At 50.1% G+C, this 60948-nt stretch overlaps 4 protein-coding genes and 1 non-coding gene across 7 annotated transcripts; 1 reads left to right on the top strand and 4 right to left on the bottom strand.

Annotated features, from left to right (window-relative positions):
- Window positions 1-336: 336 nt before the first annotated feature.
- ZNF768 (zinc finger protein 768) lies at window positions 337-3603 on the bottom strand. The gene is made up of 2 exons (XM_043560051.1): window positions 2718-3603; window positions 337-2427 (listed from the first exon to the last, which is right to left on the bottom strand). Exons 1-2 carry the CDS (start codon window positions 2803-2805, stop codon window positions 851-853), a joined length of 1665 nt encoding a protein of 554 aa, XP_043415986.1. The 5' UTR covers window positions 2806-3603; the 3' UTR covers window positions 337-850.
- A 3515-nt stretch (window positions 3604-7118) lies between these two features.
- Window positions 7119-12300, bottom strand: ZNF764 (zinc finger protein 764). The gene is made up of 3 exons (XM_043560052.1): window positions 11318-12300; window positions 11052-11165; window positions 7119-10265 (listed from the first exon to the last, which is right to left on the bottom strand). The coding sequence occupies exons 1-3, from the start codon at window positions 11511-11513 to the stop codon at window positions 9352-9354; spliced, it is 1224 nt and encodes a 407-aa protein (XP_043415987.1). The 5' UTR covers window positions 11514-12300; the 3' UTR covers window positions 7119-9351.
- An 8990-nt stretch (window positions 12301-21290) lies between these two features.
- ZNF688 (zinc finger protein 688) lies at window positions 21291-25756 on the bottom strand. Of its 2 annotated transcripts, XM_043560049.1 has the most exons (3): window positions 23613-25756; window positions 23189-23302; window positions 21291-22426 (listed from the first exon to the last, which is right to left on the bottom strand). In XM_043560049.1, exons 1-3 carry the CDS (start codon window positions 23806-23808, stop codon window positions 21906-21908), a joined length of 831 nt encoding a protein of 276 aa, XP_043415984.1. In that variant the 5' UTR covers window positions 23809-25756; the 3' UTR covers window positions 21291-21905. The 2 variants fall into 2 exon arrangements, with proteins under 2 accessions (XP_043415984.1, XP_043415985.1); XM_043560050.1 differs by lacking the exon at window positions 23189-23302 and having other exon boundaries at window positions 23613-24243.
- A 16949-nt stretch (window positions 25757-42705) lies between these two features.
- Window positions 42706-42808, top strand: LOC122472098. Its single transcript, XR_006294349.1, has one exon. It is a non-coding gene; the product is annotated as a U6 spliceosomal RNA (small nuclear RNA).
- A 6724-nt stretch (window positions 42809-49532) lies between these two features.
- ZNF689 (zinc finger protein 689) lies at window positions 49533-55096 on the bottom strand. Of its 2 annotated transcripts, XM_043560046.1 has the most exons (3): window positions 54320-55096; window positions 53995-54108; window positions 49533-52411 (listed from the first exon to the last, which is right to left on the bottom strand). In XM_043560046.1, the coding sequence occupies exons 1-3, from the start codon at window positions 54522-54524 to the stop codon at window positions 51228-51230; spliced, it is 1503 nt and encodes a 500-aa protein (XP_043415981.1). In that variant the 5' UTR covers window positions 54525-55096; the 3' UTR covers window positions 49533-51227. The 2 variants fall into 2 exon arrangements, with proteins under 2 accessions (XP_043415981.1, XP_043415983.1); XM_043560048.1 differs by lacking the exon at window positions 53995-54108 and having other exon boundaries at window positions 54320-55057.
- Window positions 55097-60948: the final 5852 nt, after the last annotated feature.

Genomic DNA, 60948 nt, shown 5'->3' with positions numbered 1-60948 from the left:
GGCTCTAGGCCTGGATATGAGAACAGGGTCTGTTCTCTGGTCCAAGGACAGACCAGACCCTCTGTTTGGTACAAGGGATATCCCACAAAGTTGAAAGCTTTCTCGCACCTCCCACACTGAGTCCCCTCCGTGTGCAGGATTCAAAGCATGAGACATGAACTTGGGAAGATATGGGAAGGTCATGTCTCTGGGGCATCAGATTATAAGATTCTCGTGACACGTGGAACATAAAAGCACTTCCCAAACAAGGCCCTATGGCTTTCACTGTATAGTTGTCACCGAGTGTCTCCCACTGCCCAGGGCACTGTCCATACACACATTTTAAGGACAAGTCTCTTTTACCACATAAAGGTTTTTATTGAACTCAAATTCAGGGGCTCCAAAGCCTGAGGAAGACAAGGGAGGCTGGGGTTTGCACCGAGGCCCAGGCCCCACCCCAGGGTCCCACTCCCCACCCCACTTACCCTCACCCCTTCCTGACTCAACGAGGGTCTCAGTAGCTACCAATCTAAGCTACCCCGCTCTAAGTAACCCTCCCCCCTCCCCCCTCCCTGCCTAGCACTTCGCCAAGCCAGGCACCCACCAAGGGGCATGCTGCTGCCGAGGCCAGATCTCTGCTGACCTCTTTTCTGGATCTCTCCCAGAGCCTCCCACCGCCTGCTTGGCCTCTCTCCAACCCCTCTCCACAGCCCGTTTCCCATAAGTCTCCAGGGCTCGTGACTTCCTCCACCCTGGCCCTCCACTCCTCCAACCTCCTCCAGCTTTTCCACTATTCCTTCTAAAGGTTTCTCTAGCTTCCTGTCCCCTTCTCTTCAGCCCACTGCCTCCCCACCCCCGGAGGGGTCCCAGGTCAGCGGCGGCCAGCTGCGTGGGTCCGCTGGTGGCGGATGAGGTCGGAGCTCTGCGAGAAGGCCTTTCCACAGTCATCGCACTTGTAGGGCCGCTCCCCGCTGTGGACCCGGTGATGCTGCAGCAGCGTGGAAGAGCGGCAGAAGCCCTTGCCGCACACGGCGCACCTGTAGGGCCGCTCGCCCGTGTGGGAGCGCTGGTGCTGAATCAGCGTGGAGGAGCGGTTGAAGGTCTTGCCGCAGTCGGGGCAGCTGTAGGTGCGGCCTGGAAGGTGGGTGCGGGCATGGATGGCCAGCACAGAGCTCTGGCCGAAGCGCTTGCCGCACTCAGGGCACTTGAAGGGCTTCTCACGAGCGTGGCTGCGGGCGTGGGGGATAAGTGCCGAGCGCTGCGAGAAGCTCTTGCCACAGATGCCACAGCTGAAGGGCCTTTGCCCGGTGTGCACCCTCTGGTGACTGCGCAGGGAAGAGTTCTGGCTGTAGCACTTGCCGCACTCGGGGCAGCTGTAGGGCCGCTCGTGGCTGTGGGTGCGCTGGTGCCGCAGGAGGTAGGAGCTGTCACCGAAGGCCTTGCCACAGTGCGGGCACTTGTAGGGCTTCTGACCAGAGTGGGTGCGCTGGTGGCGAAGCAGGTAAGAGCTGTCAGCGAAGGCCTTGCCGCAACGGGGACACTTGTAGGGCCGCTCGCCCGTGTGGGTGCGCTGGTGTTTGATGAGGTCAGAGCTCTGGGAGAAGGCCTTGCTACAGACCTCACATTTATAGGGCTTCTCACCCGTATGGATGCGCTGGTGCTGGATGAGGGTGGAGCCCCGCCCAAAGCTCTTCCCACAGATACCACAGATGTTAGGCCGAGGGCCCTGCCCACCCCTGGCCCGGCCACCCCGCCGGCCTGGCCCCCGAAGGGTCCCGGTTAGGCCCAGGGGATTCTGGAGCATCTCAAACTGGGGTGTAGCCAGTAGGGCCCCTGTGGGCATCTCAAAAGGTGGCCCTAGGGGCAGGGCCCCTGTGGGCTGCTCCCCAAACCCCTGGGTGAAGGAGTCCAAGGGATGGACTCCCAAGGGGATGCTCAAGGGATTCTTTTCCTCCGGATTCAGAAGCATCTCTGCACCTTCCTGAAATTTGGAACTTTGAGCTTCAAATTCAGGGCTTTGGGTTTTGAACTCAGGATTCTGGGGCTCATATCCTGGGCTCTGGGGTGCATATCCAGGACTCTGGGGTTCATATCCAGGGCTCTTGGGTTCATACCCAGGGCTCCGGGGTTCATATCCAGGGCTCTTGGGTTCATACCCAGGGCTTTGGGGCTCATACCTAGGGCTTTGGGGCTCAAACTCAGGGCTCTGAGAATCTGATTCAGGGCTTCTGGGTGCAAATTCAGGGCTTGGGGGCACACACCCAGGGCTTCGGGACTCAAAACCTGGGCTTTCAGGCTCAAACCTGGGGCTTTGGGGCTCAAACTCGGGGCTCTGGGGCTCAAACCCAGGGCTCTGGGGCTCAAGCCCAAAGGGTATCTCTTCGACCTCATAGTCCCCAGTGCCTTCTTGCTGAGACATTTCTTCTTCCTCATTCTCACTCACGTTGCCTGCAGGATCAGAGAATTACAGAAAACCCATATTGCGTGGGGCCTGGAAGGTCATTTGGTCCCAACACTAGTTGTCACAAACCTCTCCCTCCTCCTCCAGCAGGGTCGCTGGCCCTTGAGCAAGTGCTGAAATTCCCACCTCCCCCTTAGCCGACCCAGGACATCCAGTCCCCGCCCCCGCCTCCTCCAAGTCCCAAGTGTCCAAGCCACGGCTCTCTACCCCTCCCACGGCCCACAGCCCCCTCTCCCGCTCCCAGGCACGCTCCCCGGAGAGGCGTTCCCTCCCTCACCTTTGAGGGACCCTTCAGGGCTCCCCAGTTCATCAGGACTTTGCACATCCCCGGGCTCGAGGCCCCACGGCGACGCCTCCCGTTCCATCCCCGCCGGCTCCCAGTGCTGCGGCGGCGGCGATGGCGGACGATCCTGCGACCAGGCCTGAGTGCCCTGAGACCCGGGCCCTCGCCGCCCGCCTGTTCAGCGCCGCCCAGGGGACCCGGCTGCCCAGCCCGGGCCCCTGAGGCCGGACGTCTTGACCCTGGGCCTCTCCGGCCGGCCGGGCCCCTCCCCTACCCGCGGCCCCGCCCCCACCCACAAGGTCTCGCCTTGCCCTGGGGCCCTCAAAGGCCCCCGTGCGTCGTGGCCTCGGAGATGAGGGTCTTCACGACTCGCCCTGCCGCCCCCGAACGTCGCTCCCCGCCCGCGACCCCGCCGTCTGGCCCCCCAGCCCGGGCTGGGCTGCGGCTGTCCGACCCCCTCCCCCTCCCGCACAGGAAGTGTCCGTCCGCGGCCAGTTTCCCCCGCTGGCTAGCGCCACGGCCTCTCTAGGAGCGGCTGGAGGTGGAAACTCGTTGGCATTAACCCTGGGCTGGATGGCCCCGTGGTTGAGGTGGGGGATGACGGGGCGCCCTGGAGCCGGCGGGAAAGGCTGGGGCACTTTGTGTGCTGTGCCCTAGGTCTCCGTCCATCCAGGAGCCTATCTATCCGTCTCCAGAGCCCTGCGTCCGTCAGTGCCTGTGGCCAAGGGCGAGGCGACAAGCGAGACCAAGGTCAGCGAGAAGGAGCGACGCTTCCCGGCGCCAGCGGGGGCGGTGTCTAGCTCCCCTCCCCTCTCGGGCCTTAGGGTCAGCTCCGGCCGCGCCTCGGGAACCTTGGACGGACTCCCCGTCTAGTGCTCCTGAGTCTGGGACCTCCCTCCCACCCCCAACCCGAACTCTACTTCTCCACATCGGCGCGCCCACCCCGACTCCTCCTGGCCCCCTCCCCTCTCGGTTCCTCCTAATCTCCACCCTACCCCCTCCGGGAGGGCTAGGATCGTTGCCAGGGAAACAGCCCCGCCTCCGGCTTCCAGAGACACGGCCTCTACCTCCCAGGGACTACAGCGATTGGCCGGTAGAGCTCGATCGTCCCGCCTCCTCCCTCTACACCAACTGCTAGGCACTCATGGTCGCCAGGGAACGCGAGGCACTTTTCTGATTGGGTGGAGGGGGCGCAGGCTGGCTCCACCTACCCCCGCGGCCAGAAGCGCCAGCGGGCTGAGTGGGAGGCGCTTGGCGTCTGCCTTAGAGTCGGGCGTATGCTTTCAGAACTTTTCCCGCCCCTATTTACCTTTCATTCTGTCTCGCCTTTTTGAAGAAAGCCAGGGACCTGGAGACACACAACCTTCCTACCCCGGTCTCCCGCTTACTTCCTTTCCCAGCACTTTCCTTTCTCCCACACGTTTCTGGTGCTGAAAGGGCCAGTTGGCGGATCCTCCCGCAGAAAGGAGGCGGCTTTCTTTTCTATCACCTGCTTCTCCCTTCCACCTTCCCTGAAGTGGGATCCTTAGTCCCTAGTTCCTGGATTTTCTCACAGGGAGACAGGGATCCTCTGGGAGTTACTTCCACGTGAGGGTGATGGAGTTCAGGAGGAGAGAACCATCTGGCCTTTAAGGGAGCTAAGAACTCTCCAGTCCTGTCTGACTCGGGATAGAAGCTTGTAGAGGAAGGGAACCTGAGGAACACCAGAACTTCAGAACCAGAGTTCTGAATCAAGGAAAAAGTGACTCTGGAAAGACAACTTCATAGGATCCAATGCTTGTCCCTTTTTTTTTTTTCTCTCACCCTTGCTGCTGAAACTATTTTGGTAGTGTTCTTGACAGTTGATGAGCCAAATTCTCCCTGTATGCGTGATCAGGAGCCATGATTGTGTTTTCTTGTTGCCTTCTCAGACAAATGAAGGGAAGAAAGTGGTTAGGAGGAAAGATGGCATCTTCTATTCTCCTGAAAGAGATGAGAACAAGAATCTGGAGAATTCCAAGCGGTAAAAGCCTAGAGAAAGCAGGCTTACAAGTAGAATCACAATTATCTTCCTAGAAATAAAGCAGGAGTAGTTTCCCCTCCAGAGGAACAGCTTCCACCTCCACACCTATCCTAAAGCCTTTGGCAAGGATGGCTCACGCCGCCCAGCACTAGATGGTCCACGTGGGCAGAATACACTACTCACGCACTCACACAAATGAGAACAAGTCTCCTTCATTAGACGCTTTTTCTCTGACCGCCAAGCTGCTTACCCACCAGAAAATTTACACAGGAGAGCAGCTGTTCCCTGCAAAGTGTGTGGCGAGGCCTCCAGCCACAGCTCTGAAGTGGTCCCATCGCCTATACTCTCCACAAGCCCCACGTGTAGCAGGAGTCAGGCCAGGGCTTCAGGCTCCTCTGGCACCAGCATTTCCCCATGGAAATTCAGTCTTACTAGTGCCTAGAGTGAAAGAGTGGCTGACTTCCCGGTAGGCTCCTCCAGTACCAGTCCTACCCACGCAATGGACCTTTGAGAAGCAACCAGCCATAGCAGTGAGAGGCTCTAAGCACAGGGAATCCTCTGATGCAGGTTCCAACTTGACCCAGCACCAACTAATCCAAGGCAGGAGTCCACAGACCTTATTCTATCACTGTGCCCTGGTGAGGAAGAGCTGTGTGTGTGTCCTGAATTGGGGGGGGGGGGGGGGGGGGGGCACCTTGTCCACAGCATCATCCCTGGTGTGCAGCAGCACTGGGGCAGAGCTACTGACTGTGCGGCCAAGGCTTATGATCCAGCCAACTTGGCCAACACCCGAGCAAAGTTTCTCAGTGTGAGGGGGCTTCTGCGTGAACTGTCATTTCCCTGCATGCAACAGACAAGCCCTCTAAGAGGCCTTCTGTCAGATGCTACAAGAGATGCCCCTGTATTTTCAAGATTTCAGGTCCCCAGGAAAAGCTCAGCCATGGCACAGGCCCCTTTGGGACAAACAAAGAAAATGGGAGTCTTTGTATATGGCTAGGTCATCCTCTGACCTGACACATTTTGCAAAATTAAGAGCAGCTAGAAAGTAATGTTTTGCTCAGCACATCATTACCAGGCATAAGATTCCATCCCAGGAGATTCTGATTCAATAGGCCAGAGACTGGGGCGCCTGGGTGGCTCAGTCGGTTAAGCGTCCGACTTCAGCTCAGGTCACAATCTCGCGGTCCGTGAGTTCAAGCCCCGCGTCGGGCTCTGGGCTGATGGCTCGGAGCCTGGAGCCTGCTTCCGATTCTGTGTCTCCCTCTCTCTCTGCCCCTCCCCCGTTCATGCTCTGTTTCTCTCTGTCTCAAAAATAAACGTCAATAGGCCAGAGACAGAACCCAGGAAGCTAGCTACATTTTAAAGTTACTGCATGGGATTCTGTGGCAGAAAGGCCTTATTTTGAAAAAATTCTGGCATAGAGGCACCTGGATGGCTAAGTTAAGCGTCCGACTTCGGCTCAGGTCATGATCTCACAGTTCACAAATTCAAGCCCTGTGTTAGACTGTGTGCTGATAGCTCAGAGCCTGCAGCCTGCTTTGGATTCTGTCTCCCCACCTCTTTACCCTCCCCCACTCGCACTCCCATCTCTCTCAAAAAATAAATAAACATTAAAAAAAAAAAAAAAAACTGCCCTAGAGCAGGTTTTTGCTTCTTTGGCTTGTAAACATCTTTGCACATCCGGTTCCTAGAAAGATGCACAAAAACATTCAAAACTGTTTAGGGGTCTTTAAAAGCTCAAGTCAATACTTGTCCTTATTTTACATGCCTTGGACAAGCTAGGAATGGGTCACGTGGTCATGACCTCGACCTTTCACTCTAGCTACGTGGATGGGGCTCATTTTGTCCAGTGCAGACAAGCGTTTCTCCTGATGCACCAGGAAGCCCTAGGAAAACTGTCTTCCTGGCTTAAATTGTTCAGGCTCTGAGCCTCAAAGACCTGTGGTAGCAGAGAGAAAAGGGAGCTCCATCCCTGGTGGCGGTATCCATGCTAAGAAATGAGGAGCTGAGAACAGAGTGAAGCTGAGCCATAAGTTATTTCATTACACTAAAAAATTGATTAGGAGCGCCTGGGTGGCTCAGTTGGTTAGACAGCCGACTTCAGCTCAGGTCATGATCTCGCGGTCCGTGAGTTCGAGCCCCGCATCAGGCTCTGTGCTGACAGCCCCGAGCCTGGAGCCTGCTTTAAATTCTGTGTCTCCCTCTCTCTCTGCTCCTCCCCTGCTTGTGCTGTCTCTCTCTGTCTCTCAAAAATAAATAAATGTTTTTAAAAAAAATTTTTTTAATTAGATTAAATGGTGGAACGTTGGGTCACAAAGGCAGGAAGCAGAGGAGCTGGGTCTGGTTTTGGGCCCCTAAGCAAGCCTTGCAAACTTCAAAGCACTCAGAGAAAGTAGCAATTATGGTACCTTTAATTGGTAAGCTGCGGGCAGGGTCCAGATCTGGCTTTGAAGCTGAGCTGACAACTGGTGTTGCAGGCTGGGCTTTCCCCAGGCAGTGCTGAGGGTTTAGGCAAGGGAAGGGTTGTACACTGGCTTCTCTAGGGAATTAAAAGCTGATACAAATGTAGCTCCTGTTGCCAAGGTGCTCTTTTCACTTCACGTCCCCCTTGTGACGAGGTGGCGCATGAGCCAATCCTCCCAGTAAAACTTAGGGTAAGTCAGGTCTTGGTGGGGTCCGATTTGAAGATTAAGTTGGAATCAAGTCGGTTGATTACTTCACCTGAACAGTGTCTTTTCACCAAATTTTCTACCTCTTCCTTTACAACAAATCTGGTTTCTTCCTAACGTAGGCCAGACACGACTGGGGCTGAGTTGGGTGAAGAGAGCAAGTGCATACAGGCTAGCAGAAGACACAAGACCCTGGTATTACTCCTTGAGGTGAAGGTGAAGGGTCATCCTGGCCAGAGGCAGGTCCGCTCCTGGCTGGCTGCTTCATCACCTGGGCAAGGCTGGACTTGACCACAGAGGAACTGGTAGTAGATGGATAATGGAGTCACAGGTGATACAGCTTGGGAACAAAGATGAGCACGGGTCCCTAGGCTGCTAATCCCACATGTTCCTGGCCTGACCCCTTTGTTCATGATGGGCAGTACTTAAAAAGGAGAAGAGGCAAGCTTTGCTTCTGTTTGCCCTGGAACTCTCATCTTGGGCTGGTTTCTCTCTTGCCTTGCTCTGCTATGTGTGTTTTGTCAGTCGTCTTGTGCCTGGGCTTCACCGATACTGGGTTCCTCTGTCCCTAGTCGAGGTCATTGCTTGGGAGCCATTATAGGGAGTGAGCAGATGCCTCCAGAACCTTGGCTGAGACACTGGCAAGGAACTCAGGAGTGCTGTGGTCAAGACAGCTGTAGACCAAGAACCCTGGAATATCACTCTGTATGTGACCTTGGACAGGTTGTTTGGCCTCCCCCAGTCTCAGAGTCCCCAGATGAAAAAAGGATGGAAAAGCCAAGATCCCTTCCAGTTCAAAAAGATGACGAGGCCCTCCTCACTGGCTCGAGGGTGGCTTAAAGCCTGAGCAAAAGCGCTCTCCCGGGGTGGCCCGAGAAAGACTGGAGGGCACATTCAGAGCCTTCCTCTTCAAACACAGGAACTGCCGGTCAGCTGAGAGTCATACCGTGGCCTGACAGAGATACCACTCGGTCTGGGGCAAAATATACAATCCTGACAGCCTCTTCCTGACTGGACTGTCCTTCCCAAGCAAGATGGTTCCTTCCTCGGGTGGTTATGAGGACAAAATGAGTTGATGGACAAGACAGTACTTTGTAAATCAGAGAATGTGATACAGCAAACATCTGAAATAAAGCCTGCTTTCACTTCTCTCCTGCCACCCTTTCACATACATGCTACCTGAATCCCTGATTCAGGAGAACATGAATGCTGTGCACCGGTTTGCAAACTCAAATGACTAGAGGGAACCAAGAGGTCATGTAAAATGAGGGGGAAATGCCAGATAAGAGGGCCTGCTTTACCCAGGGACATGGACAAGTAATGACAAGTGCCAGCTGATGCTAGTCAGGAGGTGACACGGAGCGGTGGGCGTGCTGGACAGCTGCTCCTAGGCTCCTGCCAATTGAGGTTTCGTGGGAGCGCAGGTCAAGTTGCCAAATCTTTGGATGTTTCAAAAGAGCCCAGAAACCTGAATTTTTGCGTGCAACATCCTTTTAAATCTTAACCAAGAATTTGGGACACTTGAAAATGCCGGTTGGGCCAAAAGTAATGTTTTAAATGTTGCTGCGAGCCAGATTCAGTACACGGCCATCAGTTTTTAAGCCCTGCAGTAAAAAGACAACGGGTAGAATAAAGTTCTCTTCTACCTCAATCCTCTTGACACATCTAGGCTGAGAAACGGGCCTTTTCTTCCCCCACAGTGGATGTCTTGTGGAAGTGCTTAGCTCAGACCTAACTCAGCAAAGGGGGCTTCTAGAATCTGGGAGCAAGGTGTCAACAGATCAAGCTTGTGAAGGCCTAAGATAAGATGGTCCTCGTCCCCCAGGTCCACCTCTTGTCCAGAATTCTGTGACCTCCCTGGAGCTGCCACAGAGGTTCAAGCCCCTGAGCTAAGCCTGGGCCTCAGGCAATGCCTAGACCTTCACCCTTTGCCTTGCCATCTTACAGACCATCACCATCACCCACACTCCTGGAATATTTCCGGGTAGTGCTGGAAGCCCACAGGTGGGTCCAGCTCCCCTTGGCCAGGGGCCAAGGGCACAGGCAACCCGCCGGCACTCCGGCCCCTGTGCCCTCCAGCACCAGGCCTATGGACCCACTGGTGCTTGGCCATGGCTGACTTCTGACCAAAGCACCTGCCACACTGAGGACAGGGGTAGGGGCGTTCACCACTGTGGGTACGCCGATGGGCTGCCATTTCGGAGCTCTGTCGGAAGCAGCGCCCACAGTCTGGGCACGGGTAGGGCTTTTCGCCCGTATGGGTGCGCACGTGGCGCCGAAGGTCTGACGCGTGGGCAAAGGCACGGCCACAGTCCGCGCAGGGGAAGGGAGTCTCGCCACTGTGGACCCGCTGGTGCTGGTAGAGGGCAGAGCTCTGGCTAAAGCAGCGGCCGCAGTCGGCACAGCGGTAGGGCTTCTCGCCTGTGTGGACCCGAAGGTGAGTGGTGAGGGCAGAGCGCTGGGTGAAGGCCCGGCCACAGTCCAGGCAGCGGTGGGGCCGCTCCCCACGGTGGATGGCCCGGTGCTTGCTCAGAGAGGAGGCCTGGCTAAAGCCCTTGCCGCAGTCAGGGCAGCAGAAGGGCTTCTCACCCGTGTGGGTGTACAGGTGCTCCACCAGGGTAGAGCGCCAGGCGAAACTCTTCCCACACATGTAGCAGCCATGACGCTGGTCTGCCCTCGGGACAGGGGGATGGGCACAGAGTGGGGGGCGACCCCGGCGAGGTGCCTTGGATGGCTGCTCCAAGCCATAAGGGAGCCCAGCAGAAGGGTATTTCAGAGTCGTCAGCCCAGCAGGCCGAGCTTCCGCAGAGAGGATCTTCTCTAGTGCCTCAGTCCCTTCTCTTTGTCCTTTCTCTTCCTTGTTTCTGGAATCTGCCGGGAGGTAAGGGGAGAGAGAGCTCAGACTCTGGCTTGTCCTGGTCCTTAAAGCCAAACCCCAAATGGTGACAGAGAAGCCTCTTAGATACAGAGCCACCTTCTGGACCCACCGCTGCTGCCTCTGGGACTCGGCTCAGTACAGGCGGGGAAGCTCAGAGTGACACCTTTTCCTGAGCTGCAGAGGACAGAAAAGACGCAGAGACAAGAAAGGAAGGAACAGGGCACCGTACATTCTACCTCAGAGTTAGGGAAATGGGGGAGGGGAGGACATTTTTGCTGGATCACGGAGGAGGAGTGGATGTTTAAGGATGCTGTCCAGGCAGCAGGAACAGTACAAGAGAGGGATGAATGCGGCTGGCACTGACAAGTACACAGGGACAGGATACGGTGCAAGGATGAACTGGAGAAAGAAAACAGTGGAACCCAGAGAATGGAGATGCCACAAAAATATAACCAAAAGAAAGAAAACTGAAACAAAAGGCGGCAGACAAGCTAGAGGGTAGGAAAATGGCAGGAGGGATGATATGAAGCTCAAAAGAGCTTAGGGACCAACAAGTGGTGAGGGGCACAGATTCGCTGGAGAGGCAGGTAGGCAGGGTCCTGCAGCCCAGCAGGACTGGGCTGAACCCGGCAGCTAGGCAGAGGCCGGCATGGTAACCTCAGCTGGGAAAGCAATTCAGGGAAGAAAATGAGGAGCAGGGTAGGTGTTGGCACAGGGGAGCAGGATGGGTCAGGCCCAGAGGAGGTCCCAGGAGACGCACGCAGAATCCAATACTTCACCTGTGTCTGCTGCCGTCAGACACTGTCCCACCTCCGGATCCCGGGCATCCGGGCCCCACAGGTCGGCCTCTTCCTCCACCCAGGAGATGAGGGCTGGCTTGGCGCCTCGGAACCCTGGGGGAGGAGAACGCAAACCCCACGCTGCCGGGAGGCCCTCCCCCTGCGGTCCCGACTTCCCAGACCTAGGGCCTCCCACTGCCGGAGCCGGCCCGGAGGCCGGGCGGGGTGGGCGGGGAGGTGGCCCAGGCGAGCAGGCGGGGCCTCACCGAGCGCGCCCAGGTGGCCGTAGGTCTCCCGCATCACGTCCCGGTACAGGGCCCGCTGCGCGGGCCGCAGACACCCCCACTCCTCCGGGGAGAAGTACACGGCCACGTCCGCGAAGCACACGGCGCCCGGCCTCCTCCGCTCGCGCCCGGCCGCGTCCGGTTTCCCCACGGGGAGCGGGGCCGGAGGCGGCGCCATGGAAAGTGCCGGGCCGGGGTCCGGGGAGCCTCCCGCGCCAGAAGCAGCCTCCGGGCCGGGGTGCGGGCCGGAAGGCCGGGAGCGCGGCAGCCGGCCCCTCGAGGGCCCACCCCGCTGGCCAACGACCAAGAGCTGCCAGCCGAAGGGACACAGACCCTCGGAAAGAAATGGCGGCAACGCGCCGCGCGAACGTTGCTCCTACGCAACCGTGCCCAGATGACGCCTCCCCCGGGGTCTCCAGGTGGCTTTGTCCTCGAGCCCTCAGCCAAAATGGCCGCGACGGCTACAAATGCCGGTGAGGGCGGCCCGCTCCGCCCTGCCCACGGAGGGGCGGCGGGCCACCACTGCCCCGCATCGGTTCCCGCACCCGTCGCGCCGGGAGGCGCAGTCTCAGCCCCGCTAGGGTTTGCAGAAGGCACGGGCGCGGCGGGAGGTCCGGCCTGACCCCGCCCGCTCTGCCTTTGTGAATTCCACGTTCCTAAATGGGTTTCCACCCGTCATTGGGTGACAGCAGCCTTTTCCGAATGTTGAAAGGAGAAAAATGTAGTGGGTAAAAGAGAACCTTCTCTACTGGACCCTTGTTCGAGCCTGATGTTCTGGGAGCTTCTATTTCAGGAGATGGTGGGGGCAGCTGGGGGAGAGTAGGGTAGGGTCTGTAAAAGGTCAGAAGGACCCACTTTCTGCAAGCTTACTCTCCCCCACTTGCCCTGCAGGAGGCTTCTCGAACGTCTGTTTACCTCTAGCTCGAGCCTGGCTCATAAGCTCCTGATCACAGAGCCTCCTGCCGCCCTTGCCCTGCGTGAATGTCCCACTAACTAGCACCTTGGACTAGTCACGGCTGCAACTGAACTCATACCTTTGGTCCTCCAGCCTGCTCCTCTTGGGGTCTTTATCACAGCAAACGGCACCAACTCTCTCCATCATTTCTACCTTGAACCCCCCTCCCTCCACACATTTAATTGACAGTTTACTCTGTGTCCCTACTTGCCTTCATAAATACCCTTCCCTAAGAAGACTTGATCATTTTCCTTTGGTCAGCTAAATCACAGCATTTCACACACCTCATGGAAATGCACTTCCCTTCAGTAGGTCTGGGGTCTAGTCTGGAGCTTTTCTCTGCTTGCCTCCTTCCAGAGGCCTCCCTGAGCCTTGCGCCCAACACCTTGTATCTGGTGGACACGTCTCCCCACATCGGAGGAGCTGGGCAAGTAGAGTTGATCACAGCAGAAAAAGGGAAAAGGAAAAGACAAAAAGCCTGGAAGAGGTAAGCATGCAGATTTGCCCAGGGACTTGACTGAGCCGTAGTTCCTCCTAGCCTCTCACACCACTGAAGGACATAAGAAAAAAAACAGATTTCCATAAGACTAATGGTGTTTTCTCATCTGTCAGTGCCCACTCCTCATGGTGGTGCCTCTCACACACAGGCCTAGAAGAGCTCTGGGAGTGCTGAAAACCCACAGAGGGGTCTGGATGCTCCTGAGGAAGAACCCAGGGCAGGATTCACACCCATGTCAGCCCCTGAGGGCCATGGCACCAGGCCGGGGTCTCCTGGTGGTTCTCTGACTAAAGTACCTCCCACACTGGAGACAGGAATAAAACAAATTGCCTGTGTGAGTCAGCAGGGAGCATGAAAGGTACTAGTTATGGCAGGAGTGGCCACACTAGCTGCAGGCACAGGGTCCCTCTCCAGGTGAAAGGTCATGGCAAATCATGCCTGCACTTGGTGCAGGGTGCTGTGTGAGTAGCAGACACTGAGGCTGGGTGTAGAGTTGGGGCTTGGGAAAGGCCTGGCTACATACAGGCACCCTTGGCCACAGGCTCAGACGCCAAGCTAGTGTCTCTCCACCCCAGGGGCTCATGACATCTCCCAAATAGACTCCTTCTGCTGGCCCCTTCCAAATGTATCATTTTTCTGAGTGGCTGTTGTGAAACACAGTAGATTCAAACTCTACTCAACCTTCACAACTGCAGATGAGTACCTAGCCCCTGGAAGCACCCACCTAGACTGTGTTGGTCACAATCGAAGGGGTCACAAGTCAGGGCCATTTCTACTTTGAAACCAACCCAAAGAGATACCCTCATCCAGAGGAGCAGCTGTTACAAGGTACAGGCACCTGGGGACAAAAAGGTGAACGGCCTCCATCCAAAGCTTTAATTCATACACTGCTACTGTAAAAGTTTGGATGATTCATGCTGTGACCTGGCCATGGGACCACTGGATGCCACAGTCAGTTGAGAAAGAGAAGGTCAAGACTCCAGTCTCCAGTGGGTAATCATAAATTCAGGTCAGCAAAAAGTAGTAAGGAACACGTAGATGGTGTTTCTTGTTCAACAAAACATTTTCCCTTCCAGCTGGAACTGAGACATTACCCCCACCTCTCATCCTTCTTTCTCTCTGGCATCCTCTTGGGGATCCTGAGCATCTAAACCCCACAGCTGGGCCTCCTGCTCCCCCCAGCAGATGAGGACTGGTTTGGAGTCTGGGAGTCCTGGGGAAGAACCCAAAGCACTCAAGAAACAACTCATTATTTAAAGAAAACATATTGGGCATCTCTTGTGTGGCAGGCATTGTTCTAGATGTTCTGGGTGTTGGAGACATTGGTGAACCAAGATAAGATTCTTGCTCTAAGTTTACACTAAGCTCTACATTTACACTAAGGGAGAGAGATGTCACCTATTAGCTATGGGGGCGCAGTAGGGAGACCTTCAGGCAGAGCTATAGAGCTAAACAGCTGCAGTTGAGTCTTCCTGCATGAGACAGAAGGGCTCACAAAAGATGTTGCATTAGGGTCATCTAGTTAGATGTCTGTCCTCCAAAACACAGATTCCATGTAGTTGGAACCCATGGGATCATTCGCCTGTAGGGAGAGATTGGGTTTGAATTGGAAGAGGAGATTAGCATGCCACGAGCTTTCACGCTATGGTACACAGGTTCTGAACTTTTTGCGTAAGTCCTGGGGAGCCACTGGAGGTGTCGGGCAGAAGAGGATCAATTATAAGTTTCAGTTAGGCCGATCTGGCGGGGATCACGGGAAACGAACCCAACCTAGGGGAGAAGTGGGGGCGAGTCTGGCACCCAGACTTACGCATCTCACCCGCCCCCTTCCCTTGAGATGCGGGACGACCAGACCTCACGGAGCACACCCAAGTAGGTGTAGGTCTCCCGCATTACGTTCCGGCACACGGCCGTCGGCACGGGCCAGAGACATCCCCATTCCTCGGGGAAAAAAATACGCGGCCCCCTTCACGAAGTTCGCAGCCCTCGGCCTTTTCTCCCCTCCTCCTTCCTGACCGGCCTTAGCGGGCACCTCAGCAGGGCGCCGGGAACTTGGCCAAGGACGGAGTCGGGGTCCCCACCCCCACGCACCAAGGAGAGACGCCCGGGATTCCACCTCCGGGGAGCTGGGCTCTTCCGGGCCTAGGCGGCCGGAAGTAGCCTTGGCGGGGCCGCTCTAGGACGGCAAGAAAAGGTCTGTTACGCGAACTTGGTGGTCCCAGGTCCGAGAAAATGAAAGCGCCCTCAGAAAAGATGGTGACACTCCAGCGACTTCCAGTTTTAGAGCGAAGCATTTAATAGCGTCATTATGGGTCTGGTGGTAATAACCTGGTGTATTCCACCCTCGAGTTGTTTTCTGTTCCGCCAGTTCTCTTGGGAGACCCTCTTGCCCATAGTTAAGATGGCCGTGGCCGCTTCGGCGTCTGTGCTCCGGTTTGGCGAGGCAAAGGGGAAGAGGCTCCGGTGCGTGAGCGCCGGCGGCGGCCCGGGGTCCTACGGAGGGAAAGGGGGCCAGGACTAGGGGCTGCCGGCCTGGCGACCTTCTTCCAATCCGGGTCAGAAGGCCCATTCCGGTCTTACAAGAAAGATTATGTTTAGCAAGTTAGTTCATTGCTCAAAAATAATTTTTCATTTGCAAGGTACAGCATGATATTCTGTGACGCCTCCTCACCGTTTCTTAAATGCCTCCAGATACAGCCTGTCTGTGGTATTTCCATACATTTGCTAGGTCTTTTTTTTTTTTTTATTAAAAAATTTTTTTTTAATGTTTTAATTTATTTTTGAGAGAGAGCGCGAGCAAGCAGGGGAGGGACAGAGAGAGAGGGAGACACAGAATCCGAAGCGGGCTCCAGGCTCGGAACTGTCAGCACAGAGCCCAACACGGGGCTGGAGCCCATGAAACGTGGGATCATTACCTGAGCCGAAGTCGGTCGCTTAACCGACTGAACCACCCTGGCGCCCCCATTTGCTGTGTCTTTAACGGAGGACACTGGGCCAGATGCCTCTGGATGCCTTAGAATTCAGCTATTTGACTGAAGAGGAAACAAACCTAGTTGTCCCAAGGTCAGGCAACCCTAGTGACTCCAGGTCTTGAGACTCCTACTAAATTCGAGCCTCTTCCACCATCTCGCCCTGCTTCCTCCAGGCCTGTTCCAGAAAAGCAGCTGAAGACTTTGAATGTACTGACCCCTGCTGACCTACTGAAAATGAACAGCATTCTCCATTTAAGTGATGACTGTATAAAAAGTAGATGAGTTACTGAAAGACATGGCTCAACTGTTGTTTTTTAAATGTTTAAATATTTTTATTTATTTTTGAGACAGAGACAGAGCATGAGCAGGGGAGGGGCAGAGAGAGAGAGGGAGACACAGAATCTGAAGCAGGCTCCAGGCTCTAGGTTCTGGGCTGTCAGCACAGAGCCTGATGCGGGGCTCGAACTCAGGGACCGTGAGATCATGACCTGAGCTGAAGTCGGCCCCCCAGGCGCCCCTCAACTGTTTTGATACTCCAGTTGAAGGTGCCCCCGGATTTCCCAAGCCCAGGCTCCTCTAAGAGAACAATGGCAGCCTGTACAGGGGATGCAGTGGGTTCTGTGATAACGACTAAGACATCAATAATGTTACTTTGATCACTTACTGTATGCCAGACTGTTCTAAGTGCTTCCTCCGGTTAACTCATTTAACCCTTACAATCCCTCAAAGATAAGTGCCCTTCTGGATCAGGAAGCTGAGGCCCGAGGGGTGACCTTGCCCCAGGCCACACAGCTAGTAAGTGGTGAAGCCAGGATTCAAACCCAGGCAGCCTAACTCCAGAACTCATGTTGTAATGCCTCAAACAATTGAACATACAACCTCAGCAACCAGAGAGAGGTAGGGTTTCAAGCCAAGTGACCAAGATGCAGTTGTAATGCGAGGTGGTTAGGAGGGCAAAAGGGCTGTTTCTGGTCGCATGTACAATTCCATACTGTCATATAAATGTAAAGAGGAAAAAAATGACAGGTTCTGGTAAGTATTGAAAGTAAAAGGGTTGCATTTAAGGGTCATGTCAGGGCAAAAAATATATATGTGTGTCATTCAGGTGTTTAGGAGGTATGTAAAATTGCTCTGGAGGAAGGGTGACAGGCTTCCCAAAAGGCACTCTGTTTGCAGCTGTCACCAGTGGGCTCCTCTTGCTTAGGCCCTTGGTGGTTTGGGCCTGGGTCACCTGGCTGGTGTCTGGGCTTCCAGCTTTTGCCTGTCCCATCCATCTGACACTGCAGCCTGGTGTAGTGAAAAGAGCAGGCTCACCCACTGAGAAATCTAGAGGTTTGGGTTCCAAGCCTACCTCTGCCCCTAATTCAACTCTGTGATCTTAAATAAGGTCTTTAAGATCGGGCCTCAGCCTTTCTCAGAGCGTATTCTGTGGAACAGTATTTACAGGAGAGCTTCTGGAAAGAACAAGCATTCTTCCCCACACCCCTCCTCAGCAAAGAAACCTGTTCCACCCACAGCTTCCTAAACTTTGGAACCAGCTCCCAAGCGCTCCCTTCCAGCTCTAAAATGCTGCAGTCCACCCTGTCGTCGCCCCCACCCCCACCCCAGGGCCCCCCAGGAACTGGCTCCTCCATCCACCTCCTCACTCAGCCAAAACCTTATCATCATTCCAGGCTCCTCTGATGCCTCAGCCCCCACATCCAGCCCACAGACAGGTCCTGTCCTTTTAACTCTCAGTGGTTACCTCTGGTCCTTCTGGTACTCTCCATTTCCACTCTGCTTGTCCCACTGCAGCCCATTCTTAGGGCAGCCAGAATGGGTTTGCAAATCACCTCACCTTGACACTCTACTTAAAACCTCCCAGTGGTGGGGCGCCTGGGCGGCTCAGTCGGTTAAGTGTCTGACTTCAGCTCAGGCCATGATCTACGCTCGTGGGTTCCAGCCCCACCTAGGGCTCTGGGCTGACAGCTCAGAGCCTGGAGCCTCCTTCGGATTCTGTGTCTCCCTTTCTCTCTGCCCCTCCCCCCATCCTTCAAAAATAAACATTAAAAAACAAAACAAAACAAAAAAAACCTCCCAGTGGTTTCTATGAGGTCCCTAGAGCAGTCAAATTCATAGAGCAGGTGGAATGGTGGTTGCAGGAGCCTGGGGAAAGGAGTCGGGAGTCAGTGTTTAATGGGTACCGAGTTTTAGCTGGGGAAGATGGAAAAGTTCTAAAGAGGGATGGGACGGTGGTGATGGATGCACACAATGTGAATGTACTTAATGCCATTAAACTGTACACTTAAAAATATTTAAAATGGTAAAATGCGTTGTGTATATTTTATCACAAGACAAAAAAAAAAAAAGAAAGAAAGAAAGAAAGAAAAAGAAAAATCATAACTCAGTAGCTTCCCAATATATTTAGAATCAATCCAGACTTGGCACCGTGGCCAGCCAGAGTCCTGTGACCCACTCCCTTCCCCCTCCTCCAAGCTCACCTGTAATTCTTCTCCACTCAGTTCCTCCATCCAGCCACCAGTGTCCTTTCTGCACCTCACCCAAACTCATCCCTACCTCAGAGCATAGCGTCTGCTATTCCGTCTGTCTGGGAACCCCTGCCTGCCCCCGACTCCCAGCCTCTGAAACCCTGCGCTCCCCCACTCCCACATCCTGCCACTTGACCCCTTTCCCCTTGGTTCTTTCTCATCGTTTGGAACTCCGTTCAGAGGTCTCCTCTGTACCAAGACCTGGCCTAAGTACCCATCTGCAACAGGCACTTTGAGCACATCTCTGTCTTAGTACCTTTGTAGTACTTATTATTTAGTTACAATACCTTGTCTTACTTAGGTACTGGCTTATCACTTGTCTCTCCCCACGCTCACTTGTCTCTCCCCACGCTTCTCAAAAGTAAGTTCCAAAATGGTTCCTATGTCTGTTTTCCCTGCTGTATCTTGCACAGAGAATAGTGCCTAGTTCATGGCAAATGCTTACTATTTGTTACTTGTTAAATGGATACACGAGAAAGAAAGCAGACAGCACTCCCTCTGTGCAGTATGCTGGCCTGGGCAACTCTGTGTTTGATACATTGTGCCTGGTTCTGCTCCTCCCTCCCTGGTGGGGCCTCTTCTCTCCAGCTTCCCTTTCTCTTTGACTCATCCCCCTCTAGGACTGGTCATCTCTTGGCCTCTACGCCTTCCCACTTGCTGGCTCCCTTGCTCCATGTCTCCATGCTTGAACCCTCTGGGGCTTACTTGTTCATAGCTCATATTGTCAGTCACCGAGCCATGCAGATTCTATGGCAGAAGCCTCTCCTGAGTATCTTTCTCCCCAATTCAAAAGTCAGCAAACCAGAGCAGCTGCAAGAAAAAGTCTTGCTGCGGGCACCTGGGTGGCTCAGTCGGTTAAGCTTCTGACTCTGGGTTTCTACTCCAGTCAAGACCTCACAGTTCGTGGGATTGAGCACTGTGTCAGGCTCCGTGCTATATGGAGCCTGCTTGGGATTCTCTCTCACCCTCTCTGCCTCTCCCCTACGTGAAGTCTCTCTCTCTCTCTCTCAAAAATAAACCAACCTAAAAAAAAAAAAAAAAAAAAAGGAAAAGAAAAAGTCTTTAGCCTGATCGCAGCTCTCGCTCACCTTTACCTGGGAGCAAATGCCGAACAGATTCCTAGTCCCGTCTCCTTACTCACACTCCACACTGTTTTACAAAGACATCTTCAGACGGCACTAGTCAAATAGCCCTGCTCCTATTCAAGACCTTTCTATGGCTCCTGAGTCCCTACAGGGTAAACCCCAAGCCCTCCTGCTGGGATCTGTGACCTTCCCAGGTTACTGCAGGTGTCTTCTATGACTCTGTACCTGGTTCTTTACCTTCCACTCAGGTGGAGCCCCTGACCACTCCCTATACATGCCTCATCTGGTTGATATCTTTCCCTTCCTTCAAGGCCAGTTTGAACCACCTCCTCCAGGAAACCTTCCTTGAATCAGAAGACCTGCCCAGGTCTCCTCCTTGCCCTCTTCACCTACTATTTTGTATTGTTTTGGAATAACAATAACCACTGTTTATTAAACTCTAACGTGCCAGGTTCTCTTCTGTATTATCTCATTTAAAAATTTCTTTTCTTAATGTTTATTTATTTTTGAGGGAGAGAGAGACAGAGCGTGAGCAGGGGAGGGGCAGAGAGATGGGGAGACGCAGAATCCGAAGCAGGCTCCAGGCTCCAAGCTGTCAGCACAGAGCCTGAAGCAGGGCCCTTACTCACATGCTGTGAGATCATGACCTGAGCCAAAGTCAGACGCTTAACCGACTGAGCCACCCAGGGGCCCCTGTACCCTCTCATTTAATCCTTACACCACTCTTATGAGGTAGGTGCTTTTATTATCCAGGTTTCATGGATGAAGAGACTAAAGCACATGAGAGGCGGGGCAAGAAGTGACTTGCTAGAGACTGCACCGCTATAAAGCAAGTGAGTCAGGGTCCGAACCCAGACAGCCTGACTCCAGAGACCATGCTCTTAACCTCTACTCCACGCCATGCTGATTTTTATCCTTTCTATGAAACAAGGCTCCCTTTGCCTGAAAATCTCCCTCCCACACACACCAATTCCTACTCTGCTCTATTTCTACTCTCATTCCTACTCATGTCATGGGAAGCACAACCATCTCCTCCAAGCTGCATTTCCTGCATTCCCTTCCCAGCCAGGATGGGTTAGGTGGTGCCTCTGGGCTTCCTCCATCATAGCCCCAATCACTATCTTCCCACATGGAACTTGGGACCTGAGTCCGAGTGAGTCTGAGTGTCCCTGGAGCCCAGCACAAAAACCCACAGAGGCCTCATAGGGTGTTTGCTGAATGAATGAATGGGATCAGCCTAATTTATCCCAGAATTCCCTTACCACCTAGCAGTCTCCCACAGAAGCCACTCAACATATGGCCACTGAATGCTGATGGCACTTTCTAAGTGCAAGGTCACCGGCCTTGATGGGACTCTGTTTCCTGCTGAGACTCCCCCAGGAAGGCAGGGCTAGGCCTCCGCCCAGGCCTCCTTTCTCACCTCAGCCACACCTGAGCCCCTGATCTGTTTTCTGTCCAGATAGGACTGCCCATTGAAAGTGGTAGATAGGAGCACGAGTGGCTCAGTTGGTAAAGCGTCCGACTCTTGATTTTAGCTCAGGTCATGATCTCATAGTTTGTGGGATCGAGCCCAGTGTCAGGCTCTGTGCTGACAGCATAGAGCCTGCTTGAGATTCTCTCTCTCTCTCCCTCTCTCCCTTTCTCTCTCTCTGCCCCTTTCCCACTCACTTGTTCACGCTCACTCGCTCTCAAAATAAATAAATAAGTTTTAAAAAGAAAAATAAAGTGGCAGATTTCTAGGCACTGTGTCAGTTTCCAGCTTTGCTGCCTTATAGCAGTGACGCTTTGAGAAAATCACTTTTTCTCTCAGAGCCTCAGTTTACTCATCTGCAAAATGTGGCTGCTGATATCCATGCCCTGCCTCTTTAGCAGGCTTCTTTACATTTTCTTTAAAGTGCATAAAATATCAACAATAATTTGTTCTTCCCACAAATGTTTATTGCACAATTACTATGTTGTACATACTACCTTGTTAAAATTTCAGCCTTCACAGTAACCCTCTGAGGTAGATATTATGAATCTCTATTTTACAGGTGAGGGAGCTGAGGCTCAGGGATGGCATGTGACTTACCAGCTGTGCCTGGGGACAAGTTGCAGAGACTAGATAGGTGCATCTGTGTTCTTTCCACCCACTTCACTTCCCAGACTCCCTGCTGCTGTCAATTAGCCAGGGCTTCGCCACCCCCTGGGGCCCCCCCAGGCCTTAGTCCCCTCAGCATTTGCTTCCTCTGTAGAGAAGCAGCAAGATCTGAGACCCCAGAAAGATCTCGGTGGCATGCGCTGCTGAGATGAACACTTTGAGAAAAGTCTACCCTCTTCAGTTTTTTAGAAAGCCTGAGAGGGGAGTAGCGTCAAGTTTAATCTATTTGAATCTTTACAGGCACTTTTCTTTTTACAAGTTTGAAAACTTGAGGGATCCTCGAGGGAAGCCCAAGGGATGAATTTCTGGTTCCCAAATCCCTGACTCAGGAGCCTCCCTGGGGGGCCCAGGCAGTCCAAGGTCAGGCTCCACCCCAGCCTGCTGGAGCAGCTCACCCGCACTCCTCAAAGATGTCCGGGTAGTGTCGGAACAGCACCGGCGGGTCCCGGTCCCCCCGCACCGGAGCCCGAGGCACAGCCCGAATCCCAGGCCTCCGACCCCGCCGCCCCCCAGAGCAGGAGCGATGGATCCACTGGTGGGCTTCCACAGCGAACTTCCTCTTGAAGCGCATGCCACACTCGGGGCAGGGGAAGGGCCGCTCCCCTGAGTGCATGCGCCGGTGGCTGACCAGCAGCGAGGGGTAGGTGAAGCGGCGGCCACAGTCCGCACACACGTGACGCCGCTGGCTGTCCTGAGTGTCCACGCCGGGCACCGGGACCGAGGGCTGCACACCTGTGCTCTGGTTCCAGGCAGCGTTGGTGGGTTGCTGTGCTCTTGCCGAAACCTTTCTTACGGTCCAGTCAGGGTTGTGTTTAACCAGCTCTTTAGAAGGCTCCTTCCCAGGAGTCTTTCTGGGTCCCTTGGCTCCTGGCCCTTCCTCTGGTGCCTCTTCCTTCTTGTTTGGGGTGCCTCCTGGGAAACAGGAATTAAGATATGTTTTAAAACACATTTGCTTCCACCGTCTCAGGTTATAGGATTCTTTTACTTAGGAAGTGTCAGAAAAGTACTGTCCAGCGATTAAAACACAGGCTTTGAAGCGTGACTTATCTGGGCCTTGGTGTCTCAATGTAGCTAGCAAATGGGATTCAAAGGTTTCTTTACTTCATAGGGTCGCCGGGAGGATTAAATCAGTAGAAGCATGTTAAGCATTTAGCAAATGCTCAAGAAAACAGTAGCTATTACTGTTGTGTTTTCTCAATTTTTTTTGTAGGGTAAGACTTTTACAGACGAGGAAACATTTGCACAAGAGCATTCGGCTAGGGGATGGTGATGGGGGGGAAACCAAGTTGTTGATTACTGGGCATTTTCTCTTGTACCACTTTGCCTTGCTTGAGGAATGTGAAAGGCAGACCTGAAGCCGCTTCCATTCCTAGGGGTTTTTAATTGTTCTTGAAAAGGGAAGAATGGCTGGTGTTTTCTCCAAGTGGGACCTAGAAACCAGAGTCTTGGACTTGGGCTCCTACTTCTCCTACTCTGGTCCTAACGTGACTACTGTCCCAAGTTCTGAAAATTTTGTATCAGGTCTGTCTTCTTTCCTCTTTAATATCCAACATTGGCAGTCTCTTTAATTCCTTTAGGGACGCTGGCAGTGGGGATTCAAAAGAAAATTCTGTGAAACAGGAAGCCCTGGAGCGCCAAGTGGGGGGGGAGGGGGGACATGGGACAATCCCTCACCTCTCAGAGCTCCTCCCAGGCTTTCCCCCTCCTCAGGATCCTGGGCGGCGGGACTCCAAGCCTCACTCTCCTGTTCCATCCAAGAGATGAGGGCTGGTTTGGGGCCTGGGAATCCTGGGAGAGAACAGGGATCACAGTGCTGGCCTGAGAGGCTGTCCTGGGAAGATGGCATCCCCCTGCCAGGGTAAGGGCACCTCCTCAGAACTTATGCTCAAGCTGGACAAGTTCTGCAACGCTCCTGCTTGAAGGAAGCGGATGCCGGATGGAAGCACTCCCTAACCTGAAGCCCTGGGAATGGAGGTGGCTGTGGTGCTGTTGGTGGAATAGTGCGGGATTAGAGCTCACAATCCTCTGGGTCCTCACGTCATCTCCCCTGTGAACCCCAGTGAAGGAGGAGGGGGGGGATTCTGACCCGGGGCCTCACCGAGCGCGCCCAGGTGGCCGTAGGTCTCCCGCATCACGTCCCGGTACAGGGCCCGCTGCGCGGGCCGCAGACACCCCCACTCCTCCGGGGAGAAGTACACGGCCACGTCCGCGAAGCTCACGGCCCCAGGCTTCTTACAACCAACCCCGGTATCCCCCGGTCTCAGCGCCAGGAGCGGGGCTGGGGGGGGCGCCATGGGGCCTCCCGGCCCCGAGCAGCAGCCGCCCTGTCCCCCAGGCCACTGCCTCCCCGCGCGCGGCCTCAGCTTTCGTCGTCCACAGGAAGGGCTCCGGAGGCCGGGGCCCCGCCCAGCCTTAGCGTCCGGACGCAGTCGAGGGCACCGAGGTAGCAGGGACTGGCTGCTAGGGATTCGGGGGGGGGTGTGATGGGGACAAACAAAACCCCTCGGTGTTTATTCACTTCATGGCAGCTTGGATTTAGACAGCCGGGTTAAGAGACCCGGAAGGTGTCTTCAGAAAATATGGCGACATCCTGGCTCCAGTTGTCTCTGGATTCTTTAAGGGCGCCATTCTTTGATCATATCAAACATGGCGCCTATCTGGCTTCTCTGGCCTCAGCGGCCACTTGCCCTCAACCACAATGGCCGCTGCAAGTGGGGTGGGAGAAGAGATAGGCGGGGCGGGGCGGAATGGGAACTGGGTAGAGGTGGGCTGAGGGGCGGAGCCTTCCTGCCTTCAAGAAAGATGGACGGACGGTGGCTTCCAGCACCGCTCTTTGCCTGCACTGCCAGGCGACCGGTGATTGGTTCCAAGAGCAGGAAGAGGCCGCACCGCCCGGCCGGCCGGGCGAGTGGAGCGTTGGAAAGCGCCCCTGGATCGGCTGGTTGTGGAACCTCTGGCGGCCATCGGCAGGTGTGGAGCTGCGCATTGTGTCCTCGACGTTGTCCCTCCTTGCCTTCCCGCGGCAGGATCTGGAATCCGGTCCCCAGCCCCAGAGACGCAAATGCTCTGGCCAAGCCCTGGGGTACAGCCGAGGTAGAAACCAGGTACACGTTTACCGTTGGGACCACGGCTGTGGATCGCGCCCGACTCCTTGCATCGCGGGACGGCTGTCAGTCTCTGGACTGGAGCTCAGGGGGAGAACTTGGTTGGTGAGGTTGGAATCGGAATGGGGACATTTTTAATTACATTTTAATTTTTTCCAAATTAACTAATAGTCATGGTTTTTAAAAAGTAATGCAAAGGTTTTTAATGAAAAAGGCAGCTCCCCGTACCCTTTTCACTTTGTTCCCTAAAGACCACTTTGAACTCTTTTGTTAATTTGAATTATATTGTACATAAAGTAAAACGCACAGCTCTTCAATGTAAAATTCGCTGAGTCTTGACAAATGCATACAACCGTGTTAACCATCACTCAAAACAAAATATACATCTTAGATGTCTCCCCTGAATGTCTCCGTGTACACACTTTCCAGTCATTACACTTTTTTTGATTGTGGTAAAATACAGATAACAAAAACTAATTTTATACCTTAAAATTTAATAGCATTTAGTACATTAATAATATGCAAACATTAGCACTACTTTCATCCCCTTAAAGGAAACCCCCAACCCTTTGAGCAGCCACTCCTCATTCTCCCCTTCCTCCATCCCATGGTAATCACGAATCTTTCTGTCTCTATGCATTTACTTTTTCTGGATATTTCACAGAAATGGAATCCTGCAATCTGTGGCCTTTACGTGTCTGATTTCTGAAATAGGCAAAAAGTTTTCAAGATTCATGGATGTAGCATTTATCAGTGCTTCACCCCTTTTATGGTTGAATAATACTCTACTGTATGGATATAGGTTTTCCCTGCTATCTGATAGTAGAATGTTTCTATGAAACCTTTCTTTAAAAAAAAAAAAGGTTTTTTTTACATTTATTTTTGAGAGACAGAGTGAGACAGAACACAAGCAGGGGAGGGGCAGAGAGAGAAGGAGACACAGAATCTGAAGCAGGCTCTAGGCTCCAAGCAAGTGCTCAGCACAGAGCCCAGTGTGGGGCTCGAACCCACAAACCACGAGATCTTGACCTGAGCTGAAGTTGGTCACTTAACCAACTGAGCCATCCAGAAATGGTGTAAAGCCAAGAAACAATTACCATTAACTTATATGGAAAACTTTTTTTTAACATTTCCAGACCCCAAAAATAACCTCTCTTAGGCTTTACTTATACCGTAGGACGCACAAAATAAATCTAGATCAAGAACAGATACTCACACAGTTCAAAGCTATAGTAGCTTGATGCCAAGGGGCTGAGTGTAGTTCCCTGGGAAGGAGCTTGGTGGGGCCACTCTCGCTGCTTGGGGTGCAAGCTGCCTCTGTAAAAGCAAAAATTCTTTTTGGCTTTCTTTCAGTTAGTGAAAACGGGTTCTAATGTAGGTTTTTTTGTGTTTTTTTAAACAAATATATTATTTCAAATGGTTGTTTATTTTTGAGAGAGAGACAGAGCACGAGCAGGGGAGGGGCAGAGAGAGAGAGAGGAAGACACAGAATGTCAAGCAGGCTCCAGGCTCTGAGCTGTCAGCACAGAGCCCAATGCAGGGCTTGAACTCATGAACCGCAAGACCTGACCCGAAGTCGGATGCTTAACCAACTGAGCCACCTAGGCACCCCTTAACGTAGGTTTTTCTTAAAGTGAAGTGGCCTAATGGGAGCTTTTGAAAAGTGAGGGGACACATGTATACCACATTTTGTTTACCCATTCATCAGCTGATGGAAATTTGAGTTGTTTCCACCTTTTGTGTTGCTGTGAACGTTTGTATAAGGCATTTTGTTTAACAGTTTTGAGATTAAATTAGCTCAATAGATACCTCTTGCATTTAAATTGTACAGTTTAATGGGTTTTGGTATGTTACATTATTTTTTCAATTGTAAAATACTCAAGATATAAAGTTTGCCATTTGAACCGTTTTTAATTTTACAGTTCAGTGGTGTTAATTACATTCACAATGCTGTGCAACCATCATCACTATCTACTCCCAAAACATTTTCATCACTGCAAAAGAAAACCGGGAACCCACTAGGTGGTCATACCCCATTCTCTAGCCTGGCTCCTGGTTAAGTTTTAATCTGCCTTATGTGTCTATACATTTGCCTATTCTAGGTACATCCTGTAAGTGGAACCATATAGCATGTGTCCTTTTGTGTCTGACTTATTTCACTGCCATCTTAACCATCCCCGCCATCCTCTCTAGAACTTTCTCATCTTCCCAAACTGGATCGATACACCTTTTTTTTTTTTTTAAGTTTATTTATTTATTTTGAGAGAGAGCGAGAGTGGGATCAGGGGAGGAGCAGAAAGGAGGGGAGAGAGAGAGAATCCCAAGCAGGTTCCACACCATCAGTGCAGAGCCCAACTCAGGGCTCGAACCCATGAACCACGGAGATCATGACCTGAGCCAGACACTCAACCGACTGAGCCACCAAGGTGCCCCTGGATCAATATACTTTTAACTCTTAGCCACTTCTGGAGCTTTCATTTTTAAAAATATGCTTTTCTTATTGTTCTTGATAGACTCATTTTAGAAATTATTTGTGAGCATCCTGCAATGATACTTGCTTGGTTTCTAGCCCCATTTTGCTCACCTTTTTTCCAGACGTGAGGTAATAAATTTGTGAAGTTTCCTATACATGCTGTGATTATGTTTCTCTTCTGGTCAGTGTTTGCTTTTTTTTAAATTAAAATGTATTTGACATATAGCACTGTGTAAATGTAAGGTGTATAACATGTTGATTTGGTACATTTACATATTGTAATATTGCCATTGTCATTGTTTGCTTTTAAAAACGTTTTTTTTTTCAATTTTTTTTAATGTTTATTTATTTTTGAGAGAGACGGAGAATAGCGGGGCAGGGGCAGAGAGAGGGAGACACAGAATCCAAAGCAGGCTCCAGCTCCGAGCTATCAGCGCAGGGCCCAATGCAGGGCTCAAGCCCACGAGCTGTGAGATCATGACCTGAGCCGAAGTCAGGCACTTAAACCAACTGAGCCACCCAGGCACCCGCTTTTAAAAACTTTCTAATTATATTTCCTTTCTCCTTGCATCATCTGCCCTTTCTGCTTCTTTAAGTTGTTCTGAACTACCAGGGATAGCATCAAACCTCAAATTCCCCCCCCCCCCCCCGGGAAACCTCCCTCCTCCCTCCTTGAGCCCTCAAACTGGACTGGGCCTTAGCTGTCGTCCAGGGTCTTACTTCCCCACTGTCCTGGATTGTATCCTCTGCCTCCTAGATTCAAAATCCTCCTAGTTTTTCAGCCGAGATGGATCAGCTTAATGGTTTGTGGCATTGGACTACAGATACTAGATAGCTTTATCCCATTGGGAATATTCCTCAATCAGGCAGTTGCCATTTGGTCCTTGGATTAACAAAACCCTCCTCTCTGTTGACAGCAGCCCACTGTCTGGTCTGAGAACCACTCCTTGCTTGGCTGTCCTGCCTGCGCTAGCACCTGCTGTCCCCGCCCCCCGGCCTTGTGTTCACAAATTATTCATTGCTGTCCAAGCTAGTGCCTTTTTCCCTGTTTGTATTTTCTTGCCCTACCTTTGCTGGTTTTCACTGGAATACTTCTGGCTTTTGGTGTGCCTTCCACTGATATCACCTCAACAGTTACTTGCTTATTTTATAATTTTTTTAAACTTGAGTCCCGGAGGGGCGCCTAGGTGGCTCAGTCAGTTAAGTGTCCAACGTTGGCTCAGGTCACAATCTCACAGTTCACGAGTTTGAGCCCCATGTCCAGCTCTGTACTGACAGCTCAGAGCCTGGAGCCTGCTTCAGATTCTAGGTCTTCCTCTCGCTCTCTGCCCCTCCCCCACTCATGCTCTGTTTCTCTCTCTCTCTTAAAAATAAACATTAAAAAGAATTTTTTTAAAAATTTTTTAAATCTTTATTTATTTTTTTGGCACAGACAGCGGACGGGAGAGGGTCAGAGAGAGCGGTAGGCACAGAATCCGAAACAGGCTCCGAGCAATGGGCACGGAGCCCGACGTGGGGCTCGAACTCAGGGACCGCGAGATCTCGACCTGAGCCGGAGTCAGACGTGTAACCGACTGAGCCACCCAGGCGCCCCAAGAATTTTTTTTTTAATTTAAAAAATAAACTTGAGGGGCGCCTGGGTGGCGCAGTCGGTTAAGTGTCCGACTTCAGCCAGGTCACGATCTCGCGGTCCAGGAGTTCGAGCCCCGCGTCAGGCTCTGGGCTGATGGCTCGGAGCCTGGAGACTGTTTCCGATTCTGTGTCTCCCTCTCTCTCTGCCCCTCCCCCGTTCATGTTCTGTCTCTCTCTGTCCCAAAAATAAATAAACGTTGAAAAAAAAATTTTTTTTTAAATAAACTTGAGGGGCACCTGGATGGCTCAGTCGGTTAAGCGTGGACTTCGGCTCAGGTCGTGATCTCATGGCTCGTGAGTTCCAGCCCCATATCAGGCTCTGTGCTGGATCCTGCTTCGGATTCTGTGCCTCCCTCTCTCTCTGCCCCTCCCCTGCTCACTCTGTCTCTCTCTCTCTTCCTCAAAAATAAACATTAAAAAAAAAAAAAAAAAAAAAAAAAACAAACCTTGAGTCCTGGAGGGGCCTCACTGCACTCACAGTGATGAATAGTGTAGAAATAGAGTAAGGAAAAATGTGCCTCCAGATAGGAGTCTCCTTCCAAGCAGAGAATCAACTTTACCTAAAGAGAAACTACAAAGGATTTCACCTGGACCAAAAAATACTTTTGTGTACTCACGTACAATGTTATAAACCACTTCTTTTTGCACGAGGGATAGAGAAAACTTAAGAAGGAGATAGAGCTAAACAATAAACTTGGGTGTTAACTAATCGTTAACACACCTTCAAGACTAAAACTGTGCTCCATCATAAGTGGCTGAGGTCATGTTGTTTTTCCTGCCACACATAAAAATACAAAGATGCTCTCGCTTTCAAAATGTTTTGATTGCCTACTAACATGTTGTTCCAGAATCTCGATCACATAGGACTATGAGAATTCATAAAACATGCAGGAGATAGCTTTAGTTATAACAGAATGCCGAAGTTTTTTGCGTACAGCTCAGCCTTATGTTGAAGAGCTGAGGAATGATGGGTAATGAGGTCTGCAACTTACTGTGAAATAAAATATGACACATAAATGAACGGACAGGGGCTAGAGAGATGGATCGACATGTGATAAAGCGTAATTGTAGAATCTGGATTAATTGTGGGATCTAAATGATGGGCACGAGTGTTTACCATAAAATTCTTACAACTCTTTTGAATGTTTGAAAAAATGTCATACAGTGACACGAGGGCACTCAGTCACTTCAGACTATGAAGACATGCTAGGTGCTTTCACGTTTTATCTCCAACAACCCTGTGAGGTTGACAAGTGAGACAACTGAGGTTTAGAAAGGTTGAATGACATGCTTAAGGCCCCATAGCTAGTTGGGACTGAGCCCAACCTGGAATCCAGGTCTACCAATTCAGGAGAGGCTATGTGGTGAGGTAAAATAACACCCAGTTACAATCATTTGGGGAGGGGGGGGGCTCCTGGGTGGTTAAGCGTCGGTTAAGCATCCAACTCTTGATGTCGGCTCAGCTTGTGATATTGTTAGTCATGGGTCGAGCCCGTGTCAGGCTCCCTGCTGAGCATGGAGCCTGCTTTGGATTCTCTCCCCATCCCACCCCCGCCCCTCCCCTGCACATGCTTTCTCTCTCTCTCTCTCTCTCTCTCTCTCTCTCTCTCTCAAAATACATAAACATTTTAGAAAATAATCATTTTTGGAACCCAGGGGTTTTGAGAGCAGTCTTTTGTTCAAAGAGCTATTTGAATCCCCTGGCATGCCTGGCATGCAGACATGCTTAGTCCCATCCACTTCCTTGCTTATTCCTTCAAGAGTTTCCTAATCGAAAATAGGGCTAGCGGATCTAAGTGGGTCACAAAGACCCCTTTTAACTGTTGACACATACAAACGTTACAGTAAAAATTAGACTGGAGATACTAGGCCTTGATTTCAACCCTTATCACCGGTAATTTACTCTTTCTTTTAAACAAAAGTCCCAGCATTTTGTTTCCGCCTGCTGTGGTCCAAGAACACATCTTTATTCAGAAGGTGTAAAATCCAGACAACATGCGAATATCTGAAGAAAAAAAAAAAACACAACATCGTAATCACTAATTCATAAAAGAGGGAAAAAAAAACCTTTCAGCTAAGCCTGATACTTTGTGCGCTATGTACAGAGTGAGCACAGGGCACGGCAGCTTCCCAGCTGAAGCCACTGTTCTCCCTGTCGTCACCTTTAGGCCCTTATGACCAAAGAGTGCCAACAGTGGCTTGACACTGCATGTGTCTCCTTGCCAAGTGTCTCACCTGCACTGGCTAAAAGAATCCTTGGATGAGCTTCCCCCACTGGGGATGGGCCCAAGGTGTGCCCTCTATCTCAGAGGGTCCTCGGAGAGGGTGCAGGCTCCTTCCATAGGCTCTTGTGTCCAGGGGATCTCATCTCTGAGGAACAGGAGAGCTACAGTCCAGAAAGCAGAATGCTCTAAGGGAGAGAACAACCCAGGGGGAAAAAGCTAGTTAGGGAAATGATTGGCAGTGAAGAAACTCCACATGGGACTTGGGAGCAGAAGCCTCAGAGAATGGGTTCAGCCCTCAAGTGGCTTTTGATTCCTGCCTCCTTCCAAGGTATCAGCTTGCCCTCTGAACTCAGAGCTTTGTTTTCCTCAAATGCCTCCTTTTTTTCCACTCCTTATCCCGCAAATGCATAAACTTGGCCTTTTCCCTTCCAAAGAAAACTCTAATCATCATTTGTGAGCTCCATCACCCACTTTCTTGAAATATACCTGGAAAGTACTGGAAATGAACTGGAGGCCTCCCAAAACAGGGATCGGCTCTGAAAGCCCTAACACAGGCCACTGCTCCCTCAGGCTCTCGCCAGAGTGATGGATCCACTGATAGGCTTCCAAGGCATACCTGCGCTTAAAGCCTTTCCCACATTGTGGGCAGAAGAAGGGTGGGCTATCAGAGTGAATGTGCCGGTGACTGAGGAGGAGAAAGGTATAGGTAAAGCGGAGGCCACAGTCCACACAGTGTGTGCACCCGTATGTGTGCACCTGAGGATGGCCAGCCAGCAGGGAGGTGTAGGCAAAACAGAGGCTGCAGCTGGGACAGCTGTCGGGGCTTCTCCCCCCGTGCTTGCCCTGGTGGATGGCTAACAGGTAGGGGTAAGTGAAGCGACTTTTGCAGTCTGGGGGGGAGGGGCTTCTCCCAGGTGTGAGCCTGCCTGTGGATGGCCAGGGAACCCCTCTGGTGGAAACGTTGCCCACAGTCAGGGTAAGAGTGGGGCTTTTCACCTGTGTGGAAGAGCTGATGCTGGAACAGATGCTTGCACTGGGAGAGACGAGCCTGGCATTGGTCACACCGGAAGGGCCACTCCCCAGGTTTGCCAGGAGGGAGGGGTAGCTGAAGTTGTGGCCACAGTTTGGGCAAGAGTAGGGTAATTTGTGGGTTGTAATGTCCTTGAACCAAGGCTAGATCGGGCTCTGCCCAGAGTCCAGTAGAGCTCTGCGCAGGTGGCTTTGTGACTGGGGCCAGGTGGCCTGCTGGATGGTAACCACTCCTCGAGAGACACTTCCTCATGCGCCATCTCTCTGTTTTGGACTCTTGTTCAGTTCTTTTTCCTCATTGTCATCCCCGGATCCTGAGACAGGATAAAAGATAAAACTTCAAACTTAGCATATTCCATATGGTGGCCTGACCTGGGAAGCAGCATGAATGTCTGAATATACGGCAGTCTGCTGGACTGGGGCTCTTTGAGACTGGGACCTCATCAAACCCAGAAAGCTAGCCTGGAGTAAAAGCAAATTTCATCATCTGGACGGTGTTAACACATGAAAGCTCTGAAAACTGGAGATAAACAGAGGTGAACCCCTACTCTGTCAGGCATTGAGGGTGGTGATGGTCTCAGCCTTTGTGGAGCTTACAACCCTGAACCTATTTATGACCCCTTTGCAAAACAGCCACTAAATGACCTCCCTTGGGCCATCCCCAGTAAGGGGATGTCATCAAAAAGTCTACACTTGGACTGTACTCCAGGTTCCACAGGAAGACCTGGGAACGAGCATTTATTATGACGTGACGGCAGAGAAAACATGTTTGTTTAATGTTTATTTTTGAGAGAGACAGAACATGAGTGAGAGAGGGGCAGAGAGAGAGGGAGATGCAGAATCTGAAGCAGACTTCAGGCTCTGAGCTCTCAGCACACAGCTGAACTCGAGGCTGGAACTCTGAACCAGGAGATCATGACCTAAGCCAAAGTCCCACACTTAACTGACTGAGCCACCCAAGCACCCCAACATGTTTTATTTTAGAATCTCTGATGAATGACATTATCCTTGCATTGTGGTCCACATATTAATACCTAAAAGGAACATTTATCTTCATTTTATTGCACAAGAAAAATCTAATTAGGTATGTGTTTCTCCTTTCCTTTCGCTGCCCTGACAACTCAAGCACTATTCTGTACTAGACTGGGGTTTTCCAGTGTGATTAAGTAGTGCTATTTAGCTGTTCTATGAGCCATTTTGCAGTGAGATTGGAACCTTCGGGAGAGGAGGTTTAGGGATACGCGATGGGGCTTTGGAGGAGGCAGTGTGTGCTATGGATTCGAGTTAGGGGACGAGCGTCTAAGAGGTGCCAATACTGGGTTTGAGTGAAGTACCCGTTACCTTTCCCCCGTCTCTGATGACAGCTGCTGGGGTCTCACCCTCTGGATCCTAGGCCTCCACCTCTCCTTCCACCCAAGAAATAAAAGCGGATTTGGGGCCTAAAAATCCTGCGGAGGGGAAACATTGGGTTCGGCTGAGAACCCGAGGGGGAAGGATGAGGCTGCTTCCTTAGTGCCCCACACTTCCATCCCACTCGAACCTGGGGACACCAGTCCCCCCTTCCCGTCATTCCCCCTAGCTGGACCGCCGGGCCTCACCGAGCGCGCCCAGGCGGCCGTACGTCTCCCACATCACGTCCCGGTACAGGGCGCTCTGCGCTGGCCGCCGACACCCCCAGCCCCCCAGAAGAAGTACACGGCCACGTCCGCGAAGTTCACGACCCCAGGGCTGCTTTCTCACGCCCGGCCTCTCCGGGAAGCGTCATGGAAAAACCCTTCAGTGCTACGCCAAGAGAGGCTTCTGGAATATGTGAAAACGCTAGAGGTTTGCTAGCTTTCTTCTGAAAAAATCCTGAACGGCCACGGCCGTGCCCTTAACCAACATGGCGCCTCTTCGGCCTCAACCTCCCTTGCTTTTCCGGTCTGCCCTTCCTTACCAAGGGGAAAACCAGGAAGGAGGTTGGACCTGCAGGGCAGCAAATCGTAGATGACGTACGTTGATTGGACGGCGCCGGCGATTAGGGGAAGAAGGAAGGCTGTGATTGGTCTCTCCAGAGCGGCCTATTTGAAAGGCTGAGGAGAAGGAGCGACCTGTCTGGAAGGTGGCGCGCGGTGAGAGGCAGTAGGTTCTTTCTCTTTCTTTCTCTCTTCTTAAGTAGGCTTTCTTTTGACCTGGCTTTTCCTAAAAGAGTGTTTTTGACGGTTTGAGGCTACTGCCTTCTACTTACATGAGACCTGTTACGAGCAGGTGCAGATGTCCCGGGCTTGAAGGTGAGTAAAAGCCAAAGGCTGAAAACGAGATGATGGAAGTGAGGGCTGGCCTGCCCCAACCTGCTCTGGGTACCCTGGGCAGGGCTAGCCCGGGCGAGCTGCGGAAACGATTCCTACCAGGTATTTGATTTGGCCCATGCCCCGAGGTCACAGATGTCTTGCCTTTCACAGACGCAGCAGGTTCAAAATCATCTGGCTCCCAGGTTCAGCCAAGTGCTTAGCTAAGCACTTACTGTACCCTGTCTCGATCAGAAATTTTGTGTTCGAATTACAGCTCATAAATGAGTAATCAAACGGGGAAATGAATCAAATCACCTCTTAATCTGTTTTTCAAACTTTTCCAACCAAGTAGTATTCATGGGAGCAGAGAAGGAAAGTTCTACGGATATAACAAAAAGCTGTCCATCCGTACAGTGAAACCACTTTGAAGACGTAATCTAGCTATACAATTCATGTGGATATGCATTCTATTTCATAATATAGTCAAATTCAATAGAGTGCATAGTCAAAAGTAAGTTTTGAACATGTTGAACGTTCTTATACTACAGGTGGAGTGTAAATTGGTACAACTTTGGAAAACTGTTGTATCTACTAAAGCTAAATATTTGCATGCCTATCTACGACCCAGCAATTCCACTCCTACTCACATAATCAGAAGAAGTGCATACATAGGTTTACTGAACGACACGTACTTAAATGTTCACAGCAACATTAGTTGCAGTAGCCAACAACGGGAAACTGTTCACAACAGTAGAAGAATGAATAAATAAATCATTGGAATACTATTCATGGAATATTATTTAGAAATGAGAATGAATAATCTAGAACTACATGCATAATATGGATGAATCTTACAGACATACTGTTGAGCAAAAGAAGCCAGACACAAAAATAATATGTAATATGTGATTCAATTTACATCAAGTATAAAAACAGGCAAAACTAATCCAAGCTTTTTGTTTATAAAGTGCTGATAATGGGGTGGCTGACTGGCTCAGTCAGTAGAGCCTTGCTCTCAGGATCATAAATTTGAGCCCCACGTTGGGTGTAGAGATTACTTTAAAATAAATAAATAGGGGTGCCTGGGTGGCTCAGTCAGTTAAGTGTCCATTCTTGATTTTGGCTCAGTCATGATCTCATGGTTCATGAGTTCAAGCCCCATGTGCTTGAGCATGAGTTCAAGCCTCTGTGCTGACAGTGTAGAGCCTGCGTGGGATCTTCTGTCTCCCTCTCTCTCTGCCCCTCCCCTGCTCGTGTGCCTTCTCTCTCACTCTCAAAAATAAATAAACATTAAAGTAAATAAATAAAGCAGGGCACCTGGGTGGCTCAGTTGGTTAAACATCCAACTACAGCTCAGGTCATGATCTCACAGCTTGTGAGTTGGCACCCCTCGTCCGGCTCTGTGCTGACAGTGTGGAGCCTGGAGCCTGCTTCAGTTTCTGTGTCTCCCTCTTCCTCTGGCCCTCCCCCACTTACGCTCTGTCTGTCAAAAGTTAATAAACATTTAAAAATAAATAAAGTGCTGGTAATATTCTGTTTTTAATTTTTTTAAATGTTTTTATTATTTATTTTTGAGAGAGTGAGACAGAACATGAACAGGGGAGGGGCAGAGAGAGAGGGCGACACAGAATCTGAGGGCAGCTCCAGGCTCTGAGCTGTCAGTACAGAGCCTGATTCGGGGCTCGAACTCAGGAACCGTGAGATCATGACCTGAGCTGAAGCCAGACGCTTAACCAACTGAGCCATCCAGATGCCCCAGTGCTGGTAATATTATGTTTCTTTCTTTCTTTTTTTTTTTTTAGAGAATGCCGGGGGGGGGGGGGGGGGGCAGAGGGAGTGAGAGAGAATCCCAAGCAGGCTCCATGCCCAGCACAGAGCCTGACATGGGGCTCAATTCCACAACCCTGGGATCATGACCTGAGTCACAATCAAGAGTTGGACATTCAACCCACTGAGCCATCCAGGCACCCCAATATTCTGTTTCTTGATCTAGGCACTGGTTACGCAGATGTGTTCAGACTGTGAAAATTGACCTGTACGTACACTTACATATGTGTGTTATGCTTCAATTAAAAAAAAAAAGTCTCCTTCCTCTACTCCCCTCCCCTTTCCCTTCCCCTTCCTAGAGACAACCTCTATTGCCAGTTTCTTGTGTCCTTCCTGAGATAATTTAGGTACATGAAAGGATACATTTTCTTCCTTTCATAAGTAGTATAATAAACACACTGTTCACTTTGCTTTCTTTTCTCACTTGATACATCTTGCAGATTGTTCAATTTCAGTACATATAGATCTGCTTTTTTTAATGGCTGCGTACATAGTGTTCCACTATGGATGGAACAGTTTGTCTAGTTCATTTTCTTTTTTGTAATTAAAAAAATTATTAAAAATTTATTACAAATTTTTTTTAACATTTATTTATTTTTGAGTGACAGAGACAGCGTGAGCGGGGGAGGGGCAGAGAGAGGAGACACAGAATCCCCTGCAGGCTCCAGGGTTCTGAGCAAGCTATCAGCACAGCTGACCATGAGGTCATGACCTGAGCTGAAGTCAGATGCTCAACCGACTGAGCCCCCCAGGCGCCCCTATCTAGTTCATTTTCTGTTAATGGTCAGTTAGTTTTTTTCCAGTCTTACTGCCATAAAATAATGTAATCACATCCTTAGATATGATTTTTTTTTAAGTTTATTTATTTGAGATGGGGGGGGTTGGGGTTGGGATGCGGGCAGAGAGAGAGAATCCCATGCAGGCTCTGCGCTGTCAGTGCAGAGTCTGACTCAGAGTTGGAACTCAGGAACCCTGACATCATGACCTGAGCTGAAATTAAGAGTCAGATTCTCGGGGCGCCTGGGTGGCGCAGTCGGTTAAGCGTCCGACTTCAGCCAGGTCACGATCTCGAGGTCTGGGAGTTCGAGCCCCGCCTCAGGCTCTGGGCTGATGGCTCGGAGCCTGGAGCCTGTTTCCGATTCTGTGTCTCCCTCTCTCTCTGCCCCTCCCCCGTTCATGCTCTGTCTCTCTCTGTCCCAAAAATAAATAAACGTTGAAAAAAAAAATTAAAAAAAAAAAAAAGAGTCAGATGCTCAACCAACTGAGCCACACATGCACTGCCCCCCCCCCTAGATATACTTCTTTAGGCACATATATGAGCGTGTCTGTAGAATAAATCATAGAAGCCGAATTTCTGACTCAGAGGGGAAGTCTAGTGTTATAATCCATTTATTAATTTAAGTTAGTAAAATTGTCTCCCAAATCCATAAGAAGCATATCCAGAATACGTACCATATTTCTTTTCTATCTTCAGGCTACCCGGTTTGAGAAGCATGGTTTTAAGGTCTTTTATTTATTCAGGTGACATGGCAGACAGAATAGTGGGCCCCAGAATGTCCATGTTCTAACCCCTGAAACCTGTGAATATGTTACATCGGCAAACAGAACTTTGCAGGTGTGATTAAACCAAGGATTTTGAGATGGGAAGACTATCATGGATTATCCCAGGGGGTCTAATGTAATCGCAACGATCCTTATAAAAGGGAGGCAAGAGGGTCCTCTCTGGGCTCAGACCTAGTTTGCAGTGACATGGCTAAAATGCCCCAAGAAGGTCAGAATTGTCGGTAAATACAGGAGCCATTTGCCTCCCTCAGGAAAATGGTGAAGAAAATTGAAATAAGCCAGCACTCCAAGTACGTTTGCTCCTTCTGTGGCAAAGCAAGGATGAAGACGTGAACTGTGGGGATCTGGCATCATAGCGCCTGCATGAAAAGAGTAGCCGGTGGCGTCTGGACCTACAAGACCACTTCCGTCGTCACAGTGAATTCTGAGGACTGGAGGAGTCTTTCTTCATTTGAAACATTGCTAGCCTATAATAAATGAGTTATGTAAACAAAAAGGGAGGGAGGCGGCAGGAAGATCAGTGTCAAAGAAGATGTGTCAACAAAAACAGGCGGGAGTGACGCATTGCTGGAAAAGGAACACAAATCGAGGACTCGGGGCAGCCTCGAGAGGCTGGAAAGGGCAAGGAATGGATTCTCTAGAGTTTGGAGAATGCGACCTTGCTGACACCTTGACTTTAGTCCTGGAAGACCTATTTTCAGACTTCTGACCTGCAGAATTTTGAGATAATAAATTTGTGTTATTTTAAACCTCTTAGTTTGGTAATTTACAGTAGCAGTGGGGAACTAATATAGGTAACACTACTGAATAGCAATTTCTGAGCTTTGTCAAGTACTGTGTTGGGGATGTGAGCACTCTCCTAGCTCTGAATTCAAGAATTGAAGATCTAAAAGAGAAGCAATAAAGACATTTTGCTGCATGAAAGAAGCCTTAGGCAAAAGAACACACACTGTAGGATTCCATTTATGTGATGTTTTATGACAGCGTAATTGAATCTGTAGTGCCGACATAATTAGAGCAGTAGTCTCTGGCGGGAGGGGGGTGGGTTTAACTAGGAAAGGCCATGAGGGAACTTTGTAGGGTGATAGTGATGTTCTATCTCTTGATGGAGGTTTGGGTGTATGCTTAGCAAATACTTAAAATTTATTTTCATTTTATTCTATGTAAGTTTAACTCAAAAAATATGTAAAGCAAATATTGCACTCTAGCTAATAGTGTGCATGCTGAAATGTTCAGGGGTCATGTGTACTGATGTTGACAATTTCTTTGAAGTGCATCAAAAAAGGAAATGGACTGGTAGAGAGATGGATAGTTACATGATAAGGCAAGTACAAGTACGGTAAAATGTTAATGCTAGAATGAGGTGAGGTGGTAAATATATGGGCGGTCACTGTAAAATTCCTTCAACTTTACTGTGTGTTTGAAAACTTTCAAAATAAAATGTTGGGAGAAAAAGAAAAGAGAAGCAAACTGCATATTGCCTAGACAAAGCATGATTAGCCATTAAAAAAATTTTTTTTAATGCTTTTTTTTTTTTTTTTTTGGCAGGGAGAGGGGTGGGGTGGAGCAGAGAGAGAGGGAGACACAGAATCCGAAGCAGGCTCCAGGCTCTGAGCTGTCAGCACAGAGCTCGTTGCGGGGCTTGAACCTACGAGCCGTGAGATCGTGATCTGAACCAGAGGCAGGCACCTGTGATTAACCATTTTTAAAGTACAATTAAGGGGCGCCTGGGTGGCGCAGTCGGTTGAGCGTCCGACTTCAGCCAGGTCACGATCTCGCGGTCTGGGAGTTCGAGCCCCGCGTCAGGCTCTGGGCTGATGGCTCAGAGCCTAGAGCCTGTTTCCGATTCTGTGTCTCCCTCTCTCTCTGCCCCTCCCCCGTTCATGCTCTGTCTCTCTCTGTCCCAAAAATTAAACGTTGAAAAAAAAAAAAAAGTACAATTAAGTGGCATTTAGAGCATTCACAATGTTTTGCAACCACCACCTCTCTCAAAACGTCATCACCTTTGGGATTTTGATTTGATTACACTGAATCTGTAGATTTCTTTGGGTATTGCTGGCATCTTAACAATATTAGGTCTTCCAATCCATGAGCACGGATGTCTTTCTATTTATTTAGGTCTTTAATTTCTTTCAGCAGTATTTCGTAGCTTTCAATGTACAAGTCTTTTGCCTCCTTACTTGAATTTACTCCTAAGTATTTTATTCTTCTTCATGCTATTATAAATGGAATTGTTTTCCTAATTACCTTTCTGGATCGTTCATTGCTAATGAGCCCAGCATGAGACTGGAACTCATGAACTGTGAGACCATGACCTGAGCAGAAGTCGGATGTGCAACCGACTGAGCCCCCCGGGCGCCCCATAGAATTTTCTTTTTTTATAATGTCTTTGTCTAGCGTCAGTGTAAGGGTTTATGGATTCAAATCCCTTTCATTTGGGAATATTTTCTCCCATTCAGTAGATTGTCTTTTAATTCTCTCCAAGGTATCTTTTGAAACACAAGTTTTAATCTTGATTTAATTAGTGCATATCTTTTGTCATTTGTCCTTTTTGTGTTGTATCTAAAACCATTGCCAGACCAGAGGCACCTGGGTGGCTCAGTCAGTTAAGCATCCAACTCTTGGTTTCAGCTTGGGTCATGATCTCGCAGTTTGTGAGTTCAAGCCCCGCAACAGGCTCTGTGCTGATAGTACAGAGCTTGCTTAGGATTCTCTCTCTCCCTCTCCCTCTGTCCCTACCCCTCTCATGCTCCCTCTCTCTCTAAATAAATAAATAAACTTGAAAAGGGCCCAAGATCCAGATTAACACCAAACCACCTGGCCCAAGATTGCAGATTGACACCAATGTTTTTTTTCTAAGAGTGTTTATTTCCTCATTCATTCATTCATTCATTCATTCACTTATAGGGAGAGAAGCCTAAGCAGGCACCTTGCTGTCAGTGCAGAGCCTGATACGGGGCTCCATTCCATGGTCCATGACCTAAGCCAAAACCAAGAATCAGACACTCAACTGACTGAGCCACCCAGGCACCGCCTTCTAAGAGTTTTAGTTTTTGCAATTAGGTCTACGGTCCATATTGAGTTAATTTTTTTTTAGATTTTTTTTTTTAAAGTAATCTCTGGGCACCTGAGTGGCTCAGTCGGTTAAGCGTCAGACTTCAGCTCAGGTGATGATCTTGCGGTTTGTGAGTTCGAGCCCCACATCGGGCTCTGTGCTGGCAGCTCGGAGCCTGGAGCCTACTTTGGATTCTGTGTCTCCTTCTCTCTCTGCCCCTCCGCCACTTGTGCTCTGTCTCTCTCTGTCTATCAAAAATAAATTAAGTAAGTAAGTAATGTCTATCCCCAGTGTGGGGCTTGAACCCATGACCCTGAGATTCAATAGCCACATGCTGTACCAGCTGAGCCAACCAGGTGCTCCTTTGAGTTAAGTTTTGTTTGTGGTTGAAGATAGGGATCCAGCTTCATTCTTTTGTATGTGGATATCCAGTTGTTTCACCACCCTTTGTTGAAAAGACTGTTTCACTTTTTGGATTGTCTTGGCATTTCTGTTGAATATCAGTTGCTTATAGGGGCACCTGGCTGACACAGTCAGTAGAACATGCAACTCTTGATCTCCGGGTCATGAATTCAAGCCCCATGTTGGGTGTGGAGCCAATTTCAAAAAGAAAGAAAGAAAATCAATTGATCATAAATGTAAAGGTTTCTAGAAGGAAATTTTATTTTCTCTTATTTAATAAATTTCTCCCATTTAATCAGTTCCTCCCTTGGTGGCTGGGGAGTGGCCTGTGCTGTGACCTAAATGGGAGCATAATGACTTAACGTGAAAATGTTGTAAGGTCCTTCTATCGTGCCTATAGTATGGAGATTTGGGTTATTTTTTTCCTCCAAAAGATAAAAATCTTTTAAATGCGTTAGCAAGTCCCTGTGAAAATACTGTGTACAATAAAAGTGAAAGGTGAGTACCTATATCAACCCCAAGAGGTTTGCTATTATTTCGTTTAGCATTATTCCTGTCTCCTGTTTGCCACCAAATGACAAAGTGTCCAGTTTCTGATAGATCAGCGATTCCTTTGCTCCACTGCTGCCAACCGAAGTCATCATTGCTCCCAGAGGCCAAGAAAACTATAGTTCCAAAGATGGCTGTGTTTCCTGCAAGAAAAAGTACAAAAGCTCCCCACCGAGTCAAGTGTGCTTTGGCAAATAGTCCAACAATGTCTGTTGTAAGAAATATGGCAAGTTCCTTCCTTACAAGCACTGTATCACTATCACCCATTAATCTTTTGCTATGCAGTGTGGAATAAGTGAAAGGAGGTGGAGGAAGCAAAAGCAACAGAACAGAGGGGCCCAGTATTGGCTAGAAAAGAAAAAAGAAAAACGGGGGCACCTGGGTGGCTCAGTCGGTTAAGCAGCTGACTTTGGCTCAGATTATTTCACGGTTCATGGGTTCAAGCCCCATGTCAGGCTCTGTGCTGACGGCTCAGAGCCTGGAGCCCGCTTTGGATTCTGTGTCTCCCTCTCTGCCCCTCCCCTGCTCACTCACTCACGCGCTCTGTCTCCTTCTCTCTCTGTACCCCCCTTGCTCATGCTCTGTCTCTCTCTCAAAAATAAATAAACATTTTAAAAAAGAAAAATATAAATTTTGCTACTCACATCATGTTTCTTTTTTTCCACATCATTTTCCTACATGATTTTTTTTTTCTTTTAAGGACCAAAAGAATATTGTGAAGTATAAAACATGATAGAGTAAGCAAGGTACAACCTGGACACTGAGGTGGGAAATTATATTTTGAGTTACAGTACCCCCAAATCAACTACAGCACAACTAACAAATGTTTTGTTTATAATATTAAAATCCGGGAAATTATAACAGTTGGAATCAAGGGCTAAAATTCAAAGTATTTTTCATTTTTTTAAGTTTTATTTGTTTATTTATTTTTAGTAGTCTCTACACCCAGCATGAGGCTCGAACTCATGACCCGGAGATCAAGAGTCGCATGCTCTTCCAACTGAGCCAGCCAGGCACCCCAAAAGTATTTTTCATTTTAGATTAAAAATAGGCATACAGGGCTTGCTTCAGCAGTACACATACTAAAATTGGAATGATACAGAGAAGATTAGCGTGACCCCTGCTCAAGGATGACAAGCAAATTTGTGAAGTATTCCATGTTTTGTGCGGTTCCCCAGCAAACTGCCACCCTTCCCAGATGAACTTGGAGGAAACAATATGAGTCAAAGCACAACGTGTGGCACTGAATAATGAAAACTAACATTTCACTAGAAAAATATTTACAATAGGGGCACCTGGGCGGCTCAGGCAGTTAAGCATCCAACTCTTGATCTCAGCTCAGGTCATGATCTCATGGTTTGTGGGGTTGAGCCCCAAGTGGGGCTCTGTGCTGAGGGCTTGGAGTCTGCGTGGGACTCTCTTCTCTCTCTCTCTCTCTCTCTCTCTCTCCCCCCCTCCTCCCCCCCCCCCCCCCCCCCCCCCCCCCCCCCGCTCACTCTCACAATAAATAAACTTTTTTTTCAATTTTTAAATAATTTAAAAAAGGGTCACCTGGGTGGCTCAGTCAGTTAAACATCTGACTCTTGATTTTTATTCAGGTTGTGATCTCATGGTTTCTTGAGTTCGAGCCCCACATCATGTCTGCGCACTGACCACGCAGAGCCTGCTTGGGATTCTCTGTGTCTCTGCTCCTCCCCCACTCGCTCTTTCTCCCTGTCTTTCAAAATAAATAAACATTTAAAAATAAAATAATTTTAAAAAGAAGTCAATATACAATGACAAATTAAGAAAAATATTCGCAAATTATATCCCAAAGGACTAATTTCCTTATTTAAGAACTACAAATGCATTAACAACTCAGGCAACGACAGATGTTGGCAAGGATGCGGAGAAAGCATCTCTTTTGCAATGCTGGTGGGAATGCAAACTGGTGCAGCCACTCTGGAAAACAGTGTGGAGGTTTCTCAAAAAAATTAAAAGAACTACCCTATGACCCAGCCATTGCACTACTAGATATTTATCCAAGGGATACAGGTAGGCTGTTTCGAAGGGACACATGCACCCCGATGTTTATAGCAGCACTATCAACAATAGCCAAAGTATGGAAAGAGCCCAAATGTCCATCGATGGATGAATGGATAAAGAAGATGTGGCATATATATACAATGGAGTATTACTCGGCAATCAAAAAGAATGAAATCTTGCCATTTGCAACTATGTGGATGCAACTGGAGAGTACTATGCTAAGCGAAATTAGTCAGAAAAAGACAAATATCATATGACTTCACTCATATGAGGACTTTAAGATACAAAACAGATGAACATAAGGGAAGGAAAGCAAAAATAATATAAAAACAGGGAGGAGGACAAAACAAAAGAGACTCTTAAATATGGAGAACAAACAGGGTTACTGGAGGGGTTGTGGAGGGGGGATGGACTAAATGTGTAAGGGGCATTAAGGAATCTACTCCTGAAATCACTGTTACACTATATGATAACTAACTTGACTGTAAATTTTTAAAAAAAAATTTAAAAACTACAAATGCAGAAGACAGACTAGCAACAAAAAAATAATATAAATGACAATTATGTAAAAGAAAATACAGGGATCTCTTAAAGCATTTGAAAAATTAATCAGAGGCACCTGGGTGGCTAAGTTGGTTAAGTGTCTGACTCTTGATCTTGGCTCAGGTCATGATCTGAGGGTCTTGAGTTCAATCCCTGGCTTGGGCTCCGCGCTGGGTGTGGAGCCTACTTTTTAAAAGTCACTCCTAATAGAGGAATGCAAACTAAAATTGAATGATAGTATTTTTCACCTATCAGATGAGTAAGGATCAAAAAGTTTGCTAGGGGGCGCCTGAGTGGCTCAGTCAGTTAAGTGTCTGACTCTTTTTTTCTTTTTTATATTAAAAAAAAAAACTTAAAAATTTTAATGTTTTTATGTATTTTTGAGACAGAGAGAGACAGAACATGAGCAGGAGAGGGGCAGAGAGAGAGAGGCAGAGAGAGAGGGGAGGGAGACACAGAATCCGAAGCAGGCTCCAGGCGCTGACCTGTCAGCACAGAGCCCGACACGGGGCTCAAACTCATGGACTGTGAGATCATGACCTGAACTGAAGTCGGACGATTAACCGACTGAGCCACCCACGCGCCCCTTAAAAAACTTTTTTTAACGTGTATTTATTTTTGAGAGAGACAGTTTGAGCCGGAGAGGAGCAGAGAGAGAGAGAGAGAGAGAGAGAGAGACATGGCCCCTCCAACGTGGCCACAGCTACAGGTAACAGAATCCAAAGCAGGCTCCAGGCTCCCAGCTGTCAGCACAGAGCTGGATTTGGGGCTTGAACTCACGAACCAGATCATGACCTGAGCTCAAGTCGGATGCTTCACCAACTGAGCCACCCAGGTGCTCCAGGTGTCTGATTCCTCATCTTGGCTCAGGTCATGATCTCACAGTTTTTTTGAGTTCGAGCCCCGAATCGGGCTCCGCACTGATGGGGCGGACTGCTTGGGATTCTCTCTCTCCCTCTCTCTCTGCCCCTACCCCACTCATTCTCTCTTCTCTCTCTCCCCCACCCCTCTCTCAAAATTAATTAATTAAAAAAATAAGTTTGCTGGGGCAGCTGGCTGGCTCAGTCAGTGGAGTGTGCAACTCTTGACCTCCGGGTTGTGGGTTCGAGCCCCATGTTGGGTGTAGCAATAACTTTAAAAAATATAAAATCTTAAAAAAAAAGTTTGCTGACACTCCTGTCCCAAAATAATCCCCCTCATCACTTTCATCCCCTCATCCTGCACTGATCACTTCCTGACATTATTTATTTTTTTCTTTAGCCTCGAATCTCCATGAGGGCAAAGACATTACATGGCCTGTGACAGTTGCCCAAAATATCTGTTGAATGAAGCAATGAGTGATGCACTGTGTTTTCACAGGTGGTAGAGACACTCCCACATATTGCTGATGGGAGTGTAAATTCATACAACCTCCTTGGAAAGCAATTTGGTAATAACTATCAAAATTGCAAATGCAACATTCATGTATTTGTTTATTACTTCATGGGTACATAGTGTCTGTTTGGGATGATCAAGAAGTTCTGGAAATCGTGGCAGGTTATAAAACATTGTGAATGTACTTAATGCCACTGAATTGTATACTTAAAAATGGTTAAGGTGGTAAATTTTATGTATATTTTACCACAACAGTCCACAGTTTTGTAGCTCTCACAGTACTTTAAGAGTATTTTGGGGTGCCTGGGTGGCTCAGTTGGTTGAGCGTCTGACTTCCACTCAGGTCATGACCTCACAGTTCATGAGTTCGAGCCTGGCGTTGGGCTCTGTGCTGACAGCTCAGAGCCTGGAGCCTGCTTCGGATTCTGTGTCTCCCTCTCTGTCTGCTTCTCCCCTGCTTGCACTTTGTATCTGTCTCTCTCTGTCTCTCTCTCAAAAATAAAGATTAAAAAAAAATTTTTTTTAAAGAGACCAACTTATTTTGCTTCCAAAACTTATTTCTCTAACACCATTTATAGATTTGTGCAAAGTATCCTGTGAATGTAACACTTTATTTGCAAGAATGACTCTTGATTAGCAGCAGACAGGACCAGGAACACAGGCTTCCAACCTGGCCACAGCTACAGGTAACATTACCTGATCCTGTTGTGATAGCTTTTTATTTATTTATTTATTTATTTATTTTGAGAACGAGCGAGCATGAGTGGGAGAAGGGCAGAGAGAGAGAAAGAATCCCAAGCAGGGTCTACTCTGTCAGCGCCTGACGCGGGGACTCGGGGCTCAAACTCAAGAATCCGTGAGACCATGACCTGAGCCAAAATCAAGAGTCAGATGCTTAACTGACTGAGCCATCCAGGCGCCCCTGTTGTGATATCTTTTATTCTAGTTGCTCCTGCCCCTTTCACAGGTGTGTTGACATTTACTTTCAACTCTGCACAGTCAGCAGTTCCTGCTCTTGCTTTTAATGACCTCTTCCAAACCAGCACCTTCTCTATACTTATTGTTAAGCTTTAGCTCACAGGAGAATTATGATACATTTTTTGCACTTTCCCAGTTTCTTGACGGATTGTTCTTGGAATTTGGGAAAACGTGTACATTTCACAAGAAACACTGAGAAGGAATTCCTACGTGTACACACTAGAAGGAACTACAAGAAAATACCAGGAACACTAGAAGAATATGAGGCATGAAAGCTAAGTTACAAGAGACCTCTGGTAGGAAAACTAAAGTAAAAAAGATAAAAACTAAATCATTGATTTGCTGAGTCATCAAGGCATCTTAAAGGACAGTTTCTGTGTTGTAATACCTTGTCTAGCAGCTAGGTTTGGAGTCAGACCTGGCTTGGAAATCATGGCCCTTAGATGTACCAGATATGTGATCCTGGACCAGTTACTTAATATATCACTGAGCCTCCTCTATTAAAGGGAAATAATACCTCTTGTCCAGTGTGCAAGTGAAGGTTACCCTACTTACAAAGTAAAAAAAATTAGTCTGTTATTGTTTCATGGATGCTGGCAGAGGACAAGAGACTCCAATGTCAGAGACAAAAGACCTTATTCATGGCACACGTCACCTGAGCATCACGTATGCATTGGTTCTTTTGCCTCCTAAGCTCCACAGAGACAACACGGAGGGGCCCAGTGGATGCTAGACACACAGAGTTGCACTGTGGGGGAGGAACAATGAGCTGGGGGAACCTGGCGTTTCATGGCAAGTAGGAAGAAGCTGCTCTTTGTCCCATGTAGAGACACTATTTCTCCCTGACAGTTGCTTCATGCAAACACAACCCTAAGAAATGGCTGGGGAGAGTGAAAGAGTGGTCAGGGCCTTGCATTTTCCCCCCTTTCTTTTTATCCTCCAGTTTGTAGCTAATTAAAGCAAAAAGATACAGATAAAAAATCAGCAAAGGCAAAGGGTGCATGGGGCAAAGCCCAGGAGAAACCAGGCACAAACTTGGAAATTTCCAGGTGTCGTTGTCCAGTAGAATTGCAGAGATGCACTTTATTCCCCCAACAAGGATTTGTGACAATACATGTGAATTGTTGCCAACTAGAGAAACTCAGCCCTGGTGTCTAGGGTGTTTACTGGGGGGGGGGGGGGGGGGGGGGTGTCAGTCATACAGACATGGAGTATCCACATGACTGACCTCAGCTACTCAGACTCAGCCCCCCAGAGCAAAAACAGGCATTCATCATAAACCACGTTATTAGGATTAATTTATCTGGTCAGACTGGTAGAGTGCGACTCGAGGCCTCCAGCATACAAAACACCCTAATCAGGCCAAATATTACAAGGGCTCAGAATTTATCTCGCAGGAGTGAGCTAAGTGCCAGCCTTGAAGGTGAACTTTCTTTGAAATGTGCAGGGTTGAAGCAACATAGGCCTGCTGAGTCAACGCTTTTCTACACACACCTGATCTCCATGAGTCCACTGTGCCTGGTGAACTAACAGTCATGTCTTGGATCTCCGAGAATTAGAAAATGTCTAGATCTAGTGTCCAGTAATCGCTGAACACTCTTGTGACTTCCCCTTTTCCTGTGCCCTGCCACTCTGGGAAATGGCTGCAGGTCCACTTGGAAAAGGCTAGAAGATACACAGCATGTTTTTGCCAGTGTAACATAGTCCTTCATCAAGGGACCCAACCCCTCCTCATTCAGGAGGTTCTAGGTCTGAATCAGCTTGGAGAATTTACTGAAGGCAGGGCCTTGCATTTTTGGCATACTCAGCTGAATGCGGGGCAATGTTGGAGACACACTGTGGAGCGTCTCCTAACATTTACTTGAAGGGGTTCTCCTACAAATTAGATTGGAGTGTACAAGGTACTTAACACAGTACATGGTGCATCATTAAATGCTCAACAAAGTAGCTACAATACTGTTGCAGTAGGCCAAAGAATAGAGTGAACATAGGCTACTCCTTCAAGAAATTTAGCTGAGGGGCGCCTGCCTGGCTCAGTTGGTAGAGTGTGCGACTCTTGATCTTGGGGTTATGAGTTATTACTTAAAAATAAAATCTTAAAAAATATTTATCATGTTTAAAGACTGGCATGTGTGTGTTCCAGCAAAGAGAGGGACTCTGAAACCATAAAATTAAGGGGAGAGACGAACAATAGCAAAATCCCTGAGAGGACATATGAAATCCAAGGACAGCTTTGTTGGCGAGCATGGTGCATAAGGGAGTCCCCTGAGGTAGTTCCTGGAAGCAAGTAAATACTTGTCACACTGGTAAATGTGGGGGCAGTGGGGAGTGGAATGTTAAGAGTTCCCATGTGAAACCTTGTGTTTCACTGGTGAAGGACAGAGGGAAGACTTAAGTAATAAGGAAGGCTCAATTGAGGTTGGAGATCAGGAAAGGCGTCATGCTGGCTTTCAGCAACCCTGCAATTTTTTCTTCTTCACAGCTCATACATAGACATGAAGGCAGATGGGAGGTAAATCCATACTGGGACTGTAAATCTGTTCGCTCTTTGGTTGCAAGTAACAGAAACTCTACCTAAAACAGAAGGGAGAGTGTATTGGAAGGATACTGGGATCTCCCACTGAAAACAGGGCGAGGATCATAGCTGGTCAATGGAACGGACCCTGGGACTGACGTGCTTTAGGGAACCTAGTAAGTTGTCACTCGTCTCAACCCTCCACAGACCACACACTGGAACTTGGCCACCAGTGGCTCCTAAGTCTTGGAGTTACAATCCAGGCCAAAGAAAGTTACAAAATTCCTAGGTAAAGAAAGAGTTGGGTGAGCCTGGAGTCTCCTTCTCTCTCTGCCCCTTTCCCGCTCTCAGAAATAGACATTAAAAACCAACAAAAAAATAAACTGTAAAAATTTCTAGTCAGTCAAGGACCTATACTTACATTTTATAAATAGTAATTCCACAAGGAACATAATTCATTTATCAGACATTTTAATGAGACCCAATCTGGTACGACCCCCGTCTTGGGGTAGCTCATCCATTCATCCAAAGAGAAACAGTTACAATGCAACTTGCTAAACACCAGAACAGAGGTAACTACAAACACTGTTCCCCAACTGCTCCCCGACTTTGGGGCTGAGATGAGGAGAGCCGAAGGAACAAGCAATAGGGGTAGGAACATGACCCACTCCAGCCGTTGGAATAGGAGAGAAGTCATGTCTGGAAATTCCAATTTGGTGCAGCTACCCAAGGCAAAGTGGTAGGCCTTGTTCATTTAATGCGGTAAAGCTTTACTGAGCATCTACTCAGGGGTAGGTACCAGGGAGGCATATCAAAGATTAAGACACATTGCTGCTGCTGCTTTGGAGAGCTTATGTGAGGAAGGCAGGCATGAGCACAACTTGATGACTGTTGACTCTACCCTCCTTGAATGGCCTCACTCCATTGTATGAAAAATGTTGGCTGAGGACTCCTGGAAGGTCTGTGCTGATGTCTCCTTATTCTGATGAGAAATCAGGGAAGGGTGAGACCCAGTTCTCAAGGGTTTTCCAGCCACTGGCTGCCTGGAACGAATCCAAATCCACTGGATGAAGTACAAGCTGGTCCCAGTTTTGCCTCTTGCTGCTAGACCATAGCTCCCCTGCTTTGCCTTAAAATCAGTCTTCTCCCAGAGCTCACTTTGCCTATGTCCCAGACCCACTGGAACCAATTTTTCAAACATAGGGTCCAGAAGACTTAGCTTCACAGTATGTGGTTTAAAAACAAACAAACAAACAAAAACCTTAGGTATTTAGGTGCCTGCCACCCCATGAAGCCCCCATGCAGTGCCACCATCCCCAAAGTCAGTGCAATCTAGAGCCACCGAGACAAGTACAGACCAAGGAGGTGTACTGTGCACACTGTGGTGCCGGCTTTAAAAGGAACATTGAAAACCCAGCACCTGTTTGGAGAGTGAGCATGTGTGTGGGAACTGAAACCCTGTCTTTAAGGAATGATGGACCAAACGATGCTGTTTAACCTGAAAACGTGGGGCTAAAGCAGTCGCGAGAGAGTTCTCTGAAATGCTGTCACGCACATGAAGTATGACATATTCTGGGCAAGGCTTATAGGGAAGGAGAATGTGGTCCTGAACAGCCTTCTAAAGATCGGAGCTATCCCACAACGAAATGACCTGCCTTGTGAGGTAGTAAGCTCCCCGTCAAGGGAGGTTTTAAAGCAAGGGTAAAAAAAAAAAAAAAAAAAAAAACACTTGGCAGGAGTGTCGTAAAAAGAGGGCTAGATCAGGTTGGTTTTAACCACGTATGGAGGAAGGGGCAGAGTATGGGATTCTCCTGACTGTGCAAGAGGACAGGTAACCCCTGTGACAAAGCAAAAGCCAACAGCCTCTAAAGCAGACGGGAGAACTCTCAGTCCTGATATCCACACACAGAAATTCTTTCAGGACAGGGTAGCCGGGAAACAACCAAATGATGTCACCTCTCTTAACGGGACCGTCCGTTCTCGACACATCCAGTAAGGCAGCCAGTGTGGTGGAATACACTGAAGTTCAGGTCTCTGCGGCAGGGAACCTGGGTTTTTGCTCTGACTCTGCCCTATATGACCTAGGGCTCTCCTTCCCTTCTCCGGGCCCCTCCATGCACTGAAATGAACTGCCACTGTCCTTCCCACACTAAAGGGCATCGCCCTTCTGGCTGGCCCCCCCTAGAGCAGATCTAGCGCTACAGTTTTGGGCCCTGGGGCTACACTTGTGGACGGCCAGAGACCACCTCTGGCGGAAGCAACGGCCACACTCCAGGCAGGGGAAGGGCTTCTCCCCGGTGTGCAGGAGCTGGTGCTGGGCCAGGTGGCTCCACTGGGCAAAGCGCTTGGAGCACAGGTCGCAGGCGTAGGGCCGCTCGCCCGAGTGGACGCGCCGGTGACTGGCCAGGAGCGAGGGGTAGGCGAAGCGGCGGCCACAGTCTTCGCACGCGTGCAGCTTCTCCTCGGTGTGCGTGCTGCGGTGAATGGCGAGGGAGCCGCTCCGCCGGAAGGCACGTCCGCAGTCTGGGCAGGGGTACGGCTTCTCCCCCGTGTGCAAGAGCTGGTGCTGGAGCAGGGTGCTGCGCTGGGAGAACCGGGCCTCACAGTGCTCGCAGGCGTAGGGGCGCTCCCCGGAGTGTACCCGCCGGTGGCTGACCAGGCGGGAGGAGGAGGAGAAGCGCCGCTCACAGTCCGGACACGGGTAGGGCTTCTCGCCGGTGTGGATGCGCTGGTGGATGACGAGGGCGGTGCGCTGACGGAAGCGGCGGTTGCACTCCAGGCAGGTGTAGGGCTTCTCCCCCGTGTGTGTGCGCTGGTGGATGGCCAGCAGCGAGGGATAGGCAAAGCGACGCCCGCAGCTAGGGCACTGGTGGGGCTTTTCACCCGTATGCGTGGTCCGGTGATTGGCCAGGGACCGGCTCCTGCGGAAGCAGCGGCCACAGTCAGGGCAGTGGTAGGGCTTCTCGCCTGTGTGGATAACCTGGTGCTGCGAGAGGTTCTTGCGCTGGGAGAAACGTTTGCCACACTGGTCGCAAACATAGGGACACTCACCAGAGTGTGCCCGCCGGTGACTGACCAGCAGGGAGGGGTAGGAAAACCGGCGCCCGCAGTCTGGGCAAGGGTAAGGCTTCTTCAGATTCTGGGCACACTTGTGGCTCTCCAGGGCCAGATGATCAGGGAAGGTGCAACCACAGTCAGGGCAGATGGGGCCCCCCGACGTCTGCCTGGGGATCAGTCGGGGTTTGCTGGGCCGCCGCCCTCGCTTCCCCTTTCGGGGTGCCTCCTTAGGTGGGAATACTTCCTTGTCTCCGTTCTTCTTTCTGGTTCTGGTTTCTACAGGAACACAGGGAGAAATTAATTTAACAAATACTGGGCCCCCACCCTTGCCTAAGACAGTGTTACAGGTTGGAACACAAACAGACTCAGCCCCTCTTCAAGGAGTGTCAGTGCCACAGACAATCTGTGTCAGTGCCACGGTGACATACTACTATAGAAATAGAGGAGATTCCAGGAGTCCCTAACTCAATTTGGAGAAGTCAGAAAAAGTTTCTTGGAGGTTATGCAGATTTTACAAATTCAAAGTTTTTGAACAGGTTAAGTGTAAGGCAAGGAAGCAGAAACAAATGAGCTATGAGCTGGCTATAGGCTATGAGCTATAATGGCTATGAGCTGACTAGGTTCTAAGGCCGTCTAAGCCAATGGGTCTCAAATTTTATTGTGATCAGAAGCATTTGGATAACTTACTGAGACAATTTTGGATTCAGCAGGTCTGGGATGGGGCCCAAGAATCTGTATTTCTAATTCTTTCCTGACTGATGCTGCTGCTGGTCTGAGGACCATACTCCAAGAACCACTGCTGTATAGGGCCTTGAACTATATTTTATCCAGTGGTTCTCAAATCTAAACGTACATGCCAACTGACTGGGGCCGTTACAAACGGCCTAGACATCCATAAGAGTAAGTCAATAGTTCTGGGTCCAGGAAATCTGTGTATTTTTTTTTTTTTTTAACCAAGTTCCCCAAATGACTTGATATAACTGACAGCCATTTGCCAACCTGTCGTGGCAAAAACGGACACGTTTTTTTAAAATTAAAAAAAAATTAATGTTTATTTTTAAGGGGGGGCACGCAGGTAGGGACAGAGAAGAGAGGGAGACACAGAATCGGAAGCAGGCTCCAGACTCTGAGCTGTCAGCACAGAGCCCGATGCGGGGCCCGAACTCACGGACCTCAAGATCATGACCTGAGCCGAAGTCAGAAGCTCAACCAACTGAGCCACCCAGATGCCCCGCAAACTAACAGGTTTTAAGTAAGGAAGTATCATGGTCAGATCTGAATCTTGGAAAGATAGCACTGGTCTCGGAGAATCTGGCACCAAAACTCCAGCTCCGACAGTTACATCCGTCCCTGTGGGTGGATCTGGGGTCCTTCTACCTGAATGGCATCAATCAGAGCCTTGCTTGATCCTGAGAAGAGTACAGATTCCTGCACTGATTAGCAGTCACCCCGCCAAAAGGGCAGAAAGAGGGCCCTATATCCCAGGCAGCTGTTCCCTATGAGATCCGTTCAACCAAAATCCGGAAAACTCAGAAAGGTACCAGGTGCCTCAGGGCCCAATTCAAAGCTAGCTGAGGACAGGGATCCTGGGAAGGACACCGGAGTGTAACTCCTTTGAAAAGCTCACTGGTTCATTCACACAATAGAGAACTGCAGACCGTTAGTTTGCAAACTGATGGGTAAGCCACTGTATGGTGGACCCACCCAACACCATCAGAGAGACAAGACCCTGAAGTTATGAAAACCAACACAGTAAGTAAGTAAAGCATTACAGGACGGGCCAGAGGAACCCCTAGCTACCAAAACTTGAAACTGAGTCATTAGAGGCCGCAGGCCCTCCACAGGCATTTTTCACTCACTTCTTTGGACTGTTACCCCCCGTGGGCACTCCTGCGGATCCAGAGCAGCCGGTTCCCAATCATCGGTATTTCGTTCCAACCAGGAGATGAGGGCTGGTTTGGGACCTGCGCACCCTGGGGAAGGAGAACCAGTCAGACGCCCAGCTCCTAGATAACGCTGGGTAAATACCTACCCGGTGTCATCTCCTGCCAAGACCCTGTCCTCCTCCCCTGACACAACCTGGTCGCAGGCCAGGTCCCTGGACACTCTGCCGTCCCCCAACCCCCGCCCCTAAGCTCCTCCATCCCTTCGGGCCCCGCGGAAGCGAATTGGGCCGGGCCTCACCGAGCGCGCCCAGGTGGCCGTAGGTCTCCCGCATCACGTCCCGGTACAGGGCCCTCTGCGCGGGGCGCAGACACCCCCACTCCTCCGTGGAGAAGTACACGGCCACGTCTGCGAACTTCACCGCCCTCGGCCTCCTTCCCCTTCTCCGGCCGGGTCTGGCCTCTCCTGGTCCCCGCGCAGAGAGCGGAGCCGAAGGTGGCGCCATTGGACCCCAGAAGCCGGCGCCACGGCCTTCCCCGTCTCGGCCTGGACCCCTGGCGGACCTGGAGATTTGGGAGCCCCCGCCGGACCGGGGCTGAGTGTGCCTGGGGAGGCCCGGAGGGAATCGGAATCGGCCGCCTTGCGGGGCTAACGGAAACCTTTCGCTGTTATTCAGGAAACTCCTGCCCGAACTTGGGTGAAAGGCACCGGAAGATGCCTTCGGGGAAGATGGCGGCGCTGCTCCCGCACCGCCTTAGCCTGGAACACAGGCAGCTTCCAGCTATCGATTTTATTGACCGGAGCGCCATGCCGGCTTCCTAACCTCTTTGCCCTCAAGTGTGATGGCGCTGCGATTGGGCTTCACGCCCTTTTTCCCCCCATTACACGCGCTCATTGGGCGGCGGCCGAAGATCGAGCTTCCTGATTGGGTGCTGTCGAAAGCGGCCTGTTTAAACGAAGCCAACGGAAGCGTAAGGGCAGGAAGCCGACCCTTCAAGCCGGGTGCCTCTGGCCGGTTCTGAGTACGGCAGCTGTGAGCTAGCCTGGCGTCGCTGACGGGCCCCTATTCTCTGGCACGCGCTGCCTCGCGGAGGGAGGGAAGGATTTGAGTGACGGAGCCACTCCGGCCAGCCCGGGGCTGAGATTACCCCGGGTGACCTTCTCAGAGAATTGGATAACTTCCTTGTTGCCTTTTGGGGAGGGAAATTAACGTTGGCGTTTCCTGCGCGCAGGCACCATTCCCCTCTAATAAGAGGGGATCTTATTTATTCTTTGTTACTATTGTGTGAAGTCGTTGGTGGTCACCATCCAGTTCTACCGGTGACGAAAATCTCAGAGGGATACTGCTAGTAAGGAGAACCAACAGATTTAAACCCAGGGCCGACCGGGTCCCCATTCATACCGCAGAACACGACCCCGTGCCCCGCACTATGCGAATTCGCTGGTCTACTCAACAATCAGAGCTCCTGGCCTGTTTCCAGGTTCAGTCTTATGCACATCTCCGTTCCTTATTTTTACATGACATTTGTTCAGTGTACAAAGCATAGTGCTAGGCAGTTTGGAAATAAGTCATGAACCATGCTCTGAATGAAGATTGTAGTTGAGTGAGGCATATAAATTTACAAATTAACAGAGTGCAGCAAGCATGTATGTGAAAGGCATAGGAAAATTGCTGATGTAACCAGTCGGCTCCCACTCCATCAGTCCCGACTTCTGTCTAAGTGTTAATTGTCCAGGGTTTCACCAGCTCAGGGTCATCTCCCAGGCGATCTAGGGGGCAGGGAATATGCCATTTGCTACATACCTCAACTGGTGACATCTCTCTCTCCAACCCATTGATCAATTTGTTAAAGCACCTTTTATGGATAAAACGCTATCCCAGAGCTGACCAGGAGTGAAGACAACATTTCAGGAATTCACAAGATAACCTTGTGAGGTAGTAAGGCTTTCTGAGGAAGATGACTTTTGAACAGAGGAGGTAGGGAAAAACAAAACACACCAACAACAAAATGACAGTAAACACTGAGTTCTACTCTGTCCCAAGCATAGTGACTGTCTATTGAACAAACTACTGGGGGAGCAAATGGAATGTCAAGATTGCCAAAATGAATAAGACAGAATCCCTGCTCTGAATGACTTTCCAGACTGATGCATCAAGTGGGAAATGAGTTTGGTCTATGAATGGGTGGAATTCAGAGAGGGCAGCAGTGCTCAATGTATATTTGTTGAGTAAACAGCTGAATTCCATGACCATAAACATCTCTGATACAAAGCCAGGAATTCAGGAAAGTTCTGAGTGTGAAGGGAATGAGGACATTTTCTGATGCAGTGCCAGATACTGTTAGGGTGAAACAAGGATTGAGGGGCCCCTGGGTGGCTCAGTCTGGTAAGTGTTCGACTTTTGGTTTCAACTCAGGTGGTGATCTTAGAGTTTGTGAGTTCAAGCCCCCCGTCAGGCTCTGTGCTGACAGCGCGGAGCCTGCTTGAGATTCTCTCTCTCTCTCTCTCTCTCTCTCTCTCTCTCTCTCTCTCCTCTCTCTCCTTCTCTCTCTTCCCCTCCCCTGCTTGCACTCTCTCCCTCTCTCTCAAAAATAAATAAACATAAATAAAATAAAAACCCTGAAGGATTGAAAGGATAGGTTGACACCAGATATTGGATAGTTTCATCCTGCACATCGGGGAGCTCTACACCGGTCTAAAGAAGTGAATTACCTTCTGTTAATATTTTAAGAGAATTACTCTGATAGTGTGCAGGTCAAACTGATAGCTTTGTGCCACACATAGTTCAGTTTGGAGAAATCAGAAGGTAAACGTAGGCTGCTGAGGGAATAAAAGGGCAAACAGACAGCAAACTATTTCATTGGGAAGACAATGAGTAAACAGAGAAGGTTGGGAAGGAATCAGACTTCCTCTGTGGATATTTTGCCTAAATGGTAATGATGCACTGTCAATGATGCTGACATTGATTAGGAAAGATGATGGTTAAATACTGAGGAGAAAGAGTGTTAAGCCCTCTTCCCACATACAGGAGATGGCAAGACAGGCTCAGCCTCGCCCTTTTGGCCCTGGGCTGGAAAGGCCCCATTTGGCCTGGCTTGCCAAAGATGATCTTGGCCAAGGTGATCTTGGTGGGAGCCACTAAGGCAGAGCCTAGGAATCGGGCAGAGTCAGGTGCTCTTACCTATAGGGAAACATTTCGGAGAGAGATGCACCCAGGACTTCATGTGAAAGCAGAGGCCCTTGCTCCCTTCTGTATAAATCCCTGGATTCACACTGGGCACAGGGATACGCGGGGCTCCTCCTGCAGAATGTCCACTGTAGAGAAGGATGGAGAAGATCCAGGGAGTCTACACACCAAGAGGCCACCAAAGGCCCCCTGTTTGGGGTAAAGGGAAATGGTGTTGAAAGCCAGCTAGGTCCCAGGTGCCACCTCGTAGGCACATCGAGATAGATAACCACAGTGGAAATTCACCTTCCAGAGTCCTTTATGAGGATGGTTAGCAGACAGTTGAGCAGACTGCCTGTTAGTAAAGGTGGGGATGAGATTTGAAGCTGGAGAATGTCCTCTGCCTTGCACTGGCAGCTCTAAACTGGGTGAAAGGCTCTGAGCGTCATTTCTCCTTGTTTCATGCTCAGTGAGAGGAAAGCATCAGGCAGTGCAACCTTCGATTTGCCTAAAATGTCATTGCGCCATAAACCCAGACTCCAGCAAGCAGTGTTAGTCCTGGGACAAAGTCATGGGTAATGATGGAATCTTCCCGTTCCTTAACAGATTCTTGCAGTCCAGTTCCAACCTGTCCATTTCTGGGTGACATAACTCGCTGGTACATTTCCGATTACCTCTATATCCTGCTCTCTGAAGGAGGACTCCAAGGCACCTATGGACTTTGTCACTTTGTACACCTCCCCCTTTTTTCCTTTCTCTCTTGCCTCCACCCGCTCTGAGTGGTGAACGCTTGACAGGAAACAATGTCTTCCATCATAAACCCCTTCGCAGCACTTGACCCCAGTCACCCACACTCCTGGAATGTACCCAATAGTGGACATGAACTGAGGGTCTTGATCCCCAAGGGAGGAGGCTGGCTCAGGGCTCCCACACCTTGGCCCTTCAGTGTATCCCTGATGGATTCCATGGTGGGCTTTCTGGGCGTGCTTCCTCTTGGAGCTTTTCCCACATTCAGTGCAGGGACAGGGCCTCTCATGAGAGTGGATGTGCCTGTGGCTGAGCAGGAGGGAGGAGTGCAGGAAGCAGATGCCACACTCTGGGCAGGGGGAAGGTTTCCCCGGGTGTGTGTGGGCATCTGTGAACGGCCAAAGGAGCCTGTGGCAGAAACACTGCCTTACAGCCACAGCACCAGAGGGCTTCTTTCCCGTGTGGATAAGCTGGTGCTGGAGCAAATTTTTTTGGTGAGCAAAAGTGAGTACCACACTATAGACCATGGTATAGCAGTGTTTACTCAAGTGCATAAGCAGGTGGTTGGCCGGGAGGCGGGTATGCAAAGTCGCACCCCCAGTCTGCCCACATGTCTGCACTTATGGGCACCCAGGGCGCTTCCCCAGGTGGAGGCGGCGCGGTGCAGTCAGGACGAGGGTGTGTCCTATGTGGAGCAGCTGGTGCTAGATCAGGTGAGCCCTCCGAGAAACGGGGACACCACAGGAGCCACACACACGGGGACAGTCACCAGAGTGGTCTGTCCGTGTCTAACAGTGAGGGGTGGCAAGGAGCTGCCCACAGTCCAGACTTGCATAAAGCTTCTTCCTTCTGTAGGTGGCCAGGGCCCTACTTTTTCAAAGGCAGCAGCCACACGGCAGGGGGGGTGGGGGGGGTGGGGAGACGACTGTCTCACCTGTGGACGGGCAGATGGTGGGGCAGGTTCTTGCACTGAGAGAGCAGCATCCACACTGTCACAGGGAAGGCTGCCAGCACAGTAGGCCTACTGGTGTCTGGCCAGGAGGAAGAGGACAGCCAAGACTCGGGTAGGGTTTCTTCGGAGCCAAACAGCACTGTTGTCCCATAGTTCAGGAGCCCTGAGGTGATATCTGGCCATACCCCCTGGTTCAGGGCCCCTGGTTCTTCAAAGGACTCCTGCCATGCTGCCTAACCAGGCAGCCTCTCTCACACAGGCTCCTTAAGCTTCTTCACCTCCATTTCCCCCTTCTTTTCTTTACTCTTGCTCTCTGCAGAGACAAGAGAATCGGAACTAAAGATTGTGGGGTGCTCTGAATCGCCACTGGTGGGGCAGCACTGGAGACCGAGTGCCTGTTCGTTCAGGGCAGGAGGATCTAAGTGTGAATCCCCGCCCCACCCCCCACCCCTCCACAGCGATCCCCCACCTGCCTCAGGCAGAAGTTTCTAGTTTTCAGAAAAAGTACCATGCCTTCTCACTCCAGGCTTCCAGAACCATAGAGGGTTCCCATAAGGAAGGGCTGAATTCTTTTCAGAGGTAAGCCGGCACCTCTCCCTAGTGAAAGACCTTAAATACAGACATGTCAGTGGAAACGTTCCTCAAAAAACAGACCTCAGTGCCGTCTGAGCACACAAAAACACCTGTTTGCATCCTCAATGAAAGGTGGCAAGGCTTTAAATTCTATAGAGGGCTCTAGGCAGCTTCAAAAGGCAGGATATGCCCTGAGAAGGCCAGGCCAAGAAACCGAAGTGAATGTCTGGTCTCTTTCCAAGGCCAGTCAGAAATACATCATGCATATTCTCTAGGCTTAAGTTAATTAAAATGAAAATTTCACTTCCTCAGGTACACTAGCCACATTTCAAGTGCTAAATAGACACATGTGGCCGGTGGCTTTTGTGTTGGTCACCACAGATACAGAACATTCCCATGACTGAAGAAAGCTCTGTTGGAAGCAATACTCTTAAACACTCAGCAGAAAGAAGGCGAAAGAACCTAAATCCCCAACTGTTGTCTCGCCCCAACCCCCAACTGGAACCAACGGGACCGGCTACCCTTGAACACAAGGAAGCCTCCCGGTCTGGGAAAGAGAACTTTAGAAGAGAAAGTCCATCGGATTCTTATGAATTGGGGTATTTAAAGAGAAGGGTGCGGTGTAGCTGTGGCTGCCGAAAGAAAGGGCCTACCCTGGCTCCCTCCCAAGAGAGGTTGACTTCCAGCTCAGCCCCCACTTTCCTCGCCTATCCCAGATCCTGAGTGCCTTGCCCCCTCCTTCTTGGACTCCGCGCTCCACGCCTCCTACTTTCATCTCCAGGAAATGAGGGCGGGTTTGGGGCCTGCGAATCCCAGGGGAGAAGAGGCTGACAGAGGACTGGGTGAGAGGATGAAGCCTAAAGAGTGGGCTTCCTCTGCAGGGGCAGTTACAGCCTCCTGAATTCTTCCGGAGAAGGCCCTCCCCAACAACAGACACTCAGACGCGTCCGGACCGAAGCCGACTAGTACCTCTTTTCGCTAAAAGGGGGACAAGGGGAGGGCTGGGACTTTCCGATCGCGCCCAGGTAGGCAGTCCTGGGTCAGCCGCATCGCTTCCCTGAAGACAGCCCAGTGCGCCGCACCAGAGCCTTGAAGCCTTCGCCCTCAACGATAATGGCGCCGCTGGACTTCACGCCCTTCTCCCTCCCGTGCACAGTCATTGGGTGGCGCGGGGCCGGAAGCAACGAGCCGGCGTTCTGATTGGGTCTCAGAGAATCACTCCGTTGGAGGGAAGCCGGCTGCAGCGTGCGAGCCTGCCTTCTCCCCGGAGCCACAACTCTCCAGGACTCGCCCTGGTTGAGCACCTGCCCGGCGCCGTCCTAGGCCGCGCGTGCGAAGGGACGACGGGCCCCCAGCACCGCTCCTCCTCCCCGCCCCCACACCCTGGCCGGCTGGGCCTCGGGCCAGAGCGCTGTCTGCGGCTGGGGCTCCCTGCCTCCTTTGCACCTAGATATGAACGACGTTCAAACGTGCATTGGCGCCTCCTGCGTG

The sequence above is a fragment of the Prionailurus bengalensis genome, chromosome E3 (genome assembly GCF_016509475.1).
Source record: "Prionailurus bengalensis isolate Pbe53 chromosome E3, Fcat_Pben_1.1_paternal_pri, whole genome shotgun sequence".
NCBI lineage: Eukaryota > Metazoa > Chordata > Mammalia > Carnivora > Felidae > Prionailurus > Prionailurus bengalensis.
Note: the sequence above shows the minus strand (reverse complement) of the source record. Positions and strands in the feature narration are given on the sequence as shown.

Excerpts from the sequence above, each read along its gene's own strand:
- ZNF768 (XM_043560051.1), bottom strand. The coding sequence starts at position 2,805 with ATGGAACGGGAGGCGTCGCCGTGGGGCCTCGAGCCCGGGGATGTGCAA. Across the intron at positions 2,428-2,717 it reads CCCTGAAGGGTCCCTCAAAG|GCAACGTGAGTGAGAATGAG; the intron begins GTGAGGGAGGGA and ends CTGATCCTGCAG.
- ZNF764 (XM_043560052.1), bottom strand. The coding sequence starts at position 11,513 with ATGGCGCCGCCTCCGGCCCCGCTCCCCGTGGGGAAACCGGACGCGGCC. Across the intron at positions 11,166-11,317 it reads CGGCCACCTGGGCGCGCTCG|GGTTCCGAGGCGCCAAGCCA; the intron begins GTGAGGCCCCGC and ends CTCCTCCCCCAG. Across the intron at positions 10,266-11,051 it reads TCTGACGGCAGCAGACACAG|ATTCCAGAAACAAGGAAGAG; the intron begins GTGAAGTATTGG and ends ACCTCCCGGCAG.
- ZNF688 (XM_043560049.1), bottom strand. The coding sequence starts at position 23,808 with ATGGCGCCCCCCCCAGCCCCGCTCCTGGCGCTGAGACCGGGGGATACC. Across the intron at positions 23,303-23,612 it reads CGGCCACCTGGGCGCGCTCG|GATTCCCAGGCCCCAAACCA; the intron begins GTGAGGCCCCGG and ends GTTCTCTCCCAG. Across the intron at positions 22,427-23,188 it reads CCTGGGAGGAGCTCTGAGAG|GAGGCACCCCAAACAAGAAG; the intron begins GTGAGGGATTGT and ends CCTGTTTCCCAG.
- ZNF689 (XM_043560046.1), bottom strand. The coding sequence starts at position 54,524 with ATGGCGCCACCTTCGGCTCCGCTCTCTGCGCGGGGACCAGGAGAGGCC. Across the intron at positions 54,109-54,319 it reads CGGCCACCTGGGCGCGCTCG|GGTGCGCAGGTCCCAAACCA; the intron begins GTGAGGCCCGGC and ends CTCCTTCCCCAG. Across the intron at positions 52,412-53,994 it reads GGGGGTAACAGTCCAAAGAA|AAACCAGAACCAGAAAGAAG; the intron begins GTGAGTGAAAAA and ends GTGTTCCTGTAG.